Here is a 72089-nt window from a genome sequence, read left to right on the forward strand (position 1 = left end):
GTAAAATGAAACAACCAGTAACTACCGGCACAGACACTTTGCAAAAATCACATTAGGCATAAGCAGTAACATAAACACATTATGCATCATCCTAAAACACATACGCATAAACACATTATGCAGTAACTCAGCAGTGCACCCTAGTAACACTGCCACAAGGAGCATACATCACCCTAGGGCCTTGCGTCCTTCCACCATAACACAGATGACACCGGCCAACTGGCCTCTCACTGGGGCACAAATACCATATGTCCAGAAAATCAGGGCATAAGGGGGACCTCCCAAATGACCCCCTGGCTGCCCATGCAGCGAAAACACCGTACGCAAATGCACTGAGGCGTGGGGTGCAACTCACTTCTTACCAAACACAAAGAAATGGCCCACAAACGTTTCAGCTGCCTGCGCTCTCGCAGGGCAGCTGAGGGAAATGCTTGGGCACCACTGTGCCTGGGGAGCCCCCTCCTTCAGGGACTCCAACACAAGAATGTGCCGCACGTTGCAGCTGTCCGCAACTGCGGTACAGCTGAGAAGTGAAACATGCACTGGCACCAACCGTGCCTTGGGGAGCTCCACTCTGGGGCTGCAACCAGAAAATTGCCCCCACGTTGCAGCTACCCGCAATGGCGGTGCAACTGATGAAGTCAGCTGGGGCAACCCTGTGCCACGGGAGAGCCCCACTCAGGGACTCTGACTCCAGATTGACCCAATACAGCCCCACTCACAGGGGCTCTTCTCTCACACCTCCAGTCTCCTCTCATGGGTCCTCAGGCACTGACAATGTGCCTCGGTCAGACCCGCTCCTTGGGCCTCAACTGACTTCTCCGGCTAGATGCGTGGGGCTCCCACCGACACACGGGGCCCCGCCTTCCTCGCAGCATGAGTTTCTTGGCTTCCGGGCCACCTTCTCCTGGACGAGGGAAGGCAGAAATGGCACCTGCGAGGCTCCTGCACACGCCAGAGGCCCCTCCCACAGTCAGGCGCGGGCGTCTGACATATTTTATTGGCGCTAGTCTCTTCAGTCCAGCAATGCAGGGTAGGCTCCTGTTAGAGAGCACAAATGCAGGGTAGACACCCGCTGCACAAGAGCACAAATACGCAGGGTAGGCACCCGCTCTTTAAAAATGCAGAAACGCGGGGTGGGCACTCGCTGGAGATGCACCAATGCGGGGTGGGCTTCTGCTCTTCTCAAGCAGCATGGGGGGAATCCCTCATGCCGGGATACCCTCGTAATCACCACGCAGCACAGCACTGCAAGGAACCAGCACTCCTCATGAGCTGGCACCAGGATATCAAGTTGTAGCGCTCACGAGGCGCTAAGCCCACAGTCCCAGAAAGTCCTAAAGGTTAAAGGGGGCAAAGGCTGGGCCCAGGCATGTCAGCACACAGGGCCCTCCAGCAGGGAGGTAGTGCCTCGTGGTGGTTCCTCCTGGAGCCCAGCAGCAGCAACAAGCCCTCAGTCACAAGAACAGCACAACAACTTCACGGGGTCACAGCCCCTATATTTATACCACATATTTGCTTTGTCTGCCCTGGCACTGGGCTTAGGGGGGCCAGTCCCAACTGGTTCTGGGGGGTTTTGGAGCACTCTATTTACTTGGCTCCTTTTCCCCTTTGTCAGGTGGGGGCTCGGTGATCAGACACAACACAGGGGGCGGAGCCAGCATTGTACAGGCTGGGCACAGACCTATTCAGGGAAGAGGAACTTCTCATTCCACTACTCCAAATGTAGGAGTCCCATTCAGCCTAACGCTGACTCACCCTGCCCCTCCTGGAGCCACAAACACCTCACCAGCCCCTGTCATTCAACAGTCAGACATGCAATCCACATCAGGCAGGCAGAAACATAGCACTCAGAAATGCCAACTTCTAAAAGTGGCATTTCTAAAACAGTTATAATAAATCTGCGCACACCATTGCATAGCATTTATTATCACTATTCCAAATATACCAAACTTGACCACGTTGCTCCTCTCATATCAGGAATTATCACTGAAACACTTATCAGGGAATCCCCAAAGCATTCCTATGGGAGGGCAGCCTCACAGTAGCGAGAAACCAAAATGGCGGCTTGTCACTACCAGGACATGTCACACACTTAAGGTTCATGTCAAATGGGATTTGATCGGCATATCCAGGGTTGGAGACCTTTTGGTTAAGGGTAGGATAAAGTCGTTCGAGGAGCTGCAGAAGGAATACGAGCTGGGGAGCACGTAGTTCTTCCGATATGCACAAGTGCGCCACGCCTTGCGGTCAGTCCTTGTGGAGGGGGAGAAGGTGCCCGAGTCCTCTCCGTTGGAGGATCGGATCCTGGATGGTCACATGCCAGAGAGCACGATTTCGCTCATTTATAAGAAGCTTATCAATGTTCGGGCGGATCTTCTCCTAGGGTTACGCGCCCAATGGATTAGGGACGGCCTTGAACTAGATGATGAGGATTGGCAGTCCGCAGTTTCTTCTCCCAAAGAGGTCGCTATCCCCGCGCGCCTGCGGCTGGTGCAGCTTAAAATACTCCATAGGGTCTACGTGACGGGGCCCAATTGGTCCACATGGGTTTCTCTGAGGAGGGCCTATGTAAGAGAGGCTGTGGAATGGTGGGTACCTTCCTCCATATTATTTGGGAATGCGGTGCGATTATGGAGTTCTGGAGGCGAGTCCACGAGGTGATGGGGGAGGTGACAGGAATTGTTATGCAGCCTGAGGCGCATTGTTGTCTCCTGAATGTCTGGAGTCCTACTGACCACAACGCCGCACAGACTTAGTGGGTGACCCTGGGGAACATGGTAGCCAAGCGCGATATCGCTCGGCTGTGGGGCTCCAATAGGCCGCCCACATTGACAGCGTAGATGGAAAACATGGACTGGAGTATGTTTAGGGAGAAGACAGTGTATTGTGCTCGGGGGCGCCCTCGGAAATGGCATGCTGTGTGAGGGCCATGGAACCAGTACAGAGGGGACATATGCCTGCCCCCCGACCTGGATCCGCCTGAGGCAGCAACTTTCTCCTTAGTCTTTTTCCGGCTTTGACTTCCCCGCTGATATGTGATTGTCTCTAGAGTCTCTGCCTTTCCCTCCTTTCCCTTACTATAGATCTGTGCCTGTTGAACGTGATGGGGCTCGTCCCCCCTGATGGGAACCTCTATTGGTGTTTACAGTACCTTTCGCCTTGCTTGTGTTTAGGGTTGTATTTATGTTTATGCAAAATAGAACCTTTGGCTCTCCTGTCATTGATATGTGGACGCAAGCTTGTGTTGAGTCTCTAAAGCTGCCGTACCTCTGGGTTGTCGGCTGAATAGCTGTGTCACTGATCTAAAATAAAGGTTTTTAAAAAAAAATAAAAAAAAAAAATATATATATATACAACTAAAAAGTTGGGAACAAAGCCGAAAATTGCCATTGGGTGTGGGAAACCATTTGGAGGAGCAACTGGTCATAAAACCATCAGGATACAAAGTCTCATTCTGGTATTGGGAAGTACAAGACATCATGGAATGAGATTTTACTCTGGCAGAAGAGCTGTGGGGAAGATACTTGCCGAGGGATAAGTTGCCAAATACATGGCAAGTATCGATGTGTACAATATATCCCATTGTCAAGCCTGCTTGTTTAAGAAGAAACCTCCTTTTCTCACTCCATAGGGCATATATAACACCTGAAAAGCTGTCAAAAGATAGGGAAAGGAAGACCTACCGTATGTGCAAAATGTGGCCTTGAAAAGGCAACGGATTTCCATATGTTCTACCAATGTCCAGAAATCAGAAGGTTTTGGGACGAAGTGGAAATAACAATATCAGGTATTTTGGGGCTGCAAATCAAGATAACCTTATTACCGATTATTTTTAGCGTAATGGAAGGCCTTATGGGCATTCCTAGAGACCTGTTGTTCTATGCAATTTTACTGGCCAGAAGAGAAATTTGTCGTAAGTGGGTGGGAGGTATACCACCTCAGCATTCGGAGTGGTTGGAGTCTCTCTTCTATATGTCTAGGATGGACTTCTCAGGGAAAGACTCTAAGAGGAAAAGATTTTGGAAACCTTTGTAAGTTTGGGGTGTTGGTCCATGTAGGGTGTTGCGGGGAGTAAGGGTTATTGAGGATACATGAAATATCAATCTGTCCAATGATTACACCTGTAAAACTCTCTGGTCTGGCTGCAGGGCCCCCCTCTTGTACTTAAGGCAGTTGCTGGTGTGAAACAAACACATTGAGAGAGAGATATCGGCAGGGAAGGAAATGCTTATTCCCGGATGCCCTTAGGTTGTTGGTCTCACTTTGGTAAAAGCGCTGAAGTAATGGACATTGATCCTGAGGTGAATAAGGACAAAATACAAATAAAAAAACCCCAAAAAAAAAAAAAAAATTGTACCCCGTTGTCAGTAATAAGACATTTCAGAATACCCTCCCTCGCAAACTCATCCAAAAGAAAATCAATTACTACTTTGGTATTAAGCATAGGTACTCACTTGGTAACCACTGATTTGGAAGTATAATCAACTAATATTAGCACATATCATTCATTATTCTTCAAAAGGTCCTGCGATATCCAGGTTTTGTCAAGGCTCTAAAGAAATTTCCACCAGAGATAAAGGGACTGCATGAGGTTTCTGCTTTTATCATTATTTCCACATTCCCAACAGTCTTTCACCACTTCCTCAATTTGACGATCCATACTAGGCCACTAACACCATTCATGGACCCTAACTTTTGTTAAATTTCTCCCAAGGTGTCCTTCATGTGCCAAATTATCAAGTTTATCTCTTAAATCACATGGTGGTAACACTCTGTCCCCCCCTCAAACTTTTTTCATCACTAATGCACAATTCATTTTTCCCATTCAAAAATCCATTCAAAGAATCAAGCACCTCCTTGTCCCGCCAGCCCTTAACTACATATTCCTTCAATATTTCGAAGTCTTTATCCTTGTGGCAAGCTTCAGTCCATTCCTTTTCATTGACTGCAGATTCACATACCCATGACACAAGTGAGTTATCTTCTTTGCTCCCACTATAGTCAATGGGCAACCAGGACAAACAATCCGCCAACGTATTTTTGGGTCCAGGGACATATTCACTCTAAGGTTAAACTCCGTCAAACCCTCGATCCATCTTTTAATGTGAGGGGATACATTCTCTACTTACCTGCATGAAAAGATTTGACATAACGGCCGATGATCTGACCTAATTTTAGTCAAAATGCCCCAGAGGTAAAATTTGATATGACGAATTGCTCAGAAGACAGCTAAGTCTTCTTGTTCGATCAGAGTGATGATCGTTTGCCCCTTTAAGTGATCGAGAAGCAAAAGTCACTACCTTTTATTCACCAGCCACAATCTGGGATAGAACCGCCCCTAAACCATGCATACTGGCATCTGTCATCAATACAGTTTTCTTCCAGGCATCAAAATGTCCAAGAGTAGACAATTACTTATGATGCCCTTGATAGTGGCAAACACACTCACTCACTCTTCTGAACACAGAAACGTGCAATTCTTTTTGAACAATGACCTTAAAGGTAAAGTCAAACTGGCAAAATTAGGAATGATTTTCGAGCAAAATTCTGCCAACACCAGGAAAGATTTTACATGGCCTCTGTTCTCTGGCCTTGGTGCTTTTACAATACTCTCAGTCAAATCAAACTTTGGACTTACTCCTTCTCCTGAAATTGTATGGCCGAGATAGTTAACTGAGTGTTAGAAATGGGATTTCTGGTTGGCTATGGCATGCGCCTAAGCCAGGCAGAAACCACCACTCTAGTCAGGGCAAGGGAGTTACACGCCGAAGATAACCCCTGCTCACTGCCTTGGTAGCTTGGTACGAGCAGTCAGGCTAATCCCAGAGGCAATGTGTAAAGCGTTTGCTCAACACAAACACAGCAGCGACACACTAGGCACACTACAAAAGAGACTCCACACAAGGTTATGTATAAAAATAGCCTTTGTATTATCATAAACACACTAGAAACATAATCACACATATACACTGTTCCAACTGGCACCAGGTCATAATCCACAGGGGATTCTATACAGGCCAGGGCCAATCGGGCCACTGTCAGAGCACTAGAACTCACTTAGTAGTAAAATGAAACAACCAGTAACTACCGGCACAGACACTTTGCAAAAATCACATTAGGCATAAGCAGTAGGCATAAACACATTATGCATCATCCTAAAACACATACGTATAAACACATTATGCAGTAACTCAGCAGTGCAGCCTAGTAACACTGCCACAAGGAGCATACATCACCCTAGGGCCTTGCGCCCTTCCACCATAACACAGATGACACCGGCCAACTGGCCTCTCACTGGGGCACAAATACCATGTGTCCAGAAAATCAGGGCATAAGGGGGACCTCCCAAATGACCCCCTGGCTGCCCATACAGCGAAAACACCGTACGCAAATGCACTGAGGCGTGGGGTGCAACTCACTTCTTACCAAACACAAAGAAATGGCCCACAAACATTTCAGCTGCCTGCGCTCTCGCAGGGCAGCTGAGGGAAATGCTTGGGCACCACTGTGCCTGGGGAGCCCCCTCCTTCAGGGACTCCAACACAAGAATGTGCCGCACGTTGCAGCTGTCCGCAACTGCGGTACAGCTGAGGAGTGAAACATGCACTGGCACCAACCGTGCCTTGGGGAGCTCCACTCTGGGGCTGCAACCAGAAAATTGCCCCCACGTTGCAGCTACCCGCAATGGCGGTGCAACTGATGAAGTCAGCTGGGGCACCCCTGTGCCACGGGAGAGCCCCACTCAGGGACTCTGACTCCAGATTGACCCAATACAGCCCCACTCACAGGGGCTCTTCTCTCACACCTCCAGTCTCCTCTCATGGGTCCTCAGGCACTGACAATGTGCCTCGGTCAGACCCGCTCCTTGGGCCTCAACTGACTTCTCCGGCTAGATGCGTGGGGCTCCCACCGACACATGGGGCCCCGCCTTCCTCGCAGCATGAGTTTCTTGGCTTCCGGGCCACCTTCTCCTGGACGAGGGAAGGCAGAAATGGCACCTGCGAGGCTCCTGCACACGCCAGAGGCCCCTCCCACAGTCAGGCGCGGGCGTCTGACATATTTTATTGGCGCTCGTCTCTTCAGTCCAGCAATGCAGGGTAGGCTCCTGTTAGAGAGCACAAATGCAGGGTAGACACCCGCTGCACAAGAGCACAAATACGCAGGGTAGGCACCCGCTCTTTAAAAATGCAGAAACGCGGGGTGGGCACTCGCTGGAGATGCACCAATGCGGGGTGGGCTTCTGCTCTTCTCAAGCAGCATGGGGGGAATCCCTCATGCCGGGATACCCTCGTAATCACCACGCAGCACAGCACTGCAAGGAACCAGCACTCCTCATGAGCTGGCACCAGGATATCAAGTTGTAGCGCTCACGAGGCGCTAAGCCCACAGTCCCAGAAAGTCCTAAAGGTTAAAGGGGGCAAAGGCTGGGCCCAGGCATGTCAGCACACAGGGCCCTCCAGCAGGGAGGTAGTGCCTCGTGGTGGTTCCTCCTGGAGCCCAGCAGCAGCAACAAGCCCTCAGTCACAAGAACAGCACAACAACTTCACGGGGTCACAGCCCCTATATTTATACCACATATTTGCTTTGTCTGCCCTGGCACTGGGCTTAGGGGGGCCAGTCCCAACTGGTTCTGGGGGGTTTTGGAGCACTCTATTTACTTGGCTCCTTTTCCCCTTTGTCAGGTGGGGGCTCGGTGATCAGACACAACACAGGGGACGGAGCCAGCATTGTACAGGCTGGGCACAGACCTATTCAGGGAAGAGGAACTTCTCATTCCACTACTCCAAATGTAGGAGTCTCATTCAGCCTAACGCTGACTCACCCTGCCCCTCCTGGAGCCACAAACACCTCACCAGCCCCTGTCATTCAACAGCCAGACATGCAATCCACATCAGGCAGGCAGAAACATAGCACTCAGAAATGCCAACTTCTAAAAGTGGCATTTCTAAAACAGTTATAATAAATCTGCGCACACCATTGCATAGCATTTATTATCACTATTCCAAATATACCAAACTTGACCACGTTGCTCCTCTCATATCAGGAATTATCACTGAAACACTTATCAGGGAATCCCCAAAGCATTCCTATGGGAGGGCAGCCTCACAGTAGCGAGAAACCAAAATGGCGGCTTGTCACTACCAGGACATGTCACACACTTAAGGTTCATGTCCTACCTTTCCTCTACAATACACCCTGCCCATAGGGCTTGCTAGGGCCTACCTTAGAGGTGTCTGACATGCAGTGAAAGGGGGGTCACAGACATGGCACACACTTTAGGTGCTACGTCACAGCGGCAGTAACACTGCGCGCACAGGCCCTGCAATGGCAGAGGCCTGAGATAGGTTTGAAAGGCTACTTTGGTGAGTGGCGCAATCAGTGCTGCAAGCCCACCAGTAGCATTTAATTTAGCAACCCTAGGTATATGAGATACCACTTTATAAGGGAAAGACAGGTAAATTAAATAGGCGAAACGTGTGTAGACCAATCATACCATATTTAACAAAGAGAGCGCACACACTTTACACTGAACAGCAGTGCTAAAGTGCCCAGAGTACTAGAACCACCAACACCATGTCAGAAAAAAGGCTAGGAGAAAGGCAGAATGGTTAGGGATGACCCTGCAAAAAGGGCCAAGTCCAACACTGAGGTTACACGAAATTTGCATTTCTCCTTCTTTATCACTAATCCAGTCCTCTGCAATCTATCCAAAACCTCCCATAAGTGCTTTTCATGTTCTTGCTGATCCTTGCCGTAAATCAGGATGTCATCCTGGAAAAACATGACTTTGTGCAACTCATCCAGAACTTTCATCATAACCTTCTGGAAGCAAGCAGCTGCATAAGGTCTTTTTTTTTTGCAACCCAAGATTGTCACCAAACACATCTAAAAACTACAAGCAAACGTCCTCAGGTAGTTGATTTGGTGAATTGGGATTTAAAGTGATGCCCATGTCTTTCTGGTGCCTCGATTCAAGTATATGGTCACCTTTTTCACGACATACACTTTCCCCACAGTCTCTCTATTAGAAAAATGCATTCTCATTACAGCAAGTTCAAGTACATCAATCTTGACACCACCATAGCCTACTGGATTGAGGTCAGATAGAAGCAATTCAATATTATCCCCACCAAACACCCTTTTTCAATTCTTGTCACCCACCATATTGTAAGGTGAACCTGTATCTACCAACACAGACAATGTCTTCCCTCCAACTATCACCTCAACACAAATTTCTTTTCATCTTTCGCATAATGCACTCCTTGCCCTCTGCTGTTTCTACACACAAGTGCATAGTGCCCTTTCTTCCCACATTTTTTTCATGCGGAATACCTCGCAAAACAACCAGGAGTATTGGACAAATGTCCTTCACTGCCACATCTTAAGCATTTAATTCCACCACCACGGTTGATACAAGTGTTCTCATAATTGACACATTTTTGCTACCATGACTGTTTTTTTCACATCTCCCACTTTTTCCTCTTCCTTCTTAATCTCCTGAACAACAATGCCATCATCTACCACTGAATCTTTTCCTTGGTCATCTCTCATTTCACGCACCCACATACCAGTGTTCTCCATAGTTTTATTCATATAAGGATTGTTAGCAAGAATCTTTTGCTGGACTTTAACATCATTTGTACACCTAACGATCTGATCCCTGCCCAAAGAATCCATAAGCTGCTCAAATTCGCAAGAACGTGCAAGTGTTTTCAATGATGCAACATGGTTACCTATTTTCTCTTTCTTCCCTTGTACCTTAGTGAACAATATGTGTCACTCTACCACAACATTTATTTTGGAACCAAAATGTTTTTCCAGTATCATGACAGCCATATCATAGACAGTGTCAGGTTCCCCTTCACCATGCCCTATGGTAATCTCATTTAAACTTTTGTAAACATGTCTTCCTTCAATACCCAAATTATGTAATAAAATGTCTTGCTTCCTGACAGCGGAAATATTCTCCCCCCCAATTGCAAGTAATAGGAATCAAAAACCTGTTCCCACATTTTCTCCTTTATGAGATAAAAATTGAGGAGGTTGAGACATGCTAGACAATGTCATGGCGTGTGATATAAATTAAAAAGAAACACAAAAATAACAATGAAACCACCCCAAAAAAACTACAAAGCTCAACAACGGCACTCCAAATAGCTGTGATTCAATATTAAATGCAGACTAAACCTTAACAACCAAGTTTAAGCCTCAATAGTGAGGATCACACATCCTATATGCTAACAGTAAGTGAAACACAACATGAGAAAATTAATTGTGATCATTGAATTATGGTGTGCGTATCACTGTGCACTAAACAACTTCTTTTACCCAGAGATATGCAGAGAAATGCAGGAACAGTTCCTTTGAAAAAACAAAAAGTGTGCATGATATTACATGTGGTGTGCGTGTCACCGCACTTTAAGAAGTGTGCTTGACACTGACCAATTAAATCACACTCAAAGATGATACTGCAACATTTTACTTTTTAATAGTCTGTGAACAAACTTCTAAGAATCAAGAGGCTGTGCGTCACCAGTCTTGTGAACCTGTTTGCCGGCAATAGCATAAGATGCCGCTGTCCCCTTGGAAGTCGAAGGACAGCTGAGAGGTGAGGGCGTCACCGTGTCTGCTCACGAAGGAGCAAATGCCAGAACCAGGAAGAACACAGCAGAGACTATGGTCTACCCAAGTACAGAACCAGGAAGAACGCAGCAGAGAGTCTGGCCACCCCAGGGCTCCGTGCTAACAAGGCCAAGCAGACGGTAATATGCCGCCCAGATTCCACTCTGAAAACCCTTCACGGATTGGGTTGCAGTGACACGCAGTTACAATGCGGTAACACACAATGGAAGAAGAGGAAATCTCAGTGTGCAGTAATAATAGCTCAGCGCGTGCAACAATCAGTTGCCAGGTAACAGTACAGTTTACTGCACAACTGATTGTGCACTTGAGCGGTGCTGTTTAATTAAATTTAATTTCACATCCAATGGGCATGCAAATACTGTAAACATGCTTTAGCACTTTTACACGAAAGTATTTAGTGCTATCAGAACAGCACACTGTGTTCCATGTAAGATCCAAGGATAATCCAGCACAGCAGCAAGAATTCCTTACAAGGGGTTCACGGGGAGGTCGATGGTCACATACTCGTCCCCAGCAGATGCCAGTCACGAGTGTTAAGTTGTAAATACCACACGTACCCCAGTACTGTATTCTTTAGGTATTTATTGAGCTCAAGGAGATGACCACCAACCCATATAACAAACTATACAAAATCTAAACAGAAAAAAGTTTAAGAAAAGAAAAAGAAAAGGAAACCAATGCTGACTAAATTTCACAATAACCATGTACCAAAAATATATCTCAAAATATGATATTTAATGAAAATTTTATTAGACAAATAAGAAACAAAATATAAATGGCGCTCATACAGTTACACTAACAATGATAAAATTATAAACACTGACAAGTGCAGACTGAACAAACAGTGGCAGAGAAAAAGCAAAACAGAACAACAAATATAGACATACACAATATAACAATTGTGTCCTCTCTTATTTAGGCCACGTTTTTAAGCGTCGACGGCGTTTCGACCCACAGGTACTTGAGGGGTCATCTTCAGGACGAAAATTTCAAATACAAGAACGTGCACTTTCATTTCTCGATGGGACTCCACAATGTACACGAAGGAGAAGCATCAAACCTTGTGTGTCGTAAAAAATGCAGCAGTTTAAGGAGAGACCCAAACTGCCGGTATGTTAAGGGTGGTCACAAGACGTAGCTTGAACAAAAATTAATAGGGGGATGAGCCGGCGTACGATACGGAATCTGTCAGCAACTCGGCTCCCGAAAAAATCACGGCCGATTTTTTCGGGAGCCGAGTTGCTGATGGGATGCGGTGAACTAGGAGAAAAAATTGGAACAATTGAATTGTTTATTCTCATTGTGATTTTGCCACAAGACAGTCGGTCATACTGCCATCCGGATACCTCTGTGGATCTCGTATCGTACGCCGGCGGCGCTTAAAAACGTGGCCTAAATAAGAGTGGACAGAATTGTTATATTGTGTATTTCTATATTTGTTGTTCTGTTTTGCTTTTTCTCTGCCACTGTTTGTTCAGTCTGCACTTGTCAGTGTTTATACTTTTATTATTGTTTGTGTAACTGTAAGAGCGCCATTTATATTTTGTTTCTTATTTGTCTAATTAAATTTTCATTAAATATCATATTTTGAGATATATTTTTGGTACATGGTTATTGTGAAATCTAGTCAGCATTGGTTTCCTTTTCTTAAACTTTTTCTGTCTAGATTTTGTATAGTTTATTTTAGCTCATGAACCGCTGTATGGAATACAGTATATATTGCCCCTGGTTCTTGTTCTAGGGTTGCCCTTGTTGTTCATAAATCACCAACCCATATAGGCAGCTAGGCATAACTTATTTCGAATTCAAAACATTCCCCACAGTCCAAAGTTGTACATTGTGCTGTCATCACTGACCACCTAATACATTACAGTCTCCCAGAAAACGATGACCTAGACCAGGCTCCAAGCTTTGGTACACAATGCTGGTCAATAGATCATAGCAAATAGTTATAATAAATCCAACCTTTGCAAGTTGTTGGATTCATTACAACTATTATTTTGAAACTTTGAATTAATATTTAACTCACTCCTGTCAAAAGATAGACTTTATTTATGTTTAATAAAGCCTTCCCATGTTAACCTAGGGAGCAAATGTACTACAATGAGAACAACAAAAGTGGCAGTTTTTCCCTTACCAGAGCATAGAAAACATTTCTTATAACGGCCCTGCTTATTTTAACATGGCAACCGTCCCTTGGGGCACGTAGGGCAGACCTTAGGGGTGACGTATATGTAAAAATAAGGTTGTTTAAGACTTTGGCAGTACCTTTAAATCCAAAGTCGAAGTTGGACATAGTTTTATTATAAAAGTAGCCTGCAAGCCAGGGCTGGCTTTTAAAAGGACTGCAGACAACACAGTAGTGAACACTTAAGTGCATGAAATCCACTGGGCCTTTAAACCTAAATGCCCTACCATATACTAGGGACGTACAGGTAGGTTGTCAGTACCAATTGTCATTAAATCTAATTACTATATACCTTTTTCACAGAGCACTGTCCCTGGGCCTGGATAGCAGTGCCTAGGGCACAATAACAGTTGGAAAACACCAGTATCAGTTAAATAAAATGGGGGCAAAAAGTGGGGGGACAGCTGCAAAAAGCTCTGTTTTCTCACACATTCATTAAAAAAAAGAACATAAAAGTGACATTATAGTTAGATATGGTGATAAGATCTTAGTTTACATTAAAAAAAACATAGAAACTCAATTAAAAAACAAGCTTAAAGTGACGCTAATGTTAGGTGTTGAAAAAATATGATAAAAACAAACATTTAAAAACAAAAAAACACTGAAATGTACCAGGAATAGTTCACTGATATAACTATGATTATTGCCCTCTGCCACGCACTGCTTATGACCTCACATATTACAACTCTAGACCAACAGTCCAGATATACCTAACTTTTTAACCCCTTTCTAAACACCAAAGACCATATGCAATGGGGGATTGGGCACCAGCCAGAGGTTTGCTGCAGGCAAGACCATACCCAAACCCATGCCACTGTTAGCATTCAACATCTTACATTATGTTTAAAAAAATGAGAGATTAACTTGATATAATAGTTAGAAATAATGTTATTTTACAGTAAAAACCTCTGAAATTCCCTGAAAAAAACAATGCTTAAAGGGCCCTTAATTTAGATGAAAATGGCAGTTACACAATACCATTATAAATTAACAAAACCACTGGAATTCACGAGTTGTAGCTATCTCAAATAACTATGACTTACACCCACCCTCCCCACGCACTGCTATGTACTTCATATATTAAATCACCCAAGACATATTCTATGACATCATTGGAGATAAGTGTTTTTGTTACTTTAAGCAGTTTGTTTTAACTGACATTTGCACCTAACTATAACATTCCATTAACCTCTGTTTTTTCAGTGATATTTTATATTGTGTGTTGTTTCTTTGTGTGTGTGTGTGTTTGTGTGTGCGTGCGTGTGTATATATATTTCTTAAGTCACATTCAATTCAGCGAATGTTAAAACACTCTAATTTTATTTAGCAGTATGAATTGCTAGTCTCAGAAATATATAACTGGATTTTATTTTTTACATGAGAAAACGATATCTTGCGCGAATTGTACAAATTCCTCTAAAGCGTCTGCTTCAAGATTTACAAATTGTATATGGCAAGGTAAAATATTTTTTCAAGGACTTCTTACTGAACGTCTGCATATGTAGACAGAAATCAGCAGGAGACCGGCGAAATCCTCTTCTTTACTCAGTCAGCAGAAATGTAGTTTTATAAATGAAACAGTTACTGCAGGACGCCTTTCAAGTAGAACCCCAAGCCGTTCACATTAGAGATTGGATGGTACCTTGTCTCCTCTGGGTTTTCAGAAGGTTACCACACGAGTGAAAATTCTTTGCAAAATGGAAAGAATTATGAAAAGAATAGGCAACACCAGTGATCTTTGTCTGTTAGCAATTGCTAGATATTATGTTGGATTTATTTTATGTACCATGCAAATGGAAACTGTTACATTTAACAACCCAGATTGCCGCAACCCTAGGCACCCCCTAACACACACATCCTACGTTGGACGTAGGTTTGGAATTTCAATACAGCCCGCGGTTGCTCTGTATGGGCGATAAACGTTTTGTAAACGAGGCACACATAAAACTCTCATTTTGCTATCTTTTCTGCTTTCAAAATAAGAGGTATGGCTAGTAAGTTAAAGTATATTTTGAAATGTTGAATGAGCTTGGTAGAAAACGTTTCCGTGAGGAAACGCAAAACACCGCCATGGTTAAAAAAGGTAAATATGTACTTGAAAGTCTTATGTCGCATACCTTTTTTTTGTTTCACAGTTTCTTATCTGTGTTTATGCCTCGACTTATTTCTTGTATGTACGACCATCAACACTGGAGTAAAAGCATCAACCCCCACCATGAATAGAACATCAGTAAGCGCCATGTTCTTAATTTCTTACATGTAAGCACTCAAAGGGTATAATTTTGTAATCTGTGATATGTTTGTAATATGTTACTAAATACCTAATAAAAATATTTAAACAGAAATGTTAAAGAAGGAAACAAATCGTAGTGTATAGGCCACTCTCTTTCCACTCTGTGAGGGTGCTGTGCTAGTTGCACTGTTTTGCTATTGCTAGACAAAGGGACATATGTGTCAAGATTAGTAGTTTTTTTTTTTTTTTTACTGAATCTCAATTTGGAATTCACAGATCCTAATGTATGAAAGTTTTAATTTTCAGTTAGCAATTCCTACTGGGTTTCAAATCGATCTGCCACATGAAGAGGTATGTAGCAGTTTGTGACCCACTAGGAATGGCACCATCACAAGAATGGTGGCCTGCTTCGGTCAGCAGACCACAGTGTCTGTCATTGCTTTTTAATAAAGCAATCATTTTTTTTTAAAATGCAGCCTGCTTCCCCTAAAGTAAACAGAACTATGTTAATAAAAAATAAAAAATTTGTTAACAGAAGATGCAGTAATCATGTAGACCACTGACTCCTCTTAAACAAACTTTTTTTTTACATTCACAATGGGACGGGGTCCCCCGGGAACCTCTTCCCATCCTTCCTATTTGCAAATGGGTTACCACTACATGTTTGCAGTCAGAAAATTATGAATGTTGTGCAACCAGAATTGGTTGCAAAACATTAATACATAATTCCGATTCAGTTTAGAAGGGATGCCCCTTCCACACAGTGAATCGATATGTTGTTTTGCAAACCCAAATTGCAAATCGGTAACATGTTACTGAATCGCAGTTTGAGTTTCATACCTACCAAAATGCTTTTTTGCAACTGCAAATGGCTAGATTATGTGAATTGGACTGTTTTCCATTGCAAAAAAGCTTTAAACATCTGGCACAAAGTGCCTAAATACCAAACATGGCACGCATCATAGGATGTCTAAGTACTAGTGGTGCCTTCACCGTGTGGTAGGGGGACCACTTGTTAATGCCCACTTCATTCATCAATGCTGGACACCATGAAAGTCATCATAGGTGAAATAATGGGATTGATTCATCAGGAAGCAACCTTCAGTCCAAAGCATGCCAGCTCTTGACTTCAATTGCCAAAACTGATGAACAATACTTTTTCAACTGTTCTTCATTCTCATAACTTTCAAAGTACATTTCTGACTGGGATACCCTGAAAGCCCTATCCTGCAACATAAACATGTAAAATATAAAATCACACTTATCCCATCATTCTTACCTACTTCCTCAAATACCAAATTACATCAAAAGTCGATACATTAGCTAAACACTAATGAAACTGTTATGTGACTACTTTGCTTTCATCAAATTTCGTTCCACCTAACATCTACTAATCTGCCTGCCATTTTATTAAATCAAAACAAAAATATTTGTTGATGAGCTTGCTTTTCCAAAACATTTTGTCAAAGCCTCGCTCATTCCATTACTGAGGAAGAGACTTGGTCCATTATTTTATTTAAAAATTGGCCCAAATGCGCTGCTGCCTGGTGTGTTGTATTGCACAGATATGTCTAGTATTTGCATTTACAGGAAATCCTCGATTGATGGAATGGTACATTGTTTACAAAGAGGAAGTGCCATTTTTTTACTTAATTTTGTGAAAGCATTTTATTTGGGCAGGCATTAATGTTACAAAGAAGCACGTCCCCAAAAGCCCTGCTTTACAGTGTTCATACAGTAAAGCACTCTTCATGATTCAGACCCTTATAGATCGTAACATTTTAAATGGAACTGTGATGAAATCTATCTTCATAGTCTGCCTCTCTTGTGTTTTTGATCTGGATGTAAATGTTTTTCATACTGCTGTGGCTGAAGAACTTGGATTGGACCCAACCAACATATGCTTTATGTGAAGATGTGCAGTGTGTCTGCACAGCCCCCCTACATGCGTGCAGTTGCGGCTGGTACTGAACAAGTGTGGCAGGGGGGAGAAAAAACAAATTTCACTTACTTGCAAGGCCGCCGACTCTCCTTCATCATTGTCTCTTGTCTGGTCCGACCAGAACAGGACGCACACAGGCTCCCCTAAGCCAATGACAACGCTGCTGTGATTGGTCTGAGCACTGTGGTTTGGTGCTCAAACAGGCAGTGGGAGACTGTGCATGCTCCCCACCAGGCTGTGCAGTACAGCCTGGTTGGGAACATTCTAAGTGCACATGACTGTTTGGCCGTCCCAAAAGGGCTGGCCAAACAGTCATGAGCACTTAAGCCCCCTGCTGGTTGCATGAGAGTCAAGCTCCACCTGCCCCATAACTTGCGTCAGTGTGTATAAATAAAACGATAACAACATTGTGTTGTTTCATTTTATTTTTCCTTTTTTGCACTGCCTAAAGCAGTGGGGTGACGCTCCTCCACCTTAGCGGAGGAGCCGCCACTGCGTACATGTATGAAAAGTGGAAGTGAATGAGAGACAGGCCCAACTGTAGTTTAAATTCTATGGGGCCTATTTACAAACTATATTTTCAAGTATGTTTTGTAGTACTACAACAACACTACAATTGCACTTTAAAATGCTATTCAAAAACATATGTGTGCAGGTTACGCCTCACCTATCTTTTTCTCTGCACAGATCTCTGCTCTGACTGTGGAGTCCCCATAGCTGTTGGGATCCTTTTTAGTAATAAATGTGTAGGGACATAGTGGAGTGGGTGGAGAATGGGGAATACACCTGACTAATGGGGAGGATATTAGAGAGGAGTAGAGAGGGGTTTAACGATGATTAGGGTGTGGTAGAGTACATGCACCCCCCAACAAAAGAGTAAGTCCCTTACCAGTCACCAACTTCACTTCGAAAGTTAATATAGCCAAAAAGACACCCCAAACAGTAGTAAGTTAATTCAGAGCCAAAGTATGTCCAGAAGCACACATGACCAACCACTGGTATTGCAATGCCCTCCTACAGAACATGATGTAAAAAGGGGCCTCAAAAGCTAACTCAGTGGAAAATAAAGTTCAATTAGATTGCTTAAAATAGTTAGAAATGTAAATAAATATAATGTAATGTTAAAACATTATAATAAAACATATTTATTATTTCATTATAAAATATTAAATTTAAATTTTTCAAATTGTTTTAACAATAGGTATTAAAATATAATGCAAATACATTTAATTATTCTATGCATCACTTTACTTAATTCTATATATCACTTGTAAGAATTATTAGTGTGTACTTTAGTTGGGCATTTATTAATTTAAACTTCAGCAAAATAATATTTAATTTAATATTAGAAAATTAACTAAAGACAATTCAAAATTAGGTTAAAAGTGTGGAAGCTTCTTTCTTTTGTTTTAAATGTAAAATAAATGCATACAAATATTTGATAACATTTAAGATTAAAAATATTTTTTTATATTTTGTTTTTCAAATAAACCTTTTTAGTGTTTCTATATGTGACGAGGGTGTGGGTGACTTCATACCCTAGCCCTTCCCCTCTGCCCACACATCACAAGATGTGTTTCTCCTTTCTTGACTGGCTTCCTAAGTCGTATGTCCCTTTAATATTCCTGAAAAACTCAAGTTAGGTGTAAGTCGTGACCCCTGGGAGGCAGTTACGGAAACTTTTTCTTTCGGACTAGGGAATGTGATGACAGAGATGACTGTGGAAGGAAGATACTGCAGTGATGACAAAACAGTCCCATGATAAAAGGAAATAAACCTGGTATCGGAGACAAGTGATGGAGGCTCCATAGGGATGCAAGACGACTTCAGTGAACCCCCGCCGAGAAGAGAGTTGTAGTCGAAGACAGGTGGGCGCCAGGATACCATTGCAACTGTGAGCAGCCTGCCACATTCCTGAAGGAACGTATCTAGCCAAGGTAAATGGGAATATACTGGGAAGAGGCAGCATTTGGGAAATGGCGGAGGGCAAAGGGCCAGTGCCAGTTACCACTTTGTTGGACTCAGGGTCTAGACAGTCAGTGATTAAAAGTAAATTGGTATATCCCTCCCAAATAATCCCAAACAGAAGGGTAGGGAAATGGTGTGTCCACGGGGACACCAACGTTTATCCAGTAGCACAATTAACCCTTACTAGTGACTCAGGGTTGAAAAGTACAGTTGAAATTGTAGTTCTCCCTTGTCTACCGAAGCAAATCATTCTTGGCACAGATAATCCTTCCTTTCTCTGTTTGCTTTTAGGAAGCCTGACTAAAGCAAACTAAACCCAAACTCAGCAAAACCAGAAAGACCCACCTGTTCATAATACCCTTCTTACCCCCATTATACAAATGGTTTAGAGTTGCCCAATTGAACAATAGCACCCTCATGAATGCATGGGAAAGGCGGCAGAAATAATCAGGATTCTCCTAATCCTATCTACCCCCTCTTTATTATACAGAAATTCTTACTCTATAGCCATGGCGAAGCTGGTGACCCTCCTCCCGCAATTTTCAGTTCCTCTTCAGTTTCGAGATCAAGTATTGTTTTTTGTGTTCTCACATCTCTTAGCTGGACATTCAGGGGTAGAAAAACCTAGTCAAGCTATTTTACAGAACTTTCTCCTGGCCCAGAATATATGCACAAATAAAGCAGTACTGCCAAGAGTGTGCCACATGTCATGTAAAAACCTCATTCCAAACCTTCCAAAGTACCTTTGCGGCCCTTATCTATTATAGGTAAGCCCTTTGAATAACTAGGAATGGATTTAATAGGGCCTTTACCTCACTCCACCAAAGGTTTCGAATATGTGTTAGCCATCGTTAACTATGCTACACCTCGTCCTGAAGCCATCCCCTTAAGGTTTATCTATTCCAAAGTCATCGCCCAACACCTTCTAGAGGTGTTTGCACAAATGGGATTTCCCGGTGAGATCCTTATCGATCAGGACACACCCTTTGTCTCCATAGTGAATAAACAAATCTGCAAGCATCTAGACATTAAACATCTGACCACTTCTGTAAATCATCCCCAGACAGATGGTCTCGTTGAGAGATATAATGCCAGTCTCATGCTGATCTAAAAGAAAATGTTGGTTGGGGATGGGAATTTATGGGATCAGTTGCTACCATTTGCCCTTTTTGTGTTACGGAGTCAAGTTCAAAGTAGCTTAGGTGTTTCCTCTTTTGAACTACTTTTTGGGCGATGACCACATACACTCTTGGAGATTGCTAAAGAGGCTTGGGAAAGGGATGCAGAAAATAAGGCCAGCTGCCTTCTAGACTATACCAATCAACTCAACTCTAGGACGAGGGTGTGGGTGATTCGATACCCTAGCCCTCCCCCTCTGCTTACACATCACAAGATACGTTTCTCCTTTCTTCACTGGCTCCCTAAGACGTCTGTCCCTTTAATATTCCTGCAACACTCAAGGAAGACGTAAGTCTGGACCCCTGGGAGGCGGTGACGGAAACTTTTTCTCCCGGACTAGTGAATGTGATGAGAGAGACGACTGTGGAGGAAGATACCACTGTGATGACAAAACAGCCCCACCACAAGAGGAAGTGAATCTGGAATCAGAGATGAGTGACAGAGACTTCAGAGGGATACAAGATGCTCGTATGCAGCGAACCCCCGCTGAGTAGAGAGTCAGAGATGAAGACAGGAGGAAGCCAGTACACCATTGCTACTGTGAGCAGCCCCGCCACGTTCCTGCGAGAACGTGGCTAGCCCAGGTACGTGGACGTATACTGGGAAGAGGCTGTATTTGAGAAATGGTGGAGGGCAGGGGTGCGAGGGTTGGGGATATAGAGGGATCATCTGAGTATAAACCATTTGGGACTTGCATTTGAAAGCCATATGATCTCACTGAATGACCAAGATCATACCAGTGATTATATTTATATGGTTTCCATTTGAAATTAATTTCCCCGCTTACCCGCTTAAATCATTTAATATTATCAGTTTGTATTAACCTAGTGACGCATAACTAGGTTAGGTAAACAACATCAGAAAAAAAAACCTTGGTATGGGGACAGGAGCACTAATATGAGGTGTTATTCTTCCTCATGTACCCATTCCCTTATGTTAAGACATAAATAAGAAACACTTACCTGTGGCTTTTCTTCTTCCATCCGAGGGACATCTTGTATCCATGGTGATCCTAATGTCCTGGCCCTGAAATGAAGAAGGAGAAGAAGGACTATTGCAATGTTTCATTTCATTCCAAAGCTTCCAAAGTACCTTTGCGGCCCTTACCTATTATAGGTAAGCCCTTTGATTAACTAGGAATGGATTTAATAGGGCCTTTACCTCACTCCTCCAAAGGTTTCAAATATGTGTTAGCCATCGTTGACTATGCTACACCCTGTCCTGAAGCCATCCCCTTAAGGTTTATCTAGTCCAAAGTCATCGCCCAACACCTTCTAGAGGTGTTTGCACAAATGGGATTTCCCGGTGAGATCCTTATCGATCAGGACACACCCTTTGTCTACAAAATGAATAACAAATCTGCAAGCATCTGGACATTAAACATCTGGCCACTTCTGTATATCATCCACAGACAGATGGTCTTGTTGAGAGATATAATGCCAGTCTCATGCTGATCTAAAAGAAAATGTTGGTTGGGGATGGGAATTTATGGGATCAATTGCTACCATTTGCCCTATTGTGTTACGGAGTCAAGTTCAAAGTAGCTTAGGTGTTTCCTCTTTTACACTCTTGGAGATCGCTAAAGAGGCTTGGGAAAGGGATTCCGAAAATAGGGCCAGCTGCCTTCTGGACTATACCAATCAACTTAAGTCTAGGATGAGGGTGTGGGTGATTCGATACCCTAGCCCTCCCCCTCTGCTCACACATCACAAGATGCATTTCTCCTTTCTTCACTGGCTCCCTAAGACGTCTGTCCCTTTAATATTCCTGCAACACTCAAGGAAGACGTAAGTCTGGACCCCTGGGAGGCCGTGACGGAAACGTTTTCTTCCGGAATAGCGGATGTGACTAGAGAGATGACTGTGGAGGAAGATACCACCATGATGACAAAACAGTCCCACGACAAGAGGAAGTGAACCTGGTATCAGAGATGAGTGACAGAGGCTTCAGAGGGATACAAGACGCTTGTATGCAGCGAACCCCCGCTGAGTAGAGAGTCAGAGATGAAGACAGGAGGAAGCCAGCACACCATTGCTACTGTGAGCAGCCCCGCCACGTTCCTGCGAGAACGTGGCTAGCCCAGGTACGTGGGCGTATACTGGGAAGAAGCTGTATTTGAGAAATAGTGGATTGCAGGGGTGCGAGGGTTGGGGATATAGAGAGATCATCTGAGTATAAACCTTTTGGGGCTTGCATTTGAAAACCATTTGATCTCACTCAATGACCAAGATCATACCAGTGATTATATTTATATGGTTTCCATTTGAAATTAATTTCCCCGCTTACCCGCTTAAATCATTTAATATTATCAGTTTGTATTAACCTAGTGACGCAGAACTAGGTTAGGTAAACAACAACAGAAGAAAAATAACCTTGGTATGGGGACAGCAGCACTAAATATGAGGTGTTATTCTTCCTCATGTACCCATTCCCTTATATTAAGACATAAATAAGAAACACTTACCTGTGGCTTTTCCTCTTCTATCTGAGGGGCATCTTTTATCCATGGTGAGCCTAATGTCCTGGCCCTGAAACGAAGAAGGAGACGAAGGACTATTGCATTGTTTCATTTCATGGATGAAGCTAAATAAAATCACAATAATTTGAAGAATATAATTTCTAGTCTGGACCTTTGAGTAAACCTATGGTCACATACCTTAACATCACCCGTAACTGTGACACTATAATTTGCCATTGAGAGGCTCCTCAGTTGGGTCATGAGTTGCTTGTGTTTCCTACTTGAGGAGCCTCATCTGTAAATTCTGGATTAACTTTTCCCATGAGAATCAGGGTCAGTACTTATTTACATCAGACAGGCCTTTGTCTAGAATGGCATAGTGGGCGAAAAATTACTGGTTGTAATGCTACCTCAAGTGATTGCCAGGATCCAAGCTATACTTCTATGATGATGCGTAACAAGGCTGGAACCAGTCAGGGATTTCTTATGTTCCCTTCAGGAGTGAGCCTTGTTTGTCAGTTTAGAATGGACTACTCCAATGAGCAGGGATTGTACTGATTTGCATTATGTGCACCTATGTCTAGAGTGGCCTAGTAGGTAAAAACCAAGCACTTGGAGTGCTACCCTGAGTGGTTGCCAGAGGTTAGACTTTGTGCGAGCATTCCGCCCCTCACCTTTTGCGTGATTGATGTTACACCCTAAGTGGCCAAAGGTATTTCCATACATCAGTCCTTTGTTTACTGTGCTATAGGATCCAGGCTATACATCACTGACAAGGGCTAACGAGGACCAAAACCGGTCTGGGGTTGCATGTGTTCCCTTCTGGAGGTGACCTCGTCTGGCAGTTTCGGATGGCCTGTTTCCTAAAGGACCATGGTAAGTACTGATTTGATTCCTCCAATCACCATCTGTGTGATTGTTATTAGATTACAGATGCCATGTAGAATGATACATTTTATGAGTTATGAATTCTTCATACACTAACTTCACTGTTTATGGCATTATTTTGTTTATAAGGTTAACACCACGTGTTCAATTAGTTCTAGACATCAGAGCAATGTAAATAGCAAGTACATTTTCAAAACTAAAGCCTTTGTAATTTCTTGAAGTTAATAAGACTTTTTTTCTTTAATATCCTAGGGCAGTGTGTTTCAGATCCTAGGTTCTAGAGCTGTAAATCACCTATTTCCTTCCCAATGAAGATGTGTCTAGGTAATATTGAGGAGACCACAATTGCCAGATCCGAGATTATGAGTTGACAAATTACCACCATGTTTGGTCCTGATTGCATATAGCAGCCATACCCTGAGTGACTTAAATATTCAGAGCCGTATTGGACCAAGTGCCCCGGGGGCACAATTGTCTTTTGTGGCTGCTTCTTGCTTCCACATTGGCACTTTAATATTATAGAAGGAGCTGCAGATGTTTGTGAGGCCCCTTTTCTAATATGGATTATACTGGGACAATCAGAATGAGGTGGTCCCTCATGTGTGTGGGGTGTGGACCTATGCAAATGAGGGGACAGTTTGCCTTTTCATCAATGCCGTATTACAGCTGTGAGCACAGATGCCCAGAAGCTGTTAGGATGCACTCTGATTGCACATTACAATGGTAGATTACATGCAGTGCCCTGCCAAAGGGCTCCCTGGAAAGGGGCCCAAGTGTCAATGGAACACCCACCAGGCACAACTCTGGAGGTGGTACAGTAACTCAGTCTACCCACCTGCAGGGGAATGCCTTTCTTTCACTTCAGACAGAGGCAGCTCCTCCTCTTAGTGAAAGACAGGGCCTTGGCGTCAAACTGTGGACCTATTTTTCAATAATTTTCTCTCCCCCCACACATGGATGAACTGTCAGAGTTTGCGCCTTCTGTAGTATAATGTGAAGCATGGTCCAGGCCTGTGCCTGGCACACTTAGGTAATAGTGCTCCACAGCACAAACAGGAATAGTACAGCTGATAGGTAGTTCATGACCAGATATGCTAGCTTGAAAGCAATCCTGTAGCATGGTGATTTTTTTTATTTCACCAACATTCCAACCACTGCTTAAATTAGAGACAACAAAGTGTTCAGTAGTTTAAGATAAGAAGTGGGAACAGTTACTGGGATAAGACTGAACTGATGGGCACCTTTCCTTTAAAGGCTTGAAACATCATCTTAGGCTCTGGTGGATTTATCATCTGAGGCTTAGTCTGCCCACGGGCCACAGCCAGCCAGCACTAGGCATTGGGTGTAATTTAAAAAACCTTTTTTGTGCTATGTGTTTTTTAAAAACATCTATTTATTTATGGATGACCATAGATTAATTGCAAAATGTGATTTTTGTTGTATTTATCATTTTTCTGCAAAGCTGTTAAAGTGTATTTTGATGAATTGGGATGTTTGTGTTTGGGAAATTTTTAAAGTTGGCTTAATTATTCTTTTTGGCATTGCAGAATTAATGGTAGCAATATTTTCTTTGTTTACCATGCCTCCTTTTTTGCTGGCCAAGTGGTGATTTTTGTGTGGCCAGTGTATGTATGTGTGTGTTTTCCATAGTTACCATGTGTCTTTGTTCTAGACCTACTTTGTTCTCTATGACATGTGGCATGGTGGCCATTTTGTGTAGCCAGTGTGCTTTTTGCCATATGCTTCTATGATTTCTTTGTTGTCCATGCCTTTTTGCTTGTTGTGGACATGTGGCCGGTGGACATATAACATAGTCAGTGTGCTTTCACCACAGACCTCCTTCATGTGTTCTTTGTGGTCCATGCCTTCACCCTTGGTGTCCAAGTGGCAGGATGGCCATTTTGTGCAGCCAGTGTGCTTTGCTTTTTCCATAGGCATGCATGTGGTTGTTGTTGTCCATGCCTTCCCTCTTAGTAGCCATGTTGCTGGGCAACCATTTTATATAGCCAGTGTGTTTGTGCAATAGGCCGCCATGTGTTCTTTGTTGTTAATGCCTTCTTGTTTGTTGTTCTGAACATGTGGCCAGCCGCCATTCTCCATAGCTAGTGTCTCTAATCCTTTTCTTTCACATTTCAAAGCCATTTTATAGGCCCATTGATAGAAGATTAAGTTTTTGTTCATTTTTTTATTGTTTCCTTGACATGAGTTTAATGTGTTTGAGGATGATTGTAGTACAGAGCTTTTATGCAGTGCAATCATTGTCCTCTGCACATCCTTCCCTCCCATAAGATTTCACATAGTCTAGAGACACATCAGCATTTTTTTCAATGGCCTTTTCCTGATCCCCCTACCTGCCATTGGTGTATCATGGGCCATATGAGCATAAAGCAATAATATTGTAAGAATTATTACATTGTGTCTTAAAGGCCATCGACACACACCATCAGAACAGGAATTATTCAATTTCCCCCTATACTTTCAGTCTACTGCATATGTCACATAGGCTATAAGCATACCATATGCCACCAATATCTTTTTTAAGGATTATTACATTTTCCTCTGCACACCCTGCCTGCCACAAGTATCTCATAGGCCTTAGAGGCACATAAAGTGACCTTTTCAATGTGTATGTTATTGAAATGTTATGTCTATGCATGGTTTGGAATGGATACACTAATGTTAATTATTTGTGATGACCTCATTAAATTATATTGTCTGTAGATTCAAATAACATATTTGCATATTTGTTGTTGTTTGTTTGCTTTTAGGTACACAGTGGACATCATATACAGTACTGCCAGACAGAAGCACGGTAGTGATCCCACCTTAGTCCAACTCTGCTTCCACTTGTGCTGCTAAGTGACAAATGCCAGAGCTAAGAACTTAAAAATGACCCCAAAGAAAGGTGTTCCTGCCAAGAAAGGGGGTAGTGAGTCGGAGATGAATTATTGCTTCCACTGGTGTGCCGCCCTCCAACCTTTTCAGAAAATAATGTGCACCCTCCCCTGGGCAGCAAAAGGCTGGGTGGGAGCAGCACTCCTGCATCAACAGTACCACCCAACCTAAGCCCAAGCGCATGTCTCTCAGTGATGCAGCCACTGCTTCATGTAGATGAGCAGTGAGTCTGAACTGTATTTTTCTCAGCCGTTAAGTACCCAATCATCGCAGAAAAGTGGACGGCCGGAGTCACCTCCACTAACATTTCTTCCTAAAGTAAAAGCAGTACAGGAGGTTAAGCTTCCTGCTGAGCAAGATGTTACCCTTTAACCTCTGGTTTGAAAAGGTCAAGGAAGAAAAAGAATGGGTACTCCACAATCTTCTCCAAGTCCCCCTTCTATTGCGCTGGACCTCGATTGGACCTTGGCTGAGTCTGAGACTGGCCACAAGAGACAAGGGAAAGTACAATTTCCTGGATTATGGAAAGTGGCAGTAATGGCAAGCCAGCTATTGTCAGTATGGAGGGCTGCTTAGAGGATGCCGAGAGGTCCCCCCTCTTATTCCTTCTGTTCAGAGGAATGTTGTTGAACCTGGCCCTCTCTGTTGCCCATATTTTTCAACTTTGACCCAGTCTTGCATGACTATATGTCCGCGATTGGCACTTTGATCTTTTAGGTGCTCATTTTTACAAAAATAAATGTCATTCATACCTCTGGTTCTACTCATTGGAGCACTGTCATTTTGTTGTGATATAATTTATGACATTTGCTCTATGTTTCTAACTTGGTTTGGTATTCTTCTTGTGATGTATTTTCACTTTATTACTGCATGTGTGCTGCCTAAATACTTTAACACATTTTCTCTAAGTCAAGCCTGACTATTTTTTGTGCCAAGCTACCCAGGGTTAAGCACATGTTAATTTAGTTACTTTTTGTGGTTCACCCTGCAAGGTATTGTGGCTGTTGCTTGACCAGGGCTCACACCCCAGTCAATCAACAACCCAATTTCTAACAGATGTGGTTCCACCAAAATCGTCAGCTTCCATATTTGTAAAATCCCTGCCTAGACCTGCATCCACCACTACAGAGAGGCACACCCTCCTACCTCCATTTGTCAGGCATTAGAAACGTCACACAAAAAAGTAAGCAAGTAAGAGGAAACATTGCAATATGTTCCATTTGTCAACCAAATGTTCGCCAAGGTAAACCAAGATTATACTACAGTACTGGAGGCCAAACGTCTCATCTGAAAAAATATCACACAATCCAGTGGGAAGAGCACCACCTTAAAAAGATAGCTGGTGGTGGTGGTGATGAGAGAGAAGAAGCAGCTCACTTCACTGTGATAGATAAAGAAGGTGGGCTTGAGGAAGAAAAGGATGATGGCATTACACAAACCAGCCTGCTGCCCTGTAATGTGCCATCATCATCCGCATCTCTGATGCTTAGCCTTGTGGACAATCCTGAGCAGACCACTTCAATTGATGGCGATTGATGACCACGTTTGTGTTTTGAGTGCATCTGCCAGCACACTGCTTTTTCGAATCAGTTGTGAGGGCTGTGCAAAATGCCTTTCCGGCATCCCGCTCTGCCCAGGATCAATGTTGGGCTTGTTCTTCTATGAAGACGAAGATGCCATTGACTGTCCTAATTCTTGGGCTGCCAAGTGTTAGAGGTACTTATTTCCAGTATTTCTGGTCTTCCACTGGCCTTGAAGAAGCCCATATTATAAAGGGCTGAAACACATCAACACTTCATGCTGGAGAAGTCTTCTAAAAATTTAAATTTTGTGAAGTAACTTTTGGGGCACATACAAAAGGAACAGGGGACGAGCTTGCAATCCCTGTGTGGAATTTTCTAAGGATTATCTCCTGATGTGGACTGTCGATTCAACTAAGGAGACAGCCATACGTCCCCTAAATAGCTGGAAGACTGAAGACGAGTGTCTAATCAGCTTGTTTTTCAAAAAAATGTATTGTTATGTATTTACACATGTGTGTATGGAAGCAGTTATAGCGAAATTGTAATTCCCTTGTTTTGTTTTTTGCTATAATTCTGTCACAGTTTTCTTATAACGTATTTGTATTGCTGCCTGGCCTGTGATTTGTCTACGTATTCTTTAGGTATACATACAGAGAGCGAGGACTATTGAGCTCATACATAAGCAGACACATAAATTAACTTCAGTGCTGAATAAATAAGCATACTGACGATTCATTTAAGTATTCACTGTGTTGAGATTGTTCTGGATAATCGGTCCCCACAACATACCAGTGTTTTCTGTTCCTTATTTGTCTATGCTCAAGTATAGTAGGTTTAATTAGGCTAACCCCTATAGTTTGATATCAGTATCACCCACATCAGCAAACCTCCAAATGACACAACACTCAGATGCAGACACTACTGCATAGAGTGATTCTGATCAGATGCACATCGAGTGTACCATCTCCAGGTTTTCTCCAATAGTCACCTGTGTCAGTGGTGCCAAAAGCACAAAAGTCCAAGCTGCTATTATGGGCATGTTAAGGCAGTAGCGGCTCTAAAAATGCAACTAACCAACGGCACATTTGTACAATGGGAAGCTGGATAAAATGGACCTCCTCTCTTTTTCCTTGTGGAAAGAGTGGGACTTTTAGAGTTTGTGGTGGCCATCTCTCCGAAATGGAAGGTGCACAGCTGGAAAAAATTTCCAGAGTTGCTGTTCCAGCACTCCATCATGATCTATTGCATTTGGTTGGCCAAGCTATTCAGTATAGTGATGTTCAGACTATCCACCTGAAAACAGATATTTGGACCAGTTGTTAAGCAACTGATTACATGTGCATAACTGCAAACTGTATTTCTTTTGTAGGAGTTAGGCAAAAGATATCTGCAGGTCTCAGCACTGATGGAAGTTTTAAGGGCAATCGGGGGGCATGCAACAGCAGTTATGTTTACCACGTAAAAATCATCTATAGCTGCAAATATCTTGGAAGAGTTTAACAGCAAGGTGTTTCAGTCGCTTTGACCCAGAGGTCTCAGAGGTGGATTTGTTGCCATGGACAATTGCAGGACTATAGTCAAGGCCATGGCTGATAGTCGATATTTTAGGGTCCTGTGTTGGGCGCATTGCATCACTTTCTAAAAAAAGAAGACATTCAGCAACATTCTGGTCACCTGCCGTAAAATCTAAACTCACTTCATGCATACTTTTAAGGCCAGGATGTAGATGAGCTTCATTCAGCATGCTAATAGTGTTCAGGTTAAAGCCCTGATACAGGAGCTGGCACCATATTGGAATTTGACTTACTACATGTTAAAATGTCTGTTTGAGCAGTACAGGGCATTCAGGCCATTCACCGACTATGTCCTTCAAAGAGGAGTGATGCAACTGGGAAATCCATGACAATGGAGGTGGACAAATGGGGGTTAGTCAAGTGCCTGACACAAATGCTACTTCCCTTTGAGGTTTTCACATGGAATGCCATCAAGGAGGACAGTACGATGGGCCAAGCAATCCTATTCATACATAAGCTACAGAACCAGTTAAAAAGGTGGTGCAAAGTTTTGCTGGGGTGAATGAAGAGGCATATGAGTTGGGTCAAAGCTTAATCCTTTGCTTGGCTGTTAATCCACGGCTGTAAAAGGAGATTGTATCTTCCAAAGAGTGTTTATGTGCTGCCATGCTTGTTCCAAGGGTAAAAAAACACTGGGCACTTATATTCCTTTTTCAAGAAGATGTTTCACTTTACAGGATGTGCATTGTCAATTTAGTGGATGGAAGTTAGACACTTTGGCAGAAGTTGTGGCAAGCAGCCTTCAACCTCCAGAGAGGGCAGTGCTGTTATCTCTCAGCCAACACAGGCGTTACGAGCAACACCAGCAACAGAAGAATCTGACCCAAACTCTACAATGGATTGGTTTTCATGTGGCAGGGCTTCAGTCACGTGCAGAGGTGAAGGCAATAGAGGTCAAACAAGTGCTAGCAGAAATTCAGAGGATGGTCCAAGATTATCTGGATGATCAAAGAGAGGTCTACCTGGACCAAAACCCATTTGTCTATTGATATGGAAAGATGCAACAATGACTAGAACTCAGCTGGATGGCCATAATGTACCTGGCTTGTTCAGTAGCCAGTGTGTCTTCTGAGCGTATCTTCAGAACAGATGGCACAGTTGTCAGAAGGACCAATATCTCATCATGGAGATCCTAGCCATGATTAAAGGAACAAACACTTCATACCAAAAGATTACACTGTTCCTGAAACAGCACAGAATGAAGATGAGGACAATTGGACAAACTAAAGTGTGTTAGCTGATGAATGTCTGGGAGAACCCTCTGAGTTTGAGGACAAAGTATATGTCAGTGACTAAGTTGCGCACACAACAGAACTTGCATACAGTCAAAATGCTTTGAAAAAAAATATAAAGACAATTATTTATATATTTGGTGGCTGGCTTATGTTGCCCAAGTATGGAGTGGACCAGTGCGCTAACAATAAGCCTCCATTCAATTCACACTTCCTGCACACAAAAAAATCTAATGTGTAACATGGCACCCTTGCATCATGGGTGCATTGGTACTAGGCAGCACAGGGAGAGAGCAGGAATGCAACATATCTTGGTAAATTAATATGTTTCATTCATGCCCTCTCCCTTTGGTGCAGTGTGGTGCAGCAAGCTGTCTTAGTTTCCTTCATTGCATGCAATTTTGATAAATCTGGGCCCCAAGGCATTCAGCAAAGTGTATGGATTAACACTAGAGTATTCCATGCATACACCTTTTAAAACAAAGGTAGTGGAAGCAAGCACTCTATGATGTAAAAAGTACATTTACTTATGTAAGTGGCACACACTAACATTAAAAATCCTCTTGAATGAGCATGGTAGCATGCCCATAAATAGAATGTCCATATTGAATCAGAAGGTACATCTATCTATCTATCTATCTATCTATCTATCTATCTATCTATCTATCTATCTATCTATCTATCTATCTATCTATCTATCTATCTATCTATCTATCTATCTATCTATCTATCTATCTATCTATCTATCTATCTATCTATCTATCTACCTATCTGTCTGTCTGTCTACCTAGCTATCTAGCTATCTAGCTATGTATATATACATAATATGTATATATATAGATAAAGATATCAATTTATGTCTATATCTATATATATATATATATATATATATATATATATATATATGTTCACTGAAAAAACCATAGGTTACAGGGACGTTATAGTTAGTTGGACATTTGACTCATATAAAACCAGAGAAATTCGCCTGTTATAGTTAGTTGAGCTAACTATAACTCGCGTGCTCGCAATGCACTGCTGATGACGTCACATATTACAACACTCATGACATGTCCAGTGACATCACTCATGACATCACTGATGACATCTCAAATGACATCACTGATGACATCATCCAGTGAATGTGTTTTTCTGTAAACTGTAAATATTTTTCTTATATATCTATGCCAAGGTCTATTGAAGAATGAGTCGATGTATAAGTGCCTGAATGGATTATTTAGTAGATGCATGACTGACTCTATAAGTCACTGATTGAGCGTATGTTACTGAATGCATGGATTAGTGACTAAACTGTGTGAATGTCTCTATTAGTCTCTCAGTTTGTGTGTAAACAGGTGCATGGGTTGGTGAGTAGCTACATCAGTGTCTTTATGGGTTATTTATTGTTTCTATGAGTATCTGTATGGGTTTCTGAGTGTCTATCTGAGTGGGTGGGGGTGTCTGACTCTGTGCATGTCTGAATAGCTGTTTCACTGGTTCTATACATTCAAAACTGCATCTCGGAAGGGCTGTATGGGTAGCTAACTGTGTGTACAGGTGTGTTGATTTGTGAATTGATATCTCAGTTGTATGTATGTGAGTAACTATATATGTTTTTAGACAGTATATGTGAGTGTAGGGGTGTATAATTGACTATATGTGAGAGAGATGATTGCAAGAGTGTCTACATACATGAATGTGTACTTGTATTAGTGATTGTATAATAGAGCAAGTATGTGATAGTATCTATAAAAATAAGGGAAGTGGTGTGTGTATAAATATGTCAGGTGCTATGGATATATCTGCATAGGTGAGTACATGGGTGTGTGATTGATTTTTGGCAGGACTGAGTAGATGTGTGAGTAACTCTATGGATCAGTAGCACTGTGTGAATTTCTGTATAGGTGTATGAGTGGATATTATACTGATGTAATGATGAGTGACAGCATGTATGAGTGACTGTATCAGTGTATATCTGGCTCACAATATATAGATCGGAATCAGTGGATGGGTATCTAGTATCTGGTATTGGTGTGTCTATGGTTTCGAAAATGGTAGTCTGTATTTTAGAGTGGGTGTATTAAAGGTTATATTAGAGTGTGAAGAGGTGTGTCAGACTAGCACGTGGATTATGTCATCAGTGATGTCATCAGTGATGTCATTTGAGATGTCATCAGTGATGTCCTGAGTGATGTCACTGACCATGTCATGAGTGATGTAATGTGTGACGTCATCAGCAGTGCATTGCGAGTGCGTGAGTTATAGTTAGCTCAAGTAACTATAACAGGCAAATTTCTCTGGTTTTATATGAGTCAAATGTCCCTGAAACCTATGTTTTTTCAGTGAATTTCTAAGGATTTTTAAATGCTAATTTCTAACTATAACGTCTGTAAATATCAAACTACTATTGTGCTATTTGTCATGACTACTGGTTTTTCTAACTTTTCAACTACATAAAATAAACTGCAAACTACTATGTAATGTAATATATATTTCACAAATTACAGTGAGTTTTTAAATAATACAAAATATTTTAACATTCAGAAAACAATTTTTCTCCCTTTTTTTGCTGTCATCAGCTGCTACTTAACTTCATTATGCACAGTGATATCAGAGTAGTTTCATCATAAACAACAGGGGAAAAAAAACAATCAAATAGATTGTTAAAAAAACCAAATCCCTAATGCTCACAAATATAATACAAAATCAACACAAATAACACGTCCAATACTATTTCCAGTCTTCAAATCTTACCTTAACTTTGTAGTTTCTGTGAACATTTTCTCAATGCACCAAATAATGTATCAAACATTTCGCATTGAAAGCATCCAGTATGAATTCCTTAAAGTATCTTTACACCTTCCCACAAAGCTGAATGGTGTATCTAAAATCTTTGTTTCAGAAATATCAAGTATGAGTTGGGTAATTCATAAGGCAGTCTTGGTTTCATTTCCAAGTGTGTATCGTTGCAGTGACTCCAACCATTATTACACTTTAAATAAACTGTATAATGTCCACTTGTGGTAGTACATCCAGCATGGAAAACAATAGCAACTGTTGCAAAAGTTCTTCCAGAAATAGATACTTGACTAGCAACAACATTTAAAATTTTAGTTTCCACTTTTCTTCCATTTGGTCTACAGCGTTGTAGCATTATAATCAAATCTTTTCCTTATCTTTGTAGGCATAATGTAGATAGCATTGTTGATTTACAACGAGAACAGATAATCTCGTGATCTGCTTCTTTTAGTAATTTGGAAAATGGTACAGATTTGCAATCAGGTATTGTCAAATATAGAAATCGTTCTCTGTCAACTATAGTGCTTGAAGTTAATGAATACTGTTCACATTTATGTTCCCATTTGTAACTGAGTCCAAATAAACTCTCAATCTAAATTCCTTCATCTTCTAGTACTCCAAGCATAACCATCAGAAATTCTTGTGCATCTTGTTGTATATTAGCACTGAACGTTAAAGATCCAGTACATGTATCCAACAGTTGGCGAATACCAGAAGCAGAATGGATCTTACTTCTATCAGTTCTCAATTCTTGAAATAAAGTATAAAGTGCCGAACATAATCTTTTTTCCTGACTTTCCATAATTTCACCATAAGCATCTTCAAGATAAAATATAACATTTAGAATAACATTACCATAGCAGTTGACACCAGAAGCATTTTCTAATTTGATTCCGACAACATCATCACTTGTTTGTATTTTCTGCTTCTTTACATCTTTTCTTTTCTCTTGATTTTGTTTCTGCTTTTCAACCATAGTTGATTCTTCACCATGTTTGCGTTTTGAACACACAACATGTTTCTCATAAATAGGATATTCACCTAAACTTGGAGCATAAAGCCTTCTCAAACGATTATATTCTTTTACACAATTAACATCAGCACTAACCTTGTTCTCATCAAAATCAATTAAATACAAACCAGATAACATTCTAACTTGAGATAATGCAACATATACCATTTCCTCTTTAAACACAGTTCTTCCTACATGTATCAAAGCATTATCTACACTTAAACCTTGAGATTTAGGAATAGTTATTGCATATGCTAAACAGAAGGGAAGCTGTTTTCTACGAACATACAAGTCTTTTACAAGCAAAAAACATACAGCACAAGCGCAATCTGTCTTACCTCTGTAATCTGATCAAATTTAACTTTCAAGAATTCAATTCCATTTCTATTTTGATATTTCACAATATCAACAACTTTCCCCATTGCTCCATTCACTAAACCTTCTTCTACATTCAGATTATGCCTCAAAATTACCCGACAGTTTAAACATACATCTAAATTTATTTCTAAGCCAGCAGTTTTTGATACAGACTTTTCCAAAGAATCCAATTTAGTCTGTAGTTTTTCTGAAAGAAGAATTGTTATTCCTTTTATCAATAGCTTCAATGTGAACTATTTCTTCATTTTCCAATTTCATAAGCTCTCTATTAAATGTATAACACTCTTCCACTGTAGGCATTAAGCAAACTATAGACTTTTTTTTCTTTCATTTTCTTGTACATTACTTCTGCTGGTGTGTTTTAATTTGTAAATAAGTTCTTTAGTAGACGACTTTAAAAAGCTTCTTTACCATGTTTGCATAGAACACCAATTCTTACATCTTTTAGAATATTTCCATAATCTTCATCTCTTGCTTGTCGCATATTCTGAGTTCTTTATATTCAAAATTTAACCACAGATTTACATTTCCAATACTTTCCAGAGATTTCTTTTTGTCTTCACGTAGAAGAGTTTTAAACATTGGTTCTCCTTTTACAGGTTTTAGTTGTAGCACATCTCCAAATACAATTAAACGTTTTCCTCCGAAGACAATGTCGTAATCTGTTTTTAATACCTGCTGCAATCTTAAGTGTACAAAAGCAAACATTAAATTTGAGACCATGCTCACCTCGTCAATAATGAATAGTTTAATTTTCTTCCGCACTCTTGACACTTCATGAGAAGCTTCTCCAGACAACTTCTGATATTGTAATTTACTATCATGCTCAACTGGTATCATCAGTAATCTATGCAAAGTAACTCCTTTAACATTATGTGCAGCTAATACAGATGGAGCTGTTACCACAGAACATAAATGTGAACCAGTATTTTTTTTAAGATAACTGGTCAAAACTTTAATTTAAAAACTTTTACCTGTCCCAGCTCGACCACTGATGTACATCAGAAGAGGTTTAAAAGATGAACACACATTTTCTTTTTTTTCATGCAACAAACCATGTTCTATCTGTTCTCTCACTTGTACATATATTTCTTTCTGTTCAACATTTAGTTGTTCTTCTAAGTTTTCCAATGTAATATTCTCCTCGTGTGCATGTTGCATTGCAATTTCGACTTCATGCATAGCAATCGCTGCTTCATTTTCCAGTATTGGCTGTCCAAGAGGATCTTGACTACATTGACAACTACTTTGACTATCTTGAGAGCTTTCATTAGCTATTTCAGCTGTAATAGTCTGTTCCTGTTCAACTTCAACATTTTTAAATATGTAGGGAAAATTGTACATGCAATGCTATCTTTACATGCATTAAAAGAATCTTCGCAGCAGTCAAAGTCACCAAGTAATTCAGCTTCGCTACGCCATGGTTTAAAGAGTTGGAGAAGTGCTAAATAGTAAAATTCTCGCTTATCTGGAGTTTCACAACTGAGTTTCTTGTGGTTTATAAGATTACCCTTTGCATGTTTTACTAAACAACAATGACATCCAACTACTGCATATTTTCCTTCTTTTAAATTCTGTTTAAACATTTCTTTCGAAGCTGTAATGTTGAAGTACTTCATGCAGACATAGCTGTTCCAGATGTCGACTCCTTTTCGGATAGTATGTGTCCAACATATTAGTTTTAAGAATGTCTGTATTGTCTGGTTCATTTGCTGCTAAGTATTCAATTTCTTCTAATGATTCCAACACTCTATTCCGTGAGCAGGCAAGACCTAAACTTACCCAAATGATTCCTCGAGACATTGAATATAAACTTGAAGAGCACAAGCATTCTGAACATTCATAGTATCCAATTTCTCAGTGGGAAAGCATTTTCAAAGTAAAGCTGTACAATTTTTGGCTCACTCTTTTCTCTTGGGCAATTTCTTCCCACATTAGTTTCATCTCTGTTTTGTCTGATTTTGTTATGTACAATGTAACATAACGGGCAACAGCAATTGAGTTATCTGCAACATACTGGATGTCCATGTTCACATTCCACATTTTAAAAATGACTGAATTATAGTCAATGATATACTTTGACACTTCTGTTCTTTTTAAGTTGCAGGTATTCTTTGGAGATTTCCGAGTTATTGTGTGCCTTACAGAAGAAAAAAAAGAATTTACTCTTCCTTTACATATGACTGGACGTGGAAAACTAAACCGACATCTGGTGTAAAACTTTTCTTTAGACTTGTATTTTCTTCTGCAGTACTTTCCACAACGGTGACTTTGGAAATGTAAAACTAGCTGTCTCAAGCTTCTATCTCCTTCTTCTCTCGGAATCTCACATGTCACATACTGTTCGATGAAAGACAATACTGTTTCATAAGAATCAGTTCCAAATTCAGGTGCATCTTTGACCCATAGTAGCATATGTATATGAGGTGCACCTCTTGCTTGGTACTCCTTTCTCCAAAAGAAATCGGTAACTTCTCCAAGAGGTGGATTCTTTTTATTGCAGATAAAAGTCATCATAGCTTGAAACCTATGATTAAAATATCTGCACACATTTACAGGATCCATTGAACACAGTTTATCAAGAGTCTTTATTTCAACATTTTTAATATTGGAATTCACTTCTCTGAGAAACTCAAGCAAATCTTCCCATGCATAATCTGCACAGCTAAGTGTGACAAACTATGTTGGTGTACCTAAGTTCCGTAACATACACTTGAGTTCTCCATGACGGCGATACCAATACTCATTTGTTCCACGTTGACATGCCATCAAATTGATTAACTCTGCTTCTAAATTTTCATCTGTTTTTTCAACTTTCTCCACAAATTCTTTCGCAGAAAGAAGTGATTGATGAACTCCAGTTTTAAGTATGTGGTTAACTGCATACGACAGAGAAGATAAATCACTTTCAAACAAAAGGTGAAATATGTATGGAATGCACTGTTGAAATCTAGGATCTTCAGAATATAATCTTGTTAACCGATATTCTGAAGCTGGAATACATACAGTTCGGTCATCATATCGTCAACCTTCTCCAGTAGGAAACAGCTGTGGAAAACAATGAGCTTCCAAGCTCTTCTCCCATGCACTCATTGGAGTTCCCTGTGCTTTTTTCATTTGAAATAACTCAATGCTGCTTCCTATTACTTCTTTTGAATGCAAATTGTGTAATGTTCATAAATCTCTTCAGTCCTTGACTTGTCCACTTTCTCTATTTGACCACTTGAAACTTCAGATTCATCTTCTAAACTGTTCATCCACATTTACAGTTTTGTAATAAATATTGTTCTCTATAAGAAATAAGGTAGCCTTTTCAACTTTATTAACATCCACAAATTCTTGCCATATTTTCCGACTCTTTGTTGGTACACCATTTACTAGAATGACTACTGCCTCATTTTCCTCTTTCTCTCCAGCAATAGTTTCAATATTTTTCTTAAAATCCAAAGGTAAGTACACCACTCTTACTTTCAGCCCTCTTTGCAAGTCTGTTGGTGGCAGTTTACCTGTTTTAGGCTCCATCCGAATTATAGTTTGAAAAGGATGAACAGATTGAATTAGAACCGACTCATATGTCTTCAATTCTGCCAGTTCCTCCGGAATAGCTACTAAGTCTAAGTTATTATGTACTGCTCTAGCAGACATTTTGTTTTCTTCTAATTTGTTGTAACAATATTTACATATACGTTGATCACTACCTAACTCAAATCGACCTTCCAGCAAGTTACAAATTCTTCTTACTTACTATTGTTCTCCTGTTCACTTTTCAAATACAAATCAACATTCCTAGTTTGACTTTTATAATGACTACGTCGACAACAAACACAAACATAGTTAGGTATTTCAGAGCACACTACATTAAACCTTCCAATGTCTTCTTCAAACTGATCAGTGCTAATCACTTTCCCATCTCCTTCAACATCTGTAATTTTCAAACGTTCACTTTCTATTGACTGCTCTTCTGAACCAAAATATCGCATTTCAATATCATCACACTTTTTTTGAACATCTGATAAAGAACCGTATAAAAGAGTTATATTCAGTCCACTTAAACATAATGCAGGATTTTTGCATAGTACAGTTTCCTTACAAACTTCCGCATTTGTGAATGGTATACTGCTAACATCCTCAAGTGATGAAAAACACTTTTACACACTTTTCTTGAAAGACAAGTCAGAGAATGCCCATGTTTCTCAGTATATTTTCTTACATTACATGGATCTAGTCTTTGCAACAACTTCATCTTCTGTTTAATACTTTTCTGTGTGTATTCTCGTAGCAAATTTCGCATTATATCAATAGATTCCTGTTGAATACTACAAATACTGCTACAACCCCACTTATACACAGGAGCTTGTGTACTTTTTCCTTGCACGTCTTCAACTATTAACTCTTCTCCACTTTTACCAACCAATTCCTCTTTTGGAGGGGGACAACCATCCTGAACTTCGTAGCAACGACGTCCAGTATCAACTGCAAATGGTAAACTATTTTCCTGGAAGTAACTTTCCTCATTAAAAAAAAGGCTCACTACTAGAAGTATGTTTCCAATGTCCACTAAAGATTTTGCAAAAGTTGGTTCTGTTCACAAGTCTTTTTCTTCTACTTTTCTCTTTCAACACTTTGATTGCTTTATCTAATACTTTGATCCTCTTCAAAATCACAATGAATAACTTCTGTTTTAAAGTAAAAGCAGTATCCACTAAACTTTCGATACGCTGCTTCTGTTTGAATTGCAGCACGTTCTTTTTATATTTTCAGCATGTTCTCATTAAATTCTGAATCACTCTAGTTTGAAAAAGTCTCCGACGAATTTCTTGAAATTGTTTTTGTCTCCGGGTAACAGGTACTGTTTCCTTATCATGTTTTCTTTTCATTGTATTTGAAATTGAATTCTCCTTCTCCTTACTTGAAAAATTCTTGATGTGATGTTATTTTCATTAAATTTTCGTAATATTTTTATCAGAAATTGTCTCCTGTTTTTACCAGAAGAAACTTTTATAATTCAAAATCTTTTCTTTTCTGCAAATATAAATGCTTCTTTTCTTGTCTTTTTTTCTCAGTTCTTCTAGGCATGTTTATATTTTTATGCAAAAAAATATTTTTCTGAAAAAAAATAGATTCAATTATTTTTTACATCAGTTCAATATATTACAATAATAACATACAATTACATAAATTACATAAATTCTACTGATGGCTTCCAGAGGCAGTGCGGCAACATGATGGAGCTCGGCAGAGGAGCAGTAGGTTGACGGGTAGTGCCATAGAACATACAGCAAGTATTTATTTAATTAGTTACATACACCTTTACAATTTACATGTGACTGCACTACCTCATACTTTTCACCTCTCCACCGCACCCCACCACCCCACACACTCCCTCTGCAATCCATTGCAGACAACTTTATAGATAATATTTTTTTAAATTGTAATCTATATACTTAGGATGATATCACCAACCAAACGGCACACAGAAAAATTACCATTATTAGCCTAACAATTTTATCTACAACTTCGCAAACATAACACTGCACCCAAAGCTTTAATTAAAGGGGAGGGAATCTGAGCACCGGCAGTTTATTTTTGGGGGCCTCGAAACGGATCTCTATGAGGCTCTATTTTCGGGCCTCGCAAAGGTAGTCCATTGTTTTTTTATTTTTTATTGGACTGTAGTGAGACAGTGAGACCATGCACATTGCTCACTACTAAAAAGTGGAGACATCATGCCAGGTGAGTCGCGTTGTAGGAGAAAATAAATCCTTTATAGAGAGCCATTTTCTCTCATGATTCCCCTTCTCTTTTTACAGCGCAGGAGCAACATCATCGTGGCGTGATTAGCAGAGAGACCACCAGGCGCACAACGTACATTGCCCCGGACTCCCTGAGATAGCTTCCCAATCGCACACACAGAGCCGCACCCGAGTACTTCACAGGTCTTCAAAAGACCATTTGCTTGTAAATGATGCTCTGTTTTTTCCACCCCTTTTTAGAGCCCCTACATCCCCACTCTGCCTCTTGCTGAAAGAACTAGCCTCCCCCGAAATATCGCTCTGGTTGCGCCTTTGGAGACGACCACATGGAGCCAATCCAACACAACCCTGCTCTCACCTTTCACAGGGTGTTGTTGTAGAGCTACAAAAACACACGCTTTGCCTGGCTCACTTAGGGGCATATTATCAAGAACGGCATTAAAATTATCGCCGCTTTAGCGGCAGTAAACTGCCGCTAAAGTGGCGATAATGAGCTTGATAATATGTCCTTGTGAATTCCCATAGAAGCCCAGCTTCACACCACAACCTGGCCGGCTTTGGGAATTGACAAGGGCATATTATCAAGCCCATTATCGCCACTTTAGCAGCAGTTTCCTGCCGCTAAAGTGGTAATAATTTTAATGCCGTTCTTGATAATATGCCCCATTATGTTTCTAAATTAACGTTTTACACTGAAAATCTGCTTTACATTTCTTTCCCTACATCTACCTTTGTTTAAAACACCACCAGAGAAGGGTGGTGAACTCTGGCCACAAAGAGCAACTCAAAGCTTTCTTGTTCTTTATCAGAAACTTCATTTGCCTCTCAATGATTATCGCAAGCCTTTTCGGCCCCTTAAGAGGCTGGGTGGATGAGTATAATACGCAGTATTTAGGATCGACGGCGGAGAGTGCACGAAAATAAGGACGGTTAGTTGAATAAAGGGCGATTTGATGGATGGCCACATGGATGAATGGATAGCTAGATGGATGGATGGATGGATGGATATATGGATGAATGGAAGGATAAATGGATGCATGGACCAGTACTTAGGATACACGGGTGGGCTGATAGACAAATAGGATTGGTTCTGGGACAGATGTATGTATGAATATATAGGCATATAACTGGATGGATGGCACAGTGCTTACCATAGGCGAGTGGGCTGATAGATACTTAGAATAACTGCAGGGACATATGTGTGTATATATGTAGGTAGGAATGTCTGAATGAATTGAAAGATGGTTGGATGGCGCAGTGCTTAGGATGAATGGATGCAGGGCTTTAAGTGGGCCAGCTCTGAGCACCAACAGTTCTTTTTAGAAAAACTTGAAACGGGTCCCTATCGGGCTCTATTTTCAGCCCTCGCAAATTTAGTCAAGTTTTCTTTTTTTTTAATGGCACTGCAGTCAGAGCATGCACATCGATGTGCGCATGCTTAGTTTGCTCACTACTGAGAAGTGGAGTCATCATGCTACATTGTAGGAGAAAGAGCAATCCTTTAAAGAGCGTGTTTCCCGAACGTAGGATAATTCAAGGGGATTTTCTTAAGTAAACAATACTAGCTATCTTCATGTAGACCACTCCCCTACTTGGATAGCCCACACCCCTTTAACAGGTTTGCCCCGCCCCTTTTAGAACACCCCCAGTTAAAGCCCTCACTGCACCATAGTAACAAAGAAATGATCCAAGCTTCCATTTAAATGTACAATGCACCAAGTTTCATAATTTGCCATCAACACTGGCAGCCTTCTACCACAGTGCAAGAGTGTCTATCAGCACGAAGATTTGTTATCCACAGAAATGTTGTGTGATTTGCGTAGCTGTCTGCTGGAACACTCATCACCAAAAGGTATTAAAACATGCAAATTTGTGAGAAAGACGTATACCATACCTTAAAATGCTTCATAAATGGGCCCAGTGCCACTACACCACCCTCATCCCCATTCTTGCTTACCCTTACGAAATCAAAGAAAGACCCCAGCAAACCTGGGAGAGCCACTATAGCAATTCAGGGACTAAATTTGAACAAGTCTCTACCGGAACGCCCAGCAACAAAAGGTATTAAAACATGCAAATTTCCGGATAAAACATGTATCAAGCCATAGAGCGCTTTATAAATTGACCCAGTGGCACTACATCACCTTTACTAGCTACACATATGCACGTTACAAATGTCCGTGATATAATCAGCAACATACCCACCTCTCCCATCCCCACCCCTTCCCTTGATTAACCTTACGAAATCAAAACAACAAGACCCAACACTCCCGTTAGCGCCACTATAGCCATACATAGCCTTTTAATTTCAACAGGTGTTTGCCGGAACACTCATCAGCAAAAGGTATTGAAACCTACAATTTTCCAGGTAAAACATACACCATACCATAAGGTGGTTTATAAATAGTCCCAGTACCACTACACCACCTCCACACCCGCCCTTGCTTGACTTTAAGCAATAAAACAACGAGCCCCAGCAAACCTGGAAGCGCCTCTATAGCCATACAGAGGCTTAATTTCAACAGATATCTCGGCCAAAACACTCATCAGAAAAAAACATATTAAAACATGCAAATTTGCGTATAAAACATATACCATGCCATAGGGCGCTTTATAAATGGTCCCAGTGGTACTACATGACCTTTAGTTGCTAGACATCTGCACGTTACTAAAGTCTGTGTTTTAATCACCAACATACTCACCTCCCCCACCCCACCCCCGCCATTGCTTAACCGTACGAAATCAAAGAGAAACCGCCACCATTCTTAGTAGCGGCACTATACTCGGGCTTAATTTTTCAAGGTGTCTTCCGTAACGCTTATCATCCAAAAGTATTCAAACATGCAAATTGGCGGGTAAAACATAAACTATCCCATAGCACTACACCACCTTTACTAGCTATACATCTGTATGTTAATAAAGCCATTTAAACACTCTGTACAGTGTATAGCAGAGGATGGGGAGAGTAAACAAAGTTGTAATTCCCACACTTTTGATATACCGTCCCTTTACTGTATGTATATTAAGGACATTAAATTGAATGAAAAAATTTACTAGTGTCTCAAAAGAGATAGCAAAACTGAGCTCCGGTAAAACCTGGACCACTTAAACACTTACCTATATTCAGCACAGGAACACAGCCTGACAACTACTGTCACTTGTAATGACATGTACTTTACTAAGGTCAAGAAAGTCATACAGAAAATGCACCGAACATTTTCATTTCTTTTTTATCTCTCACACATTTATAAAACATCTTTTCTAAAGAAACACTCCCCAACCACTTCAATTTCATAAGAACAGACAATCGTTAATACGTTTACTACCATATATTTTAGTATATCTACCTTTTTATTATTCACTAGTCACAAACTACTAAAATTATTAACTATACCCAAATGCAAACCAGAAACCATGTTCATATTAATTCTCATCGTATGATCAAATAATTCAAACTATGCGTACATATAAAAGGAACATATCACTTTTACTATCTCCATCTCCTCTTCATGTAATCTCCAAACACTGTAGACGGCCTCACAGTACAACAACCTACCTAGACCTATATTCAAATCTACCTCTCACTGTCAAAATTGAGACCACAACCTGTCCACATAACATTTCTGGCTTTGTTTTTATCGCTGTTAACTTAATAACACATACATCTCCTACCCCCCTCTTCCCCACAACTTCCACAAAAAGTATAATTTGCAAACGTGGGACATTTTGTTTATCTCGCCTGAATACATTAACAAACCCAAATTAACGATGTACCTCATTTTCAAAACCATACAGTCCCTTAAAGATGACAAACTACCTTTCTTCTTTGTGAAAAATTCCTAAACATATATAAAGTACTTATATAACTACAGGTCACATTTTATGCATATTTTATAACCAATATGAAACACCACACTTTACTAACAGGATATTATTTTGAAATAAAAAATACTTTCAAACTTAAAAATATCACCTCAAATACTTAATCACTACTACAGAACACATAACACAACTTGTTCATTTCTACATTACCTATGTAGTTGGTATGCAGATTTCAAATGTCACACACGCATGCAATTCTTTCTTTGTCACACAGTACATGTAATGCACCGCTTTCATCAAGATTGGAACCAGTAATGGCACAATTTCTCTGTTGCTCCACATATAAATACATGTAAAGAACAAATCAGAATACTTCATTCCTTCATCGACATTCCAAAACTTATCTCCATTGGTTATTTTTGAATTTTCCATCTGAAAAGCTACTTAATATTCCGTGCCACAGAACTTAAATCTATTTTATCACCACACTTTCTGGAACATTCTACGACACCTGCATGTTAAAAGTTCATGACTTTTTTAAACGTAAGGTTTTTTTTCAGCATATTTTGAACATTTAACAGCACCTGTGGGTTAAAAGTTCACCATTGTTTTAAGTTCCAAATGTACCTTCCAAATGCAAGTAGCACGTCTGGTTGAGCTATTCACATTTCATCCTATCGAATATACTCCAGGTTTAGACTGCTCTTTATTAACCAATGACAAACATGCTTTTTCATGCAACTAATATGCGCCCTAGTTTTTAGTATCCAATGCTTCTTATCTTCCAATCAATTATCGTTTTCTGTGTAGTTTACACTTTACAAATACCGTATTGATTTACCTTCGTACTCCCTGTATAACACCACCTAAGCACCATATACAAATTACCGTGTTCTAAACAAAACTTCCTCCTACTACGTATAAAATATTACTGACACTACTTAGACAGGTGTGGCACAGCGGCCAGGGCACATGACTTCACACCATAAGACACATAGTTTAGGCTCACGCTTTCATCCCCAACTCCCGCACCAGCTCACCTTAGCAGTATCAGATTCTACACAATACCTCACTTAATTTCCGTGCCCAGCACTTTCAGACCGGTAGCTATGAGTAGTTTGCTTTGCGCCCCCTCTATAGCTCACCCTAAACACCCCCACAAAGGTTACAGTGCTCCTACCATCCTCTTTCCTACTTTTTTCGCCCTTTTTTCCCCTTACTCCCTTCGATGGAATCACAAAATGGCGGCCAACACTTCCTAGTTGCAACCGCTCGCAGTGCTCCCAACCAATAAGCAGCAAGCTCGTGCTCGTAACGCCTCAGCCAATCAGATAGCAGAATTCCCAAATATTGATATCTGTAAATTTTGATATTTCTCAAAAACTTCTGAATGGATTTACACCAAATAAACAAAAGCGTGCTTTCTAAACCAAGACCCTTCCCCCAACCAAATTTGGGGTAATTCCGTTCACCCGTTCGACCTGTAGCCTTGTCTAAAGTTTCCTACGGAAATTAACATGGAGAAAACACGTTTTGAGACCCCCCTGTTTTCTCAGCCCCCTCTTGACGAATCACCCCCAAACTTCCTACATAGGAGTTGATATGAACAAAGAGTTAGTTTGGAAAATGTCATGAAGATTCATCAAATGACGCCAAAGTTATAAGCAAAACAAAAAATGCTCTTCCTATGGAAACTTGGTCCTAACTATAACTACCTACTGGCGACCGCCAGTAGGTAATATATATATGTGATCAAGACAGCGTCCTGCTGTCGAAACGCGTCATGCCGAGCACTTGCTGTGTGAAATGTAGCTGTTCGTGGATGCAATAAACCTGCACATTAAACCTTAAAGGCACGTTGTGGTCTGTACCTGCTAAATGCTGAAATAAGCGTGTCAGGATCGTGTATCTTCATATATTTATATATATTCACTGAAAAAACCATAGGTTTCACACACGTTATAGTTAGGAATTAGCATTTAAAAAACCTTGCAAATTCACTGAAAAAACCATAGGTTTCACACATGTTATAGTTAGCTGGACATTTCACTCGTAAAAAACCATTGAAATTCCCCCGTTATAGTTAGTGCAGGCAACTATAACTCACGCGACCGCAATCCTCTGCTGATGCTAATACTGTATTTAGACACTTATTTGCCCATGTCTTCTTCCATTAAATTTTAGCTATACATATATTGCAAATTTTTTTTTTTTCATAAAGACACATATGTCATCAGCAGAGGATTGCGGTTGCGTGAGTTATAGTTGCCTGCACTAACTATAACGGGGGAATTTCAATGGTTTTTTACGAGTGAAATGTCCAGCTAACTATAACATGTGTGAAACCTATGGTTTTTTCAGTGAATTTGCAAGGTTTTTTAAATGCTAATTCCTAACTATAACGTGTGTGAAACCTATGGTTTTTTCAGTGAATTTGTACGGTTTTTTAAATGCTAAGTTACTTTACGCCGTTCGTGGTGTGCGCGCCCACTTCACGCAGTTCGTTCCGTGTGCGCACGGTGCGCTTCGCGCACCGCGCGCCCACTTTACGCAGTTAGTGTCGTGCACGCACGGTGGGCACGCGGTGCGCGTAGCGCACCGCGTGCCCACGTTACGCTGGATGGGCCATGTACGCACAATGCGCTTCGCGCACCGTCCGCACGCGGAGGACATATTATGCGCTTCGTTGTGAAAGGTTAACTATTAAATGTTCAATTGTGAATTATGCAATGCACAAAAGGTGCCCTACGGGCACCTTTTGCACACGGGGGTGGGAAGGTGGATAGTGTTTTTTTTTTATTTATTTTTGACCGTACGCGTACGGTAAGCGCATTCGGCGTTTTTTCGAAAAAAAACCAAATTGAATTTTTGGCCTTGGGGGTCCTTTTGGGACACCCTAACCAAGGCTAGGTGGTTAGGAGCTGTCTAGCCTGCCCCTTTTCGTGTTATCCAACTTTGTTTTTCCTCCCCCCCTCAGAGTGCGAGAGAGAAAATGGCGGCCGACACTTCCTGGTTTCGACCGATTCGAATGTTTACTAAGATCTAACAGCCAATCAGAATCGCGCTCGCGCGCGGCACCGTACGCGTACGGTAAGCTTACCTTAAGCGCACGGTAAGCTGCCACAGATATATATATATTGATTTAAATGCTATTTTCTCAGGAACTACTGAACAGATTTACACAAGACCTACAAAAGGCACTTCCTTGACCTGTAGACTACCTCTCTGCCAAATTTCAAGTAACTCTGTTCAGCCGTTCGGGCTGTAGCTGCATCTAAAGGTCCTATGGAAAAATGCATGGGGAAAACGCGTTTTGGGACCCCCCTTTTTTCTCAGCCCCCGCTTGACGAATCCCCCCGAGACTTTCAGGGTAGGAGCGGAGCGGAGCGCCCCATTAGTTTTGAAAATTTCGCGAGGATTCGTCGACCGGCGCCAAAGTTATTCCAAATAGAATGTTGCGGATTTCCTATGGAAACAGGGTCCTAACTATAACTATCTACTAGCGACCGCCAGTAGATAATATATATATATATATATATATATATATATATATATATATATATATATATTTCAACAAAGTGCCCAAAGCATTTGAGAATGCACACACTTCGAAAGAACCATCCGGTTTATTTACACAAGGAAAACGAGCTTCAGTGTTCATGTAATGTAAGAGTCTTTATCCGACGCGTTTCAAGGCTCCTGCCTCTTAATCATGGATCTCTCACAAACAGTCAGCAGATGGCTCCGATTAAGCCTGCTTCATTTAAATACCATCAGTGGGCCTCGCACATTGCGTGATTCTATTATTGCAGGCTGGGACTTGTAGTCTCTAGGAGTTAATTTTTACCTTTAGTAGGCTCTGCATTCTGTCAAATTAATTGTTACCTTTCATTAGGTCATGATGCTGAGCGCGTTTATTTTCTCCACTTTCGAAGCGCTGTAGAATGAGTTTAGGCGCAGTCCTTCCTCACAGCCTTTCCATTTGCAGTTTGTTCGGAAACGGTGCTACTCTCCACGGCAGGGCTGCCGTAATTAACATTTTCAACAAAGTGCCCAAAGCATTTGAGAATGCACACACTTCGAAAGAACCATCCGGTTTATTTACACAAGGAAAACGAGCTTCAGTGTTCATGTAATGTAAGAGTCTTTATCCGACGCGTTTCAAGGCTCCTGCCTCTTAATCATGGATCTCTCACAAACAGTCAGCAGATGGCTCCGATTAAGCCTGCTTCATTTAAATACCATCAGTGGGCCTCGCACATTGCGTGATTCTATTATTGCAGGCTGGGACTTGTAGTCTCTAGGAGTTAATTTTTACCTTTAGTAGGCTCTGCATTCTGTCAAATTAATTGTTACCTTTCATTAGGTCATGATGCTGAGCGCGTTTATTTTCTCCACTTTCGAAGCGCTGTAGAATGAGTTTAGGCGCAGTCCTTCCTCACAGCCTTTCCATTTGCAGTTTGTTCGGAAACGGTGCTACTCTCCACGGCAGGGCTGCCGTAATTAACATTTTCAACAAAGTGCCCAAAGCATTTGAGAATGCACACACTTCGAAAGAACCATCCGGTTTATTTACACAAGGAAAACGAGCTTCAGTGTTCATGTAATGTAAGAGTCTTTATCCGACGCGTTTCAAGGCTCCTGCCTCTTAATCATGGATCTCTCACAAACAGTCAGCAGATGGCTCCGATTAAGCCTGCTTCATTTAAATACCATCAGTGGGCCTCGCACATTGCGTGATTCTATTATTGCAGGCTGGGACTTGTAGTCTCTAGGAGTTAATTTTTACCTTTAGTAGGCTCTGCATTCTGTCAAATTAATTGTTACCTTTCATTAGGTCATGATGCTGAGCGCGTTTATTTTCTCCACTTTCGAAGCGCTGTAGAATGAGTTTAGGCGCAGTCCTTCCTCACAGCCTTTCCATTTGCAGTTTGTTCGGAAACGGTGCTACTCTCCACGGCAGGGCTGCCGTAATTAACATTTTCAACAAAGTGCCCAAAGCATTTGAGAATGCACACACTTCGAAAGAACCATCCGGTTTATTTACACAAGGAAAACGAGCTTCAGTGTTCATGTAATGTAAGAGTCTTTATCCGACGCGTTTCAAGGCTCCTGCCTCTTAATCATGGATCTCTCACAAACAGTCAGCAGATGGCTCCGATTAAGCCTGCTTCATTTAAATACCATCAGTGGGCCTCGCACATTGCGTGATTCTATTATTGCAGGCTGGGACTTGTAGTCTCTAGGAGTTAATTTTTACCTTTAGTAGGCTCTGCATTCTGTCAAATTAATTGTTACCTTTCATTAGGTCATGATGCTGAGCGCGTTTATTTTCTCCACTTTCGAAGCGCTGTAGAATGAGTTTAGGCGCAGTCCTTCCTCACAGCCTTTCCATTTGCAGTTTGTTCGGAAACGGTGCTACTCTCCACGGCAGGGCTGCCGTAATTAACATTTTCAACAAAGTGCCCAAAGCATTTGAGAATGCACACACTTCGAAAGAACCATCCGGTTTATTTACACAAGGAAAACGAGCTTCAGTGTTCATGTAATGTAAGAGTCTTTATCCGACGCGTTTCAAGGCTCCTGCCTCTTAATCATGGATCTCTCACAAACAGTCAGCAGATGGCTCCGATTAAGCCTGCTTCATTTAAATACCATCAGTGGGCCTCGCACATTGCGTGATTCTATTATTGCAGGCTGGGACTTGTAGTCTCTAGGAGTTAATTTTTACCTTTAGTAGGCTCTGCATTCTGTCAAATTAATTGTTACCTTTCATTAGGTCATGATGCTGAGCGCGTTTATTTTCTCCACTTTCGAAGCGCTGTAGAATGAGTTTAGGCGCAGTCCTTCCTCACAGCCTTTCCATTTGCAGTTTGTTCGGAAACGGTGCTACTCTCCACGGCAGGGCTGCCGTAATTAACATTTTCAACAAAGTGCCCAAAGCATTTGAGAATGCACACACTTCGAAGGAACCATCCGGTTTATTTACACAAGGAAAACGAGCTTCAGTGTTCATGTAATGTAAGAGTCTTTATCCGACGCGTTTCAAGGCTCCTGCCTCTTAATCATGGATCTCTCACAAACAGTCAGCAGATGGCTCCGATTAAGCCTGCTTCATTTAAATACCATCAGTGGGCCTCGCACATTGCGTGATTCTATTATTGCAGGCTGGGACTTGTAGTCTCTAGGAGTTAATTTTTACCTTTAGTAGGCTCTGCATTCTGTCAAATTAATTGTTACCTTTCATTAGGTCATGATGCTGAGCGCGTTTATTTTCTCCACTTTCGAAGCGCTGTAGAATGAGTTTAGGCGCAGTCCTTCCTCACAGCCTTTCCATTTGCAGTTTGTTCGGAAACGGTGCTACTCTCCACGGCAGGGCTGCCGTAATTAACATTTTCAACAAAGTGCCCAAAGCATTTGAGAATGCACACACTTCGAAAGAACCATCCGGTTTATTTACACAAGGAAAACGAGCTTCAGTGTTCATGTAATGTAAGAGTCTTTATCCGACGCGTTTCAAGGCTCCTGCCTCTTAATCATGGATCTCTCACAAACAGTCAGCAGATGGCTCCGATTAAGCCTGCTTCATTTAAATACCATCAGTGGGCCTCGCACATTGCGTGATTCTATTATTGCAGGCTGGGACTTGTAGTCTCTAGGAGTTAATTTTTACCTTTAGTAGGCTCTGCATTCTGTCAAATCAATTGTTACCTTTCATTAGGTCATGATGCTGAGCGCGTTTATTTTCTCCACTTTCGAAGCGCTGTAGAATGAGTTTAGGCGCAGTCCTTCCTCACAGCCTTTCCATTTGCAGTTTGTTCGGAAACAGTGCTACTCTCCACGGCAGGGCTGCCGTAATTAACATTTTCAACAAAGTGCCCAAAGCATTTGAGAATGCACACACTTCGAAAGAACCATCCGGTTTATTTACACAAGGAAAACGAGCTTCAGTGTTCATGAAATGTAAGAGTCTTTATCCGACGCGTTTCAAGGCTCCTGCCTCTTAATCATGGATCTCTATATATATTCACTTAAAAAACCATAGGCTTCACACATGTTATTGTTAGGTGGATATTTCACTCATAAAAAAACAATGAAATTCCCCCCTTATAGTTAGTTCAGATAACTATAACTCGCGCGCCCGCAATCCACTGGTCATGACGTCACATATTACATCACTCATGACATGGTCAGTGGCATCACTCATGACATCACTGATGACATCATCCTTGTGATAGAGTGGCGGTCGCGCGAGTTATAGTTATCTGAACTAACTATAACCGGGGAATTTCATTGTTTTTTTACGAGTGAAATATCCACCTAACTATAACATGTGTGAAACCTTTGGTTTTTTAAGTGAATTTACAAGGTTTTTTAAATGCTAATTCCTAACTATAAAGTGTGTGAAACCTATGGTTTTTTCAGTGAATTTGTACATTTTTTTAAATGATAATTTATTTATGTATTATTATTTTTTTTATATATTTATTTTACAATAAACTACGTATTAAAACATTTTTTATTTTTTTGGGGGGGTTTTCACCGTGCGCGCACGGTGCGCGCACCCCCGCGATTTAAAAAAATAAATTAAAAAAAAATGTTTCTGCCTTCGGGGTCCTTCAGGGACCCCCTGACAAAGGCTAGGGGGTCAGCAACTCTCTACTATGCCCCCTTTTCACGTTCGCCACCTTCCTTTTTCACTCTCGCACTGAAAACAAACAAAATGGCGGCCGACACTTCCTGATTTCGACCGATTTGAACGTTGACTAACATGTAACCACCAATCAGAATTACACTCGCGCACGTTAGGGTGCTCGCACGGTGCGCGCACGGTGCGCGCTTATAGATATTTATATGCTTTTAAATGCTATTTTCTCAGGAACTACTGAACAGATTGACACCACACCTGCAAAAGGCACTTCCCTGACCTGAGGACTACCTCTCTGCCAAATTTCAAGTAATTCTGTTCAGCCGTTCGGGCTGTACCTTCGACTAAATGTCCTATGGAAAAATGCATGGGGAAAACACGTTGTGGGACCCCCCCTTTTTTCTCGGCCCCCGCTTGATGAATCACCCCGAGACTTTCAGGGTAGGAGCTGAACGGAGCGCCCCATTAGTTTTGAAAATTTCGCGAGGATTTGTCAACCGGCGCCAAAGTTATTCAAAATAGAATTTTCAGATTTCCTATGGAAACTCGGTCATAACTATAACTATCTACTGGCGACCGCCAGTAGATAATATATATATATATTGCTTCACAATTTTGCCCTTCACAAAGATGCACTCCCTTGCAGATTTACCTCAATGATTCTTGTTTATTTGGGCAATACCGGCATTTCACTTCAAGAGTTCAATAATGCCTTATGCGTTTTGGACCGGCACAGTCCTCAATCACAGACCAGATTATGACTTTGCAGCAACTTTGATAACACTTTTAGCTGCATGCTTATTTATATAATTGCCCTCCGGTGGGCCTCCCAGGTGAGCTGTTCTTCCCAATGCATGCTGGATTTCGTAGTTTTGTCATTTTTATTTTTCCCTTCCAGTGGGTGTGCTCCATCATTTTCTATAGTTTGATTATTCATAATCCTCCAGTGGGCCTCTCGATGTGAATGCAAAGTTCAATTTCATTTTCTTTTGCCAGTCTGCCGTTTCGATGTGAGGCATGATAATTCAGACCCTTGCTCCCCCATGTCATACTTCCATGGTGGTGCAGTCTTCCCGGCATGACCTGCCGTAAGTATTGCTTCAAATTTTGCCCTCCACAAAAACGCACTCCCTCGCAGACTACCTCAAGGATTCTTGTTTATTTAGACAAAACCAGCATTTCACTCCAAGAGTTCAATAATGCCTAACGTGTTTTGGACCGGCATGGTCCTTGACACAGGTTAAATTACGATTTTGCAGCAATTTGACAACACTCTTATCTGCATGCTCTGCATGCTCATTTATATACTTGCTGCCCGGTGAGCCTCCCAGGTGAGCCGTTCTTTCCAATGCATGCTGGAGTTTGTTATATAATCACTTAAAAAGCAAAGGTTACAGGGACTTTATAGTTAGGAATTATTATTTAAAAAGCCTTAGAAATTCACTAAAAAATAACAAAAGTTACAAGGATGTTTTAGTTAGACTCTGATTTCACTCATACAAAACCAGTGAAATTCAGCAGCTGTAGAGTACACTGTTGATGAGCTTACTATAACTTATGCCCCGTAATGTACTGCTTATGTCCTCACATATTGCATCACTCATTACATGGTCAGTGACCTCACTGATGACATCTCAAATGACATCGCTGAATAAATCACTGATTATATCATCCAGTGAGTGTTTTCTAAATGTGTTTTAAACATATATACCAAGGTACTAGAAAAGTTAAAATACTATACTTTGGGTACTACTAATGAATGATACTATTTCTAACAAATTTTATTTGAGTAGCTATGTGACTGTGTGTTCCTATGTGTGAGTGGCTGTCTGAGTGCCTGTACTGGTGTGTGAGTGGATGTATGGGTACATAAGTAGGTGTGTAAGTAGCTATGGGGGTGAGTGAGTGGCCGTGTGAGTAACTGTATTGATTAGTGAGTGGGTGTGTTAGTGGCTGTATGGGTGAGTGAGTGGCTGTATGGGTGATTGTGTGTGTAAGTGACAGCATGGGTATATGAATGGATGTTTGAATGGCTGTCTGAGTGAGTGACTGGCTATGCAAATGCTGTGTGGGTGAGTGAGGTGCTGTTTGAGTGGGTTTTTGGTTAGGTGATTTGGTGTGTGAGTGGCTATATTGCAAGTAGGTGTCTGTGTGAAGGGGTGTATGGGTGAGTGAGAAGATGTGTGAGTGCTTGTATGGATGTGTGAATGGGTTTGTAAGTGGCTGTGTGGGTCTGAGACTGAGTGTGTGAGTGTTTGTATAGATGGATGAGTTGCTGTGTTGAGACGTTCTATGGGTGAGTGGGTGGGTGTGTGAGTGACTGTGTAGGTGAATGTGTGACTGTGCATGGCTGAGTTACTGGTTGCATGAGTAACTGTATGGGTGAGTGAGAGATTGTGAGGTGAGTGGCTATATGAGTGAATGAGTGAGTGTGTGAGTAGTTCATTGGGTGGGTGAGTGGATGTGTGGGTTTGTGAATGGGTATGTGAGTAGGTGTTTGACAGGTATATAGGAGTGTGAGTGGGTGTGTGAGTGCCTTTGTGGATTATGTAATCAGTAATGTCATTTTAGATGCCATCAATGATGTCACTGACCATGTCAACAGTGATGTAATATGTTAGGTCATAAGCAGTGCATCAAGGGGTATAAGTTATAGTTAGGGCAGCTTACTATAATTGCTGAATTTCACTGGTTTTGTATGAGTGAAATGTGAGCATAACTATAATGTTCGTGTAACCTTTGGCTTTTTTAAATGAATTTCTAAGGCTTTTTTGAATGTTGTTTCCTAACTAGAACATCCTTGTAACCTTTCATATTTTGACTCAATTTCTTAGGATATTTTATTTTATTTCTTTAATATAACACTCATTTTTGATAGTGAATGTGTGAGTGAGAGCATGAGTGATTCAGTAGGTCTCTAAGTTGGTGTGAGAGTCTCTGAGTGCACAATACTGTGATGAGTTATGACCATTCGATGGAGTCGAACGCTTTCGCTGCATCCAAGAGGACTGCAGCTGCCTGGAAGTCTGGGGGGAGATAATGTGATAACGCAAACAGTGTTCAGATGTTATGAGCAGTGGAACGATGTGGTATGAATCCCAATTGATCCCGAAGTACGATATTGGGCATTAACGGCTATAGTCGCCTAGCGAGCAGTTTGGCCAGTATTCTAGTGTCAGTGTTTATTAAAGATAGGGGTCTATAGGATTCACATTTCTCGGGGTCTTTGTCAGGCTTTAATAGGACAATGAGCATGGCTTCTCGTAGGGTGGGGGTAGGATCTGGTTGCAATGGGCGTCTACATACATTTCTACAAGGTGAGGTGCTAGTAGGTCGATATATACCTTATAGAATTCACTAGTGAATCCATCTGGAACCCAGAGTCTTACCGTTTGGAACAGTCTTGACCACTTCCGTGACTTCCTCTATCGTCACTGACTGTGAGAGGTAATCTCTTTGAGCATCTGACAGCCAGGCTGTCGCCACATCTTCTAAGTATGATAGAACTTCTGGCTGGGTGGCTGCATCTCGAGATGCATATTGATCACCATATGTGCCCATAAAGGCTCGTAGTATGCCCTCAGTGTCATAATGTAGGGTATCTGTATTGTCTTTTATTTTAAGAACCAAGTGCGCCTTATGACCGGTACATATTTTTTGCGCCAATATTCGCCCTGGTCTGCCTCCCTCGCCATATGTGCGTGCAACGTGTCGTTTCGAGAGGTATTTGAGTTCGTCATCTGCAAATTCCTGATATTCCGTCATTACCTGTCGAATGTCGCTCAGTATGCCCGTGTTTTGTATGCGCCCATATTCTTGTTCTAGAGTGTGTAATTTAGCCTCACGTTTTGTAAGCTGGGCTTGGATATCTTTTAGGATGCCAGCATTTGTGCTCATACAAACTCCCCGTATGGTAGCTTTAGACACTTCCCATAGTAAACTCGGGTCATCTATGGAGGGTTGGTTGAATTGAAAATATTCGGTAAATGGCCTGTCTGATGGCATCGTTGTATGTAGAGTCGAGCAATGCTTGGGTGTTAAAGCACCATATATAAGGCGGGGGTGTATAATGGGGGAGTGCAACAGATAGCAGTACCGGTTTGTGGTCCGAGATTGTCTTGGGCAAGTGTTGTATGTGGCACGTCCAGGATGCAACACCCTCTGTCCCAAGCCAATAGTCGATGTGTGACCAGCTGTTGTGGATCGTGGAGTTATGTGTGGCCTCCGTTTGATGAGGATGTCGCAACCTCCAGATGTCTACCATTTTGGACATCGTTCATACTATCCAACATCACTCTCACCGCCTGCTTGTGTGGTTCTGTAGTTAAACCCGATCTATATAAGTTCTCATTTAGGGATAGGTTTGGATCGCCGCCCCAGAGCCATTCCATGTCTGGCAGTTCACCCAGTTTCCGCCATTCCGAATCGTCCATGTTTGGACCATAGGTATTGATTAGTCATATGCGCTGTCCCCTGATATGCCCAGTAATAATTATATATCTGCCTAGGTCATCTGTTAGGGTGTGATCTACATGAAAGTGCGTACCTTTTTTCACCAGTAGTATCACCCCTCTGGAGTACGTGGAGTATGATGAGGTCACTACCTTTTCAGCCCATTTGCTCCCTAGCCAGATGGGACTCTTGCAATAGAGCTATGTCGACGTGAAGTATGTCGAGATAGGCACAAATCTGGTGTATCATTTTTGGATTTTTGAGGCCCCAGACATTCCAGGATAGTAGTTCAATGTGTGGTGGTTGTAATCTATCTATAGCTAGTGGTGCGGTATAGATACATAGCGGGCTGTCATCTGCTTGTCATGTAAAGACCATATGTCGTAAGTGTCAGTAGTGTGGTTGCACATGGATGGCTATTGTAAACCTGAGTGGATGTGGTATACTGCATACAGAATCGCCTGTAGAAACCAAAACATCCCATCCCCTCCCACACCTCACCCACTTCGGCAACCCAACCATGCTGAAGACATGCCCATTTTAACAACATCAACAATGTAATAACCGTTATGGGGAGCTCCCTCTCAGGAGGGTTGCCGGGTGCACGCATCAACATCCACACACGTGGATGTGGTCGGGTAGTATCTGAGTGACTTGGGTCCATAAACTCAAGCAAGTTGATGCATGCAGCTGACCAGTTACAGCATGAGCCCTTATTCTTATAGTCAAATTGGCCAGCAGCTGTACAAATGCGTATGTATCGCCCACACTTAGCTGCCATGTCGCAGTAGTCTATCTGTTCCTGAGGTATTGATATGTACTTTGATACATAAGCCGTATCCAAGTACCCCCTCATGAATAAGTGAGGCCCCAGTCTCGTTCTTTCCATATATATCGTATTGTCATAAGTCTATGCAGAGTTCTTTGAGGCTGTACCCTGTGTGGGCGTCAAGTGGATGCATTCTATTGTCCATTAATACAATTTACAGAAAGGTATACTCCCAGGTTCAGTGATGTCGCCCCCAACCGGAGCCTGGGCCGCAGACACAGTCTTTATATCTTACCACCTGTATGGGTTGCCCCAATCGGAGAAAAGGTCAAAGTCCCACTGACCTCGAGTCGTCTCGCTGGCAGGTGCTCGTCCCCAGGAGTCGAGCACCATCATAGAGTCTGGAGACGCAGTATCTGGTCCTCTGGAATTTTCCACGTGGCCGCCAAATTGAGTGTCCTTATGACGACACCAAAAGGTCATAGTGCATGTTCTGTAGGGTTGCTTGTCATGCAAGTTGTCTGCAGCATCAGTGGTGGATCTATTACACATATCTCTGACGTATTGTCTTTATTCATAGGTGTCTCAATCTGAGTCAGAGTCTGTATCTCTACGGCTCTGTGACTTCCTTTTGGTGATTGTCTTCTTTATGAAGTCTTGTGCTGCCTTCGGTGTCTGCAGTATTGTCACTCGCCCTTCACAAGTGACCCTCAGTCTAGCAGAGTAGAGCATCGCATATTCAATGCCCAGTTCTCGCAATTTCTTGTTTGCAGGGTGGAAATTTTTATGTGTCTCTTGAACTGTCATTGTGAAGTCTTGGTAGAAAGACACGTTATTACCTTGATAGGTAACTTGCTGCTTCTCCCGAGCCAATCGCAGAATCGTGTCTTGGTCCCAGTAGTTGAGGACACGAGCAATGATGGCTCTTAGTGAGACGCCTGGTAGAGGCGGAGGTGCCAGCGATCGGTGGGCTCGCTCAACAATCAGCACAGAGGAGAAACTGTCAGTTCCAAAAGCAGTGCGTAGCATGTCTTCCACGTATGTTTCCAGCCGTCGAGTGTTGATGCTTTTGGGAATTCCTGTAATGCAGACATTATTGCGACGTTACCTCGCCTCCAAATCTTCCGACCTATTTTTAATGACCTCCAGAATCTTCTCCATCTCTGCGCATTTGAGTATTGTTGTATTGAACTCATCATCTACCGCAGTTAGGCGGTCTTCCGCAGCGTCTAGGAGTTATCTCTGTTTATCCAGTTTGACGGATATATTGTCTACTCTTTGGGTGAGTGTGTCCAGTTTACCATTAATAGCCTGGAGGCTTTGTTGAATGGCTTGTAGGGCAGTTTCCATGGTCTTGGTTGTCATCTGCCCCGCATCCAGCTCGGTGTCTGAGTGCGCTGTTGGGGCTTTAGGATTCCGTCTGGTATTAAAGGAGAGCTTCGGTTGTTGTCTATCCGGCTTACCCATGGTAGTAGTAGGTGTAGAAGAAGTGCAAGGGTTGTCATCCGGGGTCCGCCTGCACATTCACTGTTCAAGCAGTTATTTGGTGTATGAATTGGTGGTGAGGCACAGGTTATTCAACCCAGTAGGAAGTTATAGATCTGAGGTGTACGATCCAGCGGTGTGCGCGGTCCCAACTGTATCATTAATTTGGTGGTAGCTCGCTGAGCTACAGTTATGTCACAGAATTCAGTTTGCAGCCAGTATTACCAATGCTGTTTGATCATGGGCTGTATGGCATTGCAGATAGTACGGTGAATCCTGCAGTCCGCTTGTGGGGTGTTGGCAATAACGATGTGGCACAGTGCCTCCGCTGCCCCACGCCGGCCGCTGCGCCACCGTCCGAATCCTAGTAGTCCAAGATGTTCCAGACCCGTCCCATGTACCTCATACAGACCACAGATCCCAACAGTGAGTTCCCACATGACGCTGGACAGGGTCACCGGCACACAACACGGCAGGCGTCAATTAAATGGGCGTCAGGTGACGCCGAGTGTGGGATATGGTCAATGGGCCACACAGTGCTGTCCAGTTGGGTCGCGTCCAGCGTGGGGGAAAAGACCCCCACTCGGCACCTCTCTTCAGCCAGAATGTGCAGGAATAGGTAGTTGTGCTCCCAATCGAAGCGCACGTATGGTGCCAAGGCAGAGTCCCGCCTTTGTGGAAGGACTCACCGCGGCGGTGGATGGTCATCGGCGGCAGGACATATGGGTAGTATGGCACCATGCGGGGCCTGCGGGCGTCTGGTACGTGGGTGGCGTGGTGTCATGCAGTCTTGCGGTATAACGCGACTTGCCCAGGAAAGGACCCGCCACACTTGCCTGATGGTTGATGGTCCACAGCCAGCCTGGTGCACTAGAATGTTCCCTCTGGAGAAAACACCGCCAAATTTCAATTTTGAGGCACCAATATATGGGGGAGACTGCATCTCGGGCAACACCCTGGCGTCTCAGTCTCGATCCCACTCCACCATTTTGGTAGTCTCTGAGCGTCCTCTCACTTTATAGCGTGTTGGTGCATTGTAAGATAGGCAGCTCACCCATATTCCGACAATATCCTGCAGCAGAGTACTGTTGACAGTGATCAGTCCGTCATGTGCTGCAGAGTGGGCATTCTGGAGGCTCAGTGGATGTTACTCATCAATACGATACAGAACGTACAACACCACCATCTTAGATCCGATGAGTGAGGGCACTGCGTCCCACCTTCCGGGTCAGTTTTCTCCACGGGCGTGTGGAATTTTCGGATTGAGCCCCAGCAGTGTGTTACACAGACTTTCCGATGTAAGCGGCAGCACTAATTTCCTATTTAGTGTCGCTCAGAATAGCAGTTTAGTGGCGGAGAGTGTCCCCGACCGGCGGAGCAGCCTCAAGGAGCAGCCATTTCGCGGCGTGCCCTCTAGCATCCCCCAGATCTTGGTAATTCAATCTCGATACCTCCTCTATTGTTGGGGCAATTTGTAGACCCAGATAGGAAATAGCTTGTGGGCCCATGTAATGGGGAATGCCTCAGATATACTCTCCCGGGTTTCACGAGGAACTGTCAGGTCTAACGCCTGGGATTTAGAGATATGTATAAAGCCCAGGAGTGACCTTGCTGGTTCCCCTAGTGCCACCAGTACATCATCCGTATAAAGAGTGATTAGATGTTCTTCCCATCTGAAATTCACCCCCCCCCACTCACCCCTGGATTATCCCTCACCCTCTGGGCAAATGACTCCATATACAGGGCAAACAGGAGGGGAGATAAAGGGCATCCCTGGTGATTTCTCCACCTAATCGGAAAGCATTGTGAACTGTGTCCATTTACTCTGACCAAGGCCACTGGAAAATCATATCCACTCAGCACCCACGCTCGAAATCTCTCACCCAAGCTGAAGTGAGCTAACGTCTCCATAAGATAGGGCCAATGAATGCTATCAAAGGCCTTCTTTGCGTCTATAGAGAGTAGCATGGCTTCGCCCTTCTTACGAGTGACCTTGGCTATCAAGTGAAGGATCCTTTAGTATTGTCTGCACACTGCCTGGATGGAATAAACCCCCCTTGATCTGGCTCAACTAATCCTGGCATCAGCGGACCCAGACAAACTGCCAGTATCCTGGTTAGCAGCTTCCAGTCAACATTCAGGAGTGAGATGGGTCTATAAGACCCCATTGGTGTTCATCTTTCCCAGGCTTAGCTATACCTGTAATGGATGCTTCCGCCATCGATGGTAGCAGAGTGCCTGGGCCCTCAATTGAGTTCAAAACTGTGGTTAAAATCGGAGCTAATTCTTTACAAAAGGAATAGAGGATATAACTTCCTCTATTCCTAAGGGTACTTCTAGTGCCTCTGTTTGCTGTTTTGATAGGGTCTCAGTGTTAGCGCCCCCCAAACAGTGTTCAATTTTGGAGGCCGAGCACTCCTGGGGGCCATAGAGATCTGTGTAATATGATCTAAACTTCTCTGCCATCTGCTTATCCCCAGTTAATAAAGTGCTGTCATCCTCTCTCAGTGCAGTAATCGCATAGGACTGACTCAAGGGCGAGTTTATTTGCTAGTAACCTATTATTATTATTATTTATTATTATGTAGCTTATAGAGCGTGCAGCTACCCCCAATGGGAGTGTCCCGGTGCTAGCGGCGGATAGAAAGAGGTGGGGTGAGTGTGTTGGATTCCTCAAGGTGCTAGGAAGACTAAAGAGCCACGTCTTCAAGGATTTCCGAAGCCAGACTCCGAATTGGCTTTTCTGATGTGTTCAGACAAGGAGTTCCACAGATTTGTGGTTCTGACGGGGAAGGACCTCCCTACTATTCTAGCTTTGGCAAAGCGAGGGGTGACAAGGAGTTCAAGATGATTGGATCTTAAGTTTCTTGTTTGATGGGATTTACGGATTCTTTTCCGTAGATAGTGGGGGCCAACTCCGTTTATTGCCCTGTAAGCAAGAGTGAGCGCTTTGAATTCTGTACGTTTATGGGCAGCCAGTGTAGACTACATAGATGGAGAGAGATGTGATGCCTTAGCGGGACATTTCTGATAAGCCTTGCAGCTGCATTCTGTATTATCTGCAGTTTCCTGAACAGATAGGTTGGTAAACCCAGATATAGACTATTAGTGTAGTCTAGTTGTGATGTTATAAGTGCGTGGACAATTATTGTCCTACAGTCCATTGGTAGGAGGTGAAGAAATCTTCGTAATGGCTTCATTTTCCAGAAGCAGGATGATGACACGTGTCCTATCTGGGTTCTGCATGAAAGAGTGTTGTCAAATTTGAAACCCAGATTCCCGGCCGAGGACAGAGGAAGTGGAGGAGGATTGAGCTGTAAAGGCCACCAAAGATCAGAATGGGGAGGGAAAGGCTGATTAAAAAACAGTACCTCTGTTTTATCGGCCTTCAGCCATAGACAGTTCTTAGTCATCCAGGTTGATATATCTATCAGACACTGCTTAAAGTTTGTGAATGCGGCCTCTGAATGGTCTTTAAAAGAGAACGCCAGCTGGGTGTCATCAGCGTATGAGATGACACCCACGCCTTGTTGCTCTACGAGTGGGGTTAGGGGGGCAAGATAAATGTTAAAAAGGGTCGGGCTGAGAGATGAGCCCTGTGGTACTCCACAATTCACTAGGGGGGGTGATGAGACATGAGAATGCAGTCTTGTTCTCTGGGACCGCCCCTCAAGAAAGGAACTGAACCAGGCCAAAGTGGTCCCAAATACTCCCAGTTGCCTGAGCCTGTCAAGGAGTATCTTATGTGACACAGTGTCAACCGCTGCTGACAAGTCTAGCATCACCAGCATTGCACAGCTACCATTATCTAAGGTTTCCTGGATTGTTTCAGCTACCTCCAGCAGAGCTGTCTCAGTGCTGAAGCCAGCTCTAAATCCGGACTGAGAATCGTGTAGTAGTTTGTTAGTTTCTAAGAAATAGGACAGCTGTTTCTGCACTTCTTTCTCAAGGATCTTGGCTGGTCCTGGCAAAAGGGAGATTGGTCTGAAATTTTTTAGTACAGCTGGATCTACATCCTCCTTCTTGATAGTGCAGTTTTCCAGATGGACGGGTAAATGCCTGATTTTATGGAAGCGTTACAGAGCAGATTCAGTGTAGGGTTAATCAGTGGGGCAAGTAGTTTAAATAACCTAGCAGGGCAGGGATCCATGGGGGATCCAGATTTTAGTTTTTTACAACAGCCTAAGAGAGGTATCGGAGTTAAACGGGCTGAATTCTGACCAGGTGTGTGTGGGGGGGAGGAAGGTATGTTAGAGGTATCTGTTTCCGTGAATGAGGCGTAAATGTCTTAAATTGTTTCTTGAAAAAAAATCAAAAGATTCTTGCAGAGAGTATCGGACGCGGTTATATTGCTTTTTATAGTCCTTGGTTTCAGGAAGTCTTGGACAATTTTAAAGACTTCTTTAGTCGAGTTGTCTGATCGTTTGATTTGGTTGCCAATAAAATCCTTCATGGAAGTGAGTTTTAGCCTATGAAAATGTTTTACTGCTTTCCTATAGGTGTTTTTCATCTCAATGCAGTAGGTTTTGCGCCATTTCCGCTCAAGCTTTTTACAACGGCTTTTTTCTGCTTGTAATTCTAGTGTGAACCAAGGGGCTGAGGGTTTGTTCCTGGCTAATTTCATAACTTTCATGGGGGCTATTTTGTCTATGGCAGAGGTGACCCAATGATTGAAGGTTTCCGTATCAATATTAGGTTCTCCAGTAAGTAGTAAGGGGGTGTTAAGTAATGCCAAGCTCATGGTTTCAAGGGTGACTTTCCTCCAATTTCTTCGAACTTCGTGTTTAATTTCCCTATGGCTATGGTTTGTGGTGGAGGTTAGGTTGAAAGGAATCAGACTGTGATCCGACCATGCAAGAGGGATGGGGTTCTCTGTTCTTAAGGTTGAGATATTAGTAAAAATAAGATCCAATATATGTCCTGCCTCATTTGATGCACAAAGCGGATCAATCACCCAACAGTTGAGCCAACTCGAATATCTCAATAGGAGAGAGCTTAACCAACGGTTACACGCATCAACATCAATCCAATATCACCGCATGAAAAGGAACCCTCGTGATCTCAGACTAGCAATACGACCAATGCTATTTAGACTACAGAACAACCAACAGTTTATGGAAAAATTGTATTCTATATTAAATAAATGTTTGCTGGACCTGATTTTGTTAATAATTGAGGGATTGTCTAAAACTATACACGATCTTGAAGAAGAAATACTAATCTTGAAAAATGATTTATCTCTCAGAATGGAAGAAGAACCATGGGGCAAATTTCTTGAAGACCTTAATTGTAAACTTGATTAATACGGTAAAGAACTACAAGAAACAAAATTACGAAAATTCAAAAGAGTTACTATAGATTACAAGTTGAATGAGGCCTACACATGGGCAGATGTTTACGCACAGCGACGATTTACAAAAATGAACACACAAGCATCCTCAGAAGAAAGCGTTGTTTCTGAATCTGAAATTAATACAGCTAGAACACCTTTCGCTAGTAAGGAGCGCGCTAAACCATCTGAGGAAAGCACATCTGCTACTACTACTTCCAGTGCCTCCTCTTCTTTTTTAGAGAGAGACAAGGATCAAGACCGACCACCAGATCGAACGCAAGAGAAGAACCTAAACAAAACAACAAGCGGCTTGTCAAGACCAGGAGAGGACAAAGAAAAAGAAAAAAGCAAGAAAGGTTTACGGAGCCAGACCAAAACCTCATAATTAACATCTCCACTGTTCGATTAACAAAATTTGATGAAAAAATACTGAACAAAGGTACATCGTTCGTGAGTACCTACAACACAGCTGAACTTGAAACAGAAATTGCATTCTACAAATTCATGAGACTACTTAGACTACGGAATTTTATCACTAATATCTGTCCTCAAGAACCCAACAAAGATACACCATCACCCATCTTCAAACCTAAGAGTACATTCATGGCACCAGTATCCCATAAAACCATGGATACCTTTGCGTTACTTGTTAAAAAAGATCTGAAAACCATCCAATGCTCTAAAAAATTCAAGAACATGAGCAGAGCAGAACATAGTGCCCTGTCAGCACTAGCAAGAAACCCTAGTATCACGTTCCAAAAAGCAGACAAAGGTGGTGGTCTCGTAATGATGGATACAGATTATTACAAGAATTTTTTTTTGAACACGTCAACAATGACGGAATCTACGGACATTTACCAGAAGATCCCACCATGGAAATCACCAAAGCGTTGATTCAAATCCTAGAAAAAGCTGAGGAACTACACTGGATTGATTCATCAACCAGAAAGTACCTTTGCAACCAATTCCCACGGAGACCTAAAATGTATCTACTCCCCAAAGTACATAAAAGTCTGGTTGACCCTCCGTTTCGACCTGTTGTTTCTGGATGCGACTCGATCTTTGAAAAACCAGGGCGATTCATTGACACTTATCTTCAACCGTTTGTTCAAAACTGGAAAACATACATAGAAGATACTACGGACTTTCTACGCAGCTTAAAGACTATCCAAGAGGAACCTAACGAAACATGGATTCTATGTACCATCGACGTAGTGGCACTTTACACCTCCATACCACATGCCAATGGGCTTGAGGCAGTTGAATGGGCTTTACTAAGCCAAGAAGATCTGAATGCACCCAAAAGTTTTATTCTTTAATTATTGGAGTTTTGTTTACAGAACAGCTACTTTTACTGGAAAGAAACTTTTTACATACAGCTAAACGGAACTTCTATGGGCTTTCCAGGCGCACCAGCCTATGCCAATATATTCATGGGCAAATTCGAAAATGATTTTATTTTTTCAGACTCTACATGGCAAGATGGCTTGGTATTCTTCAGACGATACATCGATGACATATTCCTCATTTGGAACAAATCAGAGACAGCACTGATTAACAACATTCGCACCCTCAACCTAATTGATTATAGAATACAATTTACTCATACCATCAGTAAAAATGCACTTTCTTTTCTGGATGTTTGTATCAACATCGAATCAAGGGAAATTAACGCCAGTGTGTTTAAAAAACCCACTGATAAAAACAATGCGTTGCTATTTAACAGTTTCCATCCACCATCCCTAATGAAAAATCTACCTGTTTCTCAATTTTTGAGAACGCTCCGTATTTCATCTATGGAGAAAGCCTGCAAAGAGACCTGGCAACAACAAATAAAGAATTGTGCCGCAAGAGGGTATCCCATAGATCTTCTTAACGAACAACTGAACAAGGCGAAGAATGAACCCTGCGACAAACTATTAACAAAAACAACCAAACAACTGAACACACGCATGGTATTTGTGTCCAAATACTCCACCGCATCACCTGCCATAAAGAAGATTATATGTAAACGGTGGGATTTACTTGAATCTGAAACAGATTTCAACAAGCTATATCTGGAGAAACCATTGTTTGCATACACTCGAGCACATAATTTGAGAGAAATGCTATCAAGTAAGAGTAAATCTTTAATAACCACGGAATCCACAACCATTAAGAATGGCACACACAAGTGTTGGAACTGTATCCACTGCAACAATGCAATTCTTGGTGACATTTTGTTACATCCTCGCACTGGTGCTAAGATTCCAATTCGCAGTAGGACGACATGTAATTCCGAAAACATAGTTTACGTGATAAAATGTCCTTGCGGACTGCTATACGTAGGCAAAACTGAAAGGAAGATGAAAATACGATTAACGGAGCACAAAAGTAAAATCCACACGAAAAGCACTACATCAAGTCTAGCAGTTCATTGGGAAGAACATCACCAAATTGCCCAGTTAAAATTTCAAATCATAGAAGAAGTACCCAAATCCTTTGACAGAGGTAATTCGAAATATCTCTTACAGAGAGATACTTTTTGGATAAAGAAACTACAGACCATGACACTGTACGGTCTTAATGACAAATTTGACATGGCTTGCTTCCTCTAAATTTATACGCTAATTATCTATAGAATCACAATGGGCTCCACACGCGGTACATTGTGAGACATTCCACATGTATACACTTACTGACACTCTCAGTACCATCACTGACACTTCACGTTCGACCAACACCCTCCTAGTGATGTACTTTTCTAGATTCTGTCTATGTATTGTCTCAAGATCAAACCGTATGACTCCCGCCTTAATGTAAACGTTTGTATAACCATTTTTGTGCATTTGAACTGCACATTAGGATAATACATTTACCTATTGTGACTTTATGTTTTTCATGCTCTGATCCTGTTCACACAATTCTTAACATTAGCTTTCTTAAAAGCACACAGATGGCCATCACCTCACCTAACTAATTACACACAATTTCACATGACCGTGCACTTTGGTAACTAACTACACAGTGTTTAAGCACGTATTCCCATGAATTTAGAATTGGTTCGCTCTTTATGATATTTCTGGATCGGTGTTTACTTTTCAGCTTTGGTACATAGGATTAACTGCGCATCTAGGTGACGACATTACGTTCTTAGGCCGGTTTCTATGTTTGCTATTCTGTTTCACGCTCTTGTGTACATGGAGTGCGCATGCTTCATTCCCGATACTTTCTTTTAGTCCTCTTTCAGTTTCTCTCTAATCTCCTTTAAATCTCTTTTCGCGCCAGCTTCTTACACCAAGAAGTCTTATCCCTCTTGGAGCAGAGACGTTACGTTTCATTCTCCTGCTGTCCGCCCAATCATCGAGGCTTTCGGTAAGCTTAGGTCGACTCTTCAAATTTAGTTCACATCGTGAACTTGTACACCGGTAGTCTATTTTAATCGTTATTATACATTTCACAGGTGCCATGTTGCACTCGTATTTCCCAAAAACGGCCTGGTGCCAGCCAAATCTTTTTTCATGAACGGTCGCCTCACCTCTAGACACATCCACCTCGGGAGGTGAGTTCAGTATTCTCAGACTTTTTCACGGTTTCTGAAACATTTTGGACTTTTTAAATGCTGAGCTACTAGTCCGGTTTTTTTCTTGTCTTTCTGTACAAAGAGGGCACTACATTGTGGAGTTCAGCCAGTAAGTGTTTGAAGAGTCAGGTATCTTGTTGAATGAGATCACTGTGGTGAAGGGTGCATGATGGGTGCACACATTACATCAGCGTCTCTCAGCCAACTTGATTTCCAACGTGCATTCATTTGAATACAGTCTCCTTCTTTTCTTTCAGAATACCCCTGACGAAGGGACCCTGTGTCCCGAAATGCATTGGTGAGTGCTGCAACTATTTTGTGGCACATAAAGACATATATTATGTGAATAATTCACAAATATTGTATAATTGTTTTCCTACTGAATGTTTATTTTCAAGATATATAAATGTATATAATGTTTATGATGTCTATATTATATTGTGCATTGTGTTCAATAAATTGAATTGAATTCAAGAAACACTACAAGCTGTGCTGGTTGCAGTCCTAGTCATCTAGACGGGTCTAGGCCACTTATTCTGCCACATGTGTAGGCATAGAGACCAATTGATTAAGGTTTAATCCTTTGAGTGTGTCCACCAATTGAGAGGCCAAAGGACATTGCGAGTTGTCCATATGGATGTTAAAATCGCCCAGGACTCAAATGTTTGCTTGTTTCAATGAGAGGTCAGGGATCAGGTCCCAGATATTCCATAGCTCAGTGGGTTTGGACCCAGGAGGTCTATAGACCAACATTCCTGCAATGGGGAGAGTGGGGTAAATTGTAACCTACCATACTTGTTGCCCCCAATGTAGAAGGAGTGCTTAAGGTGTTGCAGGGCAAATTCTGCATGATCTAAGTCAAGTCCTGCAAGTTGTTTTATAGCTACTTCTAACTGCCTCTAAACTCTAGGCGCCCCTGTACGATGGTGGACCCGCTCCAGCTCTCTTACTTGCTGTTGAAGATGTACAGGTTTTTTACGTTGTATCTTATTGTCTCCTGTTGAAATGCTAATAAACTCCCCCATATGACTGCCTTCAACGCTTCCCATACCATAGCTGGTTTCCCCTCAGGGGTATCATTAATTTCCTGTAATTTGCAATGCCATTCTAATCTGCTCCACAACGTCATTCCTGCTAAGCAAATTCTCCCTCAATCTCCACAGACTTGATCTATCTCCTACCTTAGGGAGAGATATTGCCATGAGAATCAAAGAGTGATCAGACAGAGTATGTGGTTCTAGCTCTATCATCTCTAGGACATCGAGTATCACCCGGGTCCCCAGCAAATAGTCCAGTCTATAATAATATTTATGCGCATGAGAGTAAAAGGTGTAGTCTCTCATGCTTGGATGGTTGACCCTCCATAAGTCACACAGCCCCAACTCCTGTAACCATTAGGCCCCTTCTAGTGATATTGTTCCCATTCCGCTCTGCCTCTGTACTGAGCAATCCAGCTCGCTTTACATTACAAAATTAAAATCTCCCCCTAGGAACACCCCCTGTTCTTTTGTAGCCATAATATCCGTATAACGCCCTGTAGAAAAGTTTCCTGCCCTTCATTTGGAGCGTAGATCGAGCCCACCACCACTGTCTGCTCGCCCACCTGCTCCTGATTTCCCAGAAAACAGCTTTTTATCTCTGCTATCTTCGCTCCCAGTTTCCCTGGAAAAGAACGTGCAAAAAGTATAGCTACCCCCGCAGCTTTATGTGGCATAGAAGATAAAAATTGTTGGGGGAGGCCCTGTACCTCAACCTGTGCCAGGAAGAGCCAGCAGGATCGACCCCAGTCTAGTGTATAAGTGTTGTTGGGAAACGTAACCATCACCCTCAGAACTCGGTACCCCCTCGAGCCACCCGGCCTCCCCATCAACCTTGTGCTCTCAGGCAGCACCCTGTAAGCTTGAGTCTTCCGAGAGCTTTTCCAGCAGGGCTCTTCTCTCCGATGCAATGCACTCCGAGTCCGGCCTGGAGACTCCACGTCTAGGAGCCACTCTTCTCCACCACATGTTTCCCTCCGCTCTCTCATTCCACTTTTCTGCACCAGTTTTCCCTTCTTGTTGAGTATCTATTTGCAACAATGTACATTCCTCCATCAGGGATCGAGATGATGCAATTGATTCTGCCAATGAAAAGTTAGCCAAAATGGATGACCCCATGAATAAGAGATATTCTGCTCTTTCAAAAAGGCAGTTATCGGTTTGATCCCCATCCGCTTAAGAAGTGTGGACGCGGCCAGGTCTTAAAAGAGCTGTATCTGGTCACCCAGGAATGTCACCTGAGGGGTTGCTCTGAGTTCCCGCAGAATTCTTTTATTGAGGGGGAAACTATGGACATGTCAAGATATCTGCTGGCTGTGTTTTCTTGGTCCACCTCGCCCCACTCTGTGTGTCCTGTCTAGACGGGTCTCATTTGCTGAAAAGTCCCCCAGTGTCTGGGCAAACAGTTCAAGGACGTATTTCTCTACATCTCTTTTCTCTGCATCGCAAGGTACTCCTCTGATCCGTATCTTATTCCGTCTCAAGTGATTTTCGAGATCCTCTGTGTGGGCCAGTAGGTCGAGGTGTTGCTCGTTAAGATGAATCAATTCCTGCTGTAGTTGTGTGATCTCTTAAGCTCGAGCTGACCCTGATTCCAAAGAGTGTCCACACGGTCAGTAAATTCTTCCACATCTTTTCTGATTGCTTGCATCTCACCTGAGAGGTGTTTTTTTAAGCTATTGTAGATCTTCCCTCAAGGAGGAGAACAAGGATTCTAAATATGGTCGAGTCACCGGGGCTTCCATACCCTCCCCTGATGGTGAGGATGCTCTACATGCTGTATTCAGAGTGTCCCCCTCTTGTGAAGCCGCTTGTTTCAAGAACATCTCCTTCAGCCTGCCCCCCTTTTTGGTGCAGCCCATCACCATCTGGGCAACTTCCTCCGTCTTCCTGGGACAGGTGCTCCTTTCACTACTCCAGTTCAGCATTACTGCCTATTAGGAGGTGTCCCAGCATGTGGCTGAACTTTTGCAATACTGACAGCAGCTCTCCTATGGACTGCCTAATCCACGCCCCTCGTGGCATCACTGGCCTCCCACTATTTTCTCCTGTGGCCTGCGGGAATTAGTGTGTGTTTATGCCTCTCGGCCCCTGCTGCTATGTCCTAGACCCTATATCCAAATATCCAACGGCATGCACCGTGACCATCAATTCTTTAATCCCCCTTCAAGAACCTCCGGCTCTGGCAAACATCCCAGTGCTTTCTGTTCAACCCCTTCTCCGCTAGTGTGACTTCATCCACAGGCTTCTATCGGCCTTATTCAGACAGCTTTCTTGGGCCTTATTATGTGACCTCGCCCACTATTGGTTCTGAGTTGGAGAATCTGGGCCACCTCCATACAGAGCTTGTGTAAAACTAACTGTCCCTCCAGCCCCAAGCTTCGTGCGCAATCACTCACTCCCTGAACCTCAGCTCCACCTCCTTCCCGCTCCTCTGAGGCTAAGAGGCACCCACGCTCTCTGGGCCCCGGTGGCAGCTACTTTGCAACTGTCCCCCACTCTTGGTACCCTATGGGGAAAGTCTACAGAGTCCAGCTCTGGCACGGCTCGTTAACTCTCAGCGGGGCTGATTCAGTCTGCTGCTAAACAAGGCTGCTGTGTGCATAGCTCCCCTTCCCTGCTGCGTCACAGCATCCGCCACCCGGAACTTAAAGTTTTAAACCCAGCTAAGCCACCAGGAGGCATGACGCTTGTCCGTCCCCTTTGCGCCTCTCCCCTCTCCAAGATCCAGGTCCCCCTGCTCGAGGTGGCTGCAATCGCAAGTTGCGCTGTGGCGCTCCTCCCTTCACTCTCACGCTGGCCACTGGCGTGTGTTTCAGATACGTTCCTCCAGGCCTCTCCTGCGCCAGCTAGCTCAAAATCCCCTGAGGGGCAGAACCTGCATCACTAACCTGGCCCAGGTCCAGCTCAAACGCAAAAAGGGGTCTGCATACGATTTCCAGCCCCCTTTGTCACACCGCTCCTTCTTTTCGCCACCTTTAGTGATGCTTATACTGGTGCCTGGCAGCCTCAGTACAAAAGAACTGAGTGTCACGTCCTACTCTGTTGCTATCTTGGCCACGCCCCCCCAGCAGATGTGTATGTATAATTTGCCCTGGCATCTTTTCTTTGGGTTGCACTTAGGTGGACATACACCTATTTAGATCAGTGAGGAGGGTCATGAGGAATATACAGTTTTTGTACATGGAAGGTATATTTGGAAACAGAATTAAAATGAAGATTGATTTGCAGATAGTTTGGGATGTACATTTTTGGTATAACTGAGATTGAAAATTATTTTTTATATGGTTTTAGGATCGTGGTTTTTATAAATGTT

Source organism: Triturus cristatus, chromosome 3_1, assembly GCF_964204655.1.
Source record: "Triturus cristatus chromosome 3_1, aTriCri1.1, whole genome shotgun sequence".
Classification (NCBI taxonomy): domain Eukaryota; kingdom Metazoa; phylum Chordata; class Amphibia; order Caudata; family Salamandridae; genus Triturus; species Triturus cristatus.